We start from the raw sequence: 69810 nt of genomic DNA, 5'->3' as shown, positions 1-69810 counted from the left end.
ACAATGAGTCTACTGTTTTCTCTAGCACTCGTACTCATTCATTCACAAATCACAAGTCTCTGAGTTGCGTTGTGAACTGTGGTGGTTGTTGGAAAATTGGTGTTGGTAGTGTGGTACATGGTTTGATACATGTTAGAAGCATACTAGATGAGGACTTTCCTCCAACACTTGAAGAAGTCAATTATCTTGATGAGTTAAAGCTTTCTTCATTAAATTATTAATCTCACTTTCATACATTGTTGGAAAATTGGTGTTGGTAGTGCGGTACACGGTTTGATATATGTTAGAAGCATACTAGATGAGGACTTTCCTCCAACACTTGAAGAAGTCAATTATCGTGATGAGTTAAAGCTTTCTTCATTAAATTATTAATCCCACTTTCATACATTGTCTGCTGCTGAAATCTATCTAATACAATGTTAAGTAATTTTTTGACTTTTATTTAAATCTTATTCCTTCAATAACATGAATGGCTTTACAATGCAGCCGAGATAGCTTGGCAGGAGACAAGAAAAGAATGGGTTGGTGATCAGTCTCAAAAACCACGAAGAGCACCAAGAGAACCAATAATGAGGTAAATGCTATTATTAAAGTTTTTTTTTCCCAAACTTATTACATTAATGATTTACATACTAATAGATTGCATCAGTTCGTTGGTCACGCCTGATATTCTCTATAGATTTCTTGTCTTCAACTAGATCTACCAAAAAAGTACTCATTATTTATTTAGAGTTTTCCTTGGCGGAGTAACAGACCTTAATTTGCCAATGATCTAGAAGGAAAAAGTGAAGGATTCATCAATATTTGTGTCATTGTTTGTTGAACTTGGAACCTTTATTACTATTATTTTTTTGTCTGAGGGTATTCGTTCTTCAAAGAAAACTTGATACTAGCATGATTTTAAAGTGTCTAACATACCATTTGAACCATATGGTCTCTTCTGAAGCCTTTATTGTCCTACCCTCCACCTTTCAGGGAATTACTTCATGTTAGAGCTTCTTGAAATTTTTTATGTAAAGGGTGATCCTTGAGGAAAAGAAACTGGCCTCTCTTTTGAAAATATTCTTGCTTGTGAAACAGAAAAAAGATTAAGGAAAAAAGAAGAAGATAATAATTCACCTTATCTGCAAATTGATGAATGACAACCTAAGTGAAAGAATCATATGCTCCCAAAGTTGCAGTTGATGAATGATGCTACTATGATTTTTTTGGCTACGCGTGTCATATACTTGTTCAATGGATGCACAGCCTTTTTAGTTACCTCTTCAGCACAAAAGTACTTTTTTTTTTGTCTTAAAGATGAAAGTACTTAAGGAATCTTCTTTTTTCAGCTGGACCACAACGTATGAGGATCTTCTTTTAACCACTCAACCTTTCCAGGAGCCCATACCTTTAGCTGTAAGTTTCTGTTTGCTTTCCTTTCTTTCCTACTCTGGGTGATGTTGATATGGATCTCAATATTGGTGTCCTGCAGGAAATGGTGGATTTTTTAGTTGATATATGGCTCGAAGAAGGCCTATATGACTAGATGATTGGAGCACAGTAAAAATTTCACCCAGTTTTTTGTGTGGATACTGATGCTGAAGCAAACCTATACCTGACATTATTAACTGATGTTAGATTTGGAATTTTGTTCATGATTACTTAAACTGGGGACTGGAGTGATTGCATTGGAAAATTCATTACATGTAAAGATCCATTCATCTTAGCATATTGCTTCAGGATAGCTAATCATTTGTGTAATCAACTAATCAGATTCTCTAGTTTGCCTACGATATTGGCCTTTTAAGAATGTACTTTTGACAACTCTTAACATTTCGTGATAATAACCGAAGAGGTTCATGTTTCTTGATTTGTTGTCAACTTGTCTATCAACTACTGTACTTGCATTTTACTCTGGTTATAATCCAGAGAATTCTGAATCTTTGAGCAAGGTAATAACCGAAGAGGTTCATGTTTCTTGATTTGCTGTCAACTTGTCTATCAACTACTGTACTTGCATCTTACTCTGGTTATAATCCAGAGAATTCTGAATCTTTGAGCAAGGTTTATTTCGTGTTAATGTTATCATAGGAGAAGTTTAGTGCTTATGCGTTCATGGTTGATGGAATCAGGTACCTGATTCCAGTTTACAAGGTGTACAGTAGCTCACATTTTCAATGTGGGATATGTGAGACATCAAATCTGCCTCAGAGAGGGAACTTGAACTTGAAGTTAGTAGATTTTTTTTTTGGTCTGAAAATTAGTAGAGTTTGGGAAATGGATATACAGCTAGGTGGAGTCCGGTCTAGACTACAGTGGCCAAATATAAAGGAAAACTCTACTATGCTCCGGAGCAGGGTGTTTCAGCTGTTGTATTTACAGTTGAAAAGACCTGAATCATGCTCCCGAGCATGGAAACGAGATAACTTAGAATCAGCATGACTGTCCGACTAATCAGCAAGCCATTGTGTCGGTTGAGTCCAGATTTTCTTTTGCTGAGGTTGGATAACATCAAGCTTATGTGGACACCTTTGGCTATTGCCTTTGCCAAATCTGAACCCCTCAACTATCTCAAAGAATAATGTGTGGTGATAGCAACTCATGGATGATAAGGGGGGTTATGACCGTATTTTCTGCTTCTCATTTGGTGCTCCAACCAAGTCTTGTTCAAGTCAAGAGATCTTGAATGGCAGTCAAGTTAACACCTTTTGGTTGACACTAATGTACCACTGATACAGTGGAGCTGATTGGGAGGGACCCATAAAAAGTTCAAGACAAGTATCCAAATATTCATATTGAATTGATTCTTCCCTAGTTGCTCAATTTAGCAATTCCAATTAGGGCTGGGCAAAAAAACCGCAAAACCAGGAAAACCGGCCCAGGCGAGCCGGTTCGGTCTAAATAATAACAGACCCGATCCGGTTCCGGTTTTTGATTTGGAAATATGTAAGAGCCTGTTGGACCCGGAATCCAGATACATAACTAATAATATATATATATATATATATATATTTTTTTTTATTATGCGTACAATCTTCTTTTAAGTTTTACTCTCTCTCTTCTTTTTCCCATTCTTCAATTTTTTGTCTTTCCTTTTCTTCTTCCCAACTACTTTGATCTGCTTCTATGTAAGCTCTTCCTATTTATTGAGTTAAAAATTGCACAAAGTGTAAAATGTCACCCAACGTAATTTCACTCGTATTCATTAACAGAATAGAGTTTTAATTATTTTGGGTTCGACCCATTCAAGACAGAATGTGTCTCTTAATTACAATCCCTTGTTACAAGGGAACACCCTTTGATTCCATTTATAAAGAAACCAATGTGTGGTTGTTTGTTTTTGCGGCTGCACCAGAATTTTGGAATGGGTTGCCTACGTACCCGAGAAGGGATCAAGCCACTCGTAGTTCAAGAGTTCCAATGAGTGATGACCCATTGGAGGGCTTGGATTTTTGGAATAGGGATAATGTTTAGGATGTGGTTGCATCTAGATTATTTGATTCCAGATTGCCTACATACCCTTGCGGGATCAAACCACATGTAGTTCCAGCATTTGAGATATAAATGGGTAGATGACCCATTTATTTTTGGATTTGTGTTTGAGAAATTTGTGAGGGTTTAGAGCCCTTGAATGTTTGTTTGGGTAATTTGAATTAATTTGATTTTTCCGGTGTTTGGGTGAATTTGACTAGTAGAGTCAGTGATTCAGATTGGCTGAATTTGATTGGCAGAGTCAGGGATTCTATTTGAATTTGTGGTTACATCTAGTGGGTCGCTAGATTGCTTACATACCCTGTGAAGGGATCAAACCATTGTAGTTCATAATTTTGTTGATTTTTAAACCTTCTTGGTTGTGTACCAAAAGAACTTGGTTTCGAAGCACTTTTACGAAACCAATGTTCGAGTTTTTTTTATATGGACGCCCGTAGCATCGACCAAACTCCAAGTTGCACTTTTTAATTTTCGTTTGAAGACTGGAAGCACCATTGAGCTTTTCTTTGGGATTCCTGATTTAGACATCACTGATGTCGAACCTCGCCTAGCTCTTTAATCGGGCCTAAATTTGATATGGGCACCCAATTTATCCTTCCTACTTCTATTTTGTTCTTCTTCCATCTTAAATAAAACACAAAACCAACACGACATGAAGATGGACTTGAAGACTGAAGCTGCATTAGAGATGCGCTTGGAAATGGTTACATAGGAGCTTCCACAAAGCAAATGGGAGATGGGGCTGTGTCTCTACTCTTGGCGCTAGTGTTATTTGTGTTTTCTCAGGCTAGCGATACATTTGTGACTTGTGAGGCCAAAGCGGTGCCATCTCACAGCAGTAATTTGGAACACCGTCATCCAAAAGAAAAAAACATGGGATTTGGACTCATGGTAGGGGATCGCTGTTTCTCATTGTTTCATTTGTAGAGTAGCAATCATGGTGCCCACCAACTATTCAATGAAAGGTCAAAGACAAATTCTGCAGCAATGTCCTTGCTAACTTTTGGCAGGGGTAGTCTCCGTGAGCATTATCTTATTGACTTTTGCTTCTTCCCTTCATTGATTTTGAGACCAAGCTTTGTTTTATTTTCTTTGCTTGCAGGTGCAATTAGATCACAGGGTGTTCAAAACCCATCTTTTGTCTTCGTGCACTTTGCCTCATCATTTGCATGAAGCGAATTCGAAAGAGGCAGTGGACACCCGACAGATCAATCAAACCCATGAGAAGGGCACACAAGGTTGTCGTTGAGTTGTATGTTTTTCTTGTGCTACTACAATTTTGCTTTAATATACATTTTGAATTGCTGCACTCCAAAAGCATGCCCCAACTCTTCTTTTTTTTTTTGTCTCATTCACCCTGATTAATTGCACCGCCAAGCTTTTCTTCTTTAGCTTTTCTATTGTGACACCTCTACCAGATTCAAGCCTTATCATCCTTTTGTCATGTTCATATATTTAATTAAGAGAAAATTTCATATACCGTCCCTAAACTATGCTGCCAAGACCAATTTGATACCCAAACTCTCAAAAGTATCTATGTGATACCCCAAGATGTATTTTGACATCAACGTGATACTTCCATCAAAAATCTCTAATGGCACCGTCTGTTTGTTAACGTGGCAAGCACGTGGGTCCCATGTGATATTTTTATCTAGTGTAAAAATGTATTTCTATACTAATTAATTTTAAAAAAAAAGTAATAGGAATAGGTCGAGCTCTCTCTCTCTCTCCCCCAATCTGATCCTCTCTTATTTCTATCACAATTGGTTATTTTCTGGGAATGGATTTGTGGGTTTATGAAGAACAGTCGGAGCAGTGACGAAGCCTCTGCAAAATTTCAGTTTGCTGTGGGGATTTGAAATGGGGGAACCAGAATCACCTGTAGTGCATGAAACTGGATTTTGATGGCGAAGCGGCGGCTCGTTTGATTGGCGAAGCGGCGGCGGGGCTGTGGGGGTGGTTCGGCGGCTGGGAGGGGAATCAGAGGGGCAGTTCGACAGGCGGAGCAGGGTAATGAGGCAGAGGATTGAGAGCGTCGGCGACAGCGAAGAGGAGGAGGGGATCGAGGCGGTGAGGGAGAAGCTCATGTTTGAATTCAAAACAACGGTGGACAAAATGAAAGACTTAATTTTGAGAGGGGAGAAGGAACAGGTGGAGGAGGAGGCCTCGCATGGTTTCGAGATCGAAGTCCGGAGGTGGTTCATCTGCTTATGCTTGAGGTGTTTGATTTGCAGGGATGAGAGGTTCTGTGATTTTTGCCATTGTTGTTGAGGTAGTGGAGCTCGCTCTTTAGCTTCAACTCTTCACTCAAATCGAGCAATTGATAGTGTGTGGGAGAAGCCAAAGGTACCAAGTACTAACTGCCAAGTCTTTTTCTTGGTCTAATTGTGCTCAATTGCTATCTGGGTTGGTTTTGCTTTTTTGGTTTATGCTGGGTTTGTTTTTAGTTCTTGTATACATGAATTCATAGTTATATGTTGCTTTGGCCTTGTGATTGTGATTTTGATTGGAGTTTCTGGTGTTGTTACTGACATGACGGCGGCGGTGGAAGAGGAGGACGCTGAGGTTGTGGCAACGGAGGAGGGGGTTTGATGAATGGAGGTGCTATTAGCGAATGGGTGATGATCTCTGCAAAGAAAGAAGATGGTTGGTGGAGCTAAGGATCACTAAAATTTGGTGTGTAGTGAACCGGTTTCCCAGTTGGTTGCCCAGGAAGAGGAAAGCTGCTAGGCAGAGAAGAAGGAGATCTGTTTTGGCGGAGAAGAAGACATGGGCGTCTCCGGGTGCCCAGAGCAGTTTTCTGAGTGCAGAAAGATTTGAATTTTTTTTTTAATCATGTCACCCAACTTTCATTTTGGGTCCGTCCGCCGGGAGTTAAGTGCGAAGAACATGGATTTGTAGCAGGAATTGGAGAGGATGATGGCAGCGTTGGTGATGGTTTGGGTGGAGGGGAAGGAGATGAGAGACTAGAAGAAAAGGACTGAGGTTGAAGAAGAAGCAGAAACCATTTTTCTTTGATTCTTGGGTAGAGGAGAAGAAGCTGAGCTTGGGTGGTTTGGCTAGAATAAAATCCTAGAAGAACAAGAACAAGAAGAAGAAAAAGAAGTGAAAAGAAAAAAAATGAATTAACAAAAAAAAAAGGGTAAATTGGTCATTTCACTTTTTCTAGGGGCCCGCGTGCTTGCCAAGTCAGCAAACAGACGGTGCCGTTATAGATTTTTGACAGAAGTATCATGTTGATGTCAAAATACGTCTTTGGGTATCACATTGATACTTTTGAGAGTTCGGGTATCAAATTGGCCTTGGCAGTATAGTTTGGGGACGGTAGCTGAAATTTTAACTTTAATTAAACCTCCATATATGGTCTGCAATACCATCACGTGTAAAGTATGCAAACAAAAGCTTTTATTTTTCGTCATATTATAAAGTAAGACAAAAACTTTTGTTCGTCGTCCATTAATTGTTCTCAGTTTCTTTACTCTCTGTTTCATCTTTGCAGCAACACTTCTTGTTGGTTCTTGACAACTTTAATTCCTTTTTTGTTTGTTGCCTTAGTTTACTTTGTTCGGAATCATGCATATATATTGTCTTATAAGGGCTCGGTGGATTAAACCCCTTTTATAAGGACTTGGGTTTCCGTAAACATGAGCCACTGCATCATTCTGCTGCAACCAATGGCTAATGCTCAGAAGCTTCAACATGTTAGAGCAAACTTGGAGCCAATAGCATATTTGAGGCGTCGCTGGAAGGTATAGAGAGCCAGGATCATGCTGTTGGAACTTGAATGAGCAAGACCACTACTAGAATTTTAAGAGAACAAGGACTGCATCACTGGTATTTAATAGAGAAAAGCCTGCTGCTAGGATTTGAAGATGATATGGTACCCGAAGGCACCACCGGAGCTCGACGACAACCTGGTACCCGAAGGTCCTGAACGGAGCTTGAGGATGATATGGCACCCTAAGGCACGCCGTTTCAGAGCTCGACGACAATATCGGCACCCTTAGGCACGCCGTGTCGGAGCATATATGATATTGATACCCTACGGTATCGTTGGAGGCCCGCATCATTTAAGAACAACAAAGGATGTAGATACCTCTCACTATACATGGATAGTTTGCTACCTCACCAAGCATAAACAACAACCTCATGGAATCCAACTGTTACTTGCATCTTGTAGCCCTATGTTCAAGCTACACTACGGTATCCGGAATAGGCAAATACGTCGCCGGGAAGCCACCTTCCCAGCTGATACGCTTAAAGCAAGCGCATAATTTAACCCTGAAAATGTCATCATTAGTATATGGTAAATAGGGATCGTTCTAACTGAGGATTGAGGGTACACCTGTCATTGTAAAACAATTAAAGAATTAAAATAAAAACAAAGTATAATATTTACAAAAATAAAATAAAGAATAAAAATATATACAAGTGAACACAAAAGGGGGGTTTTAGGATTATTAAATAAAAAATTAAATAAATAAAATAAAGAAAATATAAAAACATATATACAAGGGTGGAACGAGAGGAATAAAGATCAAAAACACAATCATATGCCAGAAATCCAATCACAATTCTTATAGTTGATTTTCTATGTCATGAGAAAGAAGTTAACCATGTGAAACGTTAGAAAGCAAACGATTTCCCATTTTTTACTTTCCTTGAATAATTGATCTAAGTGAAAGCACCTAAATCAATCCTATTGAACATGCAATCATAGTCTAGAAAGCTAGCTAATCAAGAACACATTCAATGCATGAAGAACAAAGAAAGGATGTCAACCAATGTGCACAACCTAGTTATGAATAAGTTCACCTATTTACAATCCTCCTTAATTGATTTAGACTTTTGTCCAAAGCCTTTACTACTTAAATCTAGCTCCAATTACATGCATATATCCTAAGTTGGCCACCAAAGAACATAAACATGCAAAAGTTTTATGTAAAACAAAATCAATCAACCAATCTCACATAAGCAACATATAAATCAACATAAAGAAATCACAACTTTATTTCAAAACATATAAATGGGCTTTAAACTTTGCCCTTAACGTCATGTTAACTAGAATTCATAACTCTACGAATCAAACAAAGGAAAACAAAAGAAAGTATGAAATACACCGTGAAAGATGAATAACGAAGCCTTGAGATGAAGAACTTGAAGATCCTTGAAAGCAAGCAACCTTCTAGGGACGACCCAAGGGTGAATGGTGGCTAGGATCTTGATGTATTGCATGACTTCTTCTCCTCATTGCTTGAGACTCAGAGCTTCTGAAGACTAGAGAATGTAGATAATTTTTGGGCTAAATACAGATTACTACCTTATAGTTTGGGTCCAAAATCAATTCAGTATCTGAACTTCTAATTTCATCAAAAACACCCATGCACTTTCAATTTTGATCTAATAGGTCCAATTTGTTAGTTTTCCGACAATTGAATTATTTAACTTGTTAATATGGCTCATATATGGCCTATGTTTTATGATGTGGTGCCTGCAGGCCACCTCTAGTCAATTTAAGAGTGAGTCATACTATTAAAAATAAATAGCTTTTCAACAAATAATCCAACTATAACTTGAACCCATAACAAAATATTAACGAATTGGACCTATTAGATCAAAATTGAAAGTGCAGGGGTGTTTTTGATGAAATTAGAAGTCCAAGGACTGAATTGATTTTGGACTTAAACCATAAGGTAGTATCCAGTATTTAGCCCATAATTTTTCTAATGTTTATTTACTGAGGGAGAGAGGTGTTGTGGTGTTTAAAACGTCTAGAGAGGAGGCTATATATAGGGGAAGGCAAGACTTCATGAATTTAATTTCCAAAGAATTTTCTGGTTGCACCACACAGCTTCGACCAATCACATAGCGCCACGTCAGTTCTGTTGTGTCATCCAACCAATCAAAAAGCTCCAAAATCAATCACTAATATATTGTTGCCAAATTTCCCATGATTTAATCTGATTTAATTCACAATTTTCGGCCAAATATTTAGGCATGAACCTAGACAATGTATCTGGACTCATTTTTGACATTTTCTCCCTTAAATCTCTCCATGACTTTATCCTTAACATCCTCCCCTTGATTTTCTCTTGATTTTCACATTAAAATTGCAGATTTATTCTCTAATTTCAGCCAACATATCTTGAGGGAATTAAGCAATGAATCTGGACTTGTTTTGAGCTTTTTCTTGTTGCACAATCCCTTGAAACTCTCCCAAGATTTTCTCAACGTAATCTCCTTGATTTTCACATTATCTCCATCATTTTCCATGCAAAAATCAGATTTAATCTCCCATAATATTTCCCACGTCATCTTCAAGCCATGTGGTCTCCTAATGCCTTCAGGTTTCCTAGCCTCATCAGGATTCATGCGTTGACTAGGATTCCTAGTTGGACCAGGAAAACTCAATTTCTTCATTTCAGCTCATTTCTTCTCCATTTTCTCCCTTGTACCTAGAAAATAAAAAATAAATTAAAATTTATTTATTTAAGGAAATAACTAAGTAAAATATGAGGAAATAACAATTAAAACGTCGCATTAAAATGCTCCTATCATCGGCCTTGCCAACATACCCTCACAACTAGGCTTTTTAGACTAGAAATGGTGGTTGCTTGTCCTACATCGAAAACCTTGTAGAGGAGAAACATTCCTTCACCTATAAAAAGAATGGCTCCTCCCACAACTCAAGACATCCCATTACATCCTCATGTAATCATGTTGGGCCGCAAGTCCCAAACACACATAGTACAATATTCAAGTGGACGTAGTCTCCCGCTAAGGCGGAGACGAACCACTATACTTCTCATGTGTGTGTGTGTGTGTCTCCCTCTCTCTTATTATTTACGTTAATTAGAGCCTTCAGTTTCTAACATTAACAAAGGAAAATGTGCATATCGGTGGTGAAAGTTTCACCCTTCTTTCTTGATTTCTTCCTCTCCTCCGATGCTATCCTCCTCACGTCCGTCCCCATTTTTTCTTTTCTTCACATCATGCTTATATAGTCCACTAGTGATGAGTTTGACTTGCATACAACATTGAGAGTTTTAGAGTTCAATTTGAAGTGAACTAGTTGGAAACTTTATCTCCTCAATTTCTTCCTTCTCTTCTGACATGAAAACTGCAACTTATTTTTTTTTTAAACACATTATTGGCAAGACTTCTAACAAACCTAGAAGTCCAATGCTTTACGAGCTTGACAATTGTACTTCTTCACAATCATTTGTCTTTTGCCATAGGAATGCACTAGACGTAATCTCGTTGTAATTGGATATATGAATTTTTTCTGGTTTCAACAATCTTGAGATTGCATACCCAACTCTTTCCTCCACTCCATCTCTACCACCGATCTCTGCGCCACGCCTTCACTCTCTATCTCCACTTGTGAATGGTTTGGCCCAATCACCTGCTTCGGTGTCCAGGTCCTCGCCCTCGTGCCCATTGAGGTTGCTCTATCGGATCTTCGCTGGTGGTGTCCAGGTTCTCGCCGTCGAGCTCGCCTCATCCATCTTTGCTGCTTTGGTGTCCAGGTCCTCGCCCTCATCCCCATCGAGCTCGCCATTATGGCTTTGAATCAATATCTAAGTTACTCTATCGCTTTGTACAAGTATGAATCATAGTGATCTCTCCAAGAATTCCTAACTGGAAAGTCATTTGAACCTTCCTGTCAAACAGCTTCAGGTAAACCCAATTGAAATTACAACCGATATAGGTTGTTGTTCAATTTGGTTATGATGGAGTTTTCGTGTTCCGTTTCGTATGTTTGATTCAAGATTGAAGAAACGGGTTTTCTTTTTCTTTGAATTAGGGGTTTTGGTTTGTGTTAAATCTTGTGCAAGATTGTATTTTTTATATGGGTCTTGCATTTGATTTGGGTTTTGGTGAACAAGTCTATAAAGAACAAGGCTCTAGTTACTCTAGTCATATCTTTAAGTTGATGATCGGCAGAAATGAAGGTATTCAAAGCTTGCTATTAGACCATCTGAGATCTGTATTGATGATCGGCAACAATTTTTTTTTTCTTTTGAAAGGCTTGTTTGGGCCCAAAAGCCTGGAAAACCGGCTCGAAAAAAAAGGTCCGGGCCTGATTTGGTCCCAAACTTCAAAACACAAATTTTGGGCCCGACCCGAAAAAAACGGGCCGGGTTCGAGCCCTTTAGATTATATACACAGCCCGGCCCTTGCCTAGCCCTAATTCCAATAGCTTCTCCATATTTTGAATTTTCTCTATTTTAGGAAAAAATGAGTCTCTTTTGCTCTAACAGATTTCTTATAACTATTCATATTTTAGGGATAGCGAGAAAAGAGAATAAAATTCCCTAAATTTACAGCAATCTCTAAAATTTAAAAAAAGAATTATGGAGATTTTAGAGATTGTTATAAAATAGGGAATCTGTTGGAGTTGGAGAAGAAAAATTGTTTAAAGCTTTGACTTTTGCTTCCTTAAAAAACAAAATGAGGAATGCTAGCAACCTTCCTCATCTACTTTTCCCACTCATTAATTGACACCTATCCTCTTATTACACTCAAAACTATAAGCTGACTTTGGTATTTTCCGAATGTACCCCTAATTATTGCACAATTAATTTTTATTTTTATTTTTTTTAAAGGAAATTGCATATTATCAATTAACTTAGATACATACATAAGCCATTTGTACATCAGAGAGCCATTGTTGCCCATCCTCTACCCAAACACGAAATGTAGGAAACAAAAGTCATTTTCTGGCTGATATATGCGCTGCCTGATTACATTTCCTAGAGAAATATGTACAACAACTGAATTGAAAATGTGAAACAAAGTCTTCACCACTTCCACTAAACAACTTTCAACGGACAAATCAGACTCATCCTTATTAATATCATTAATCACAGACAGTGTATTTGATTCAAGGATAATGTTAGGAGATTGAAATCCTGCTTGAGAGATGACTTGGAGTCTCAATGCTGCCCCATACAACTCAGTAGCTTTTACACTAAAACAACCTACCATTCCCGTAGAGATTACCAACAAAGTTCACCATTTTCATCTCTTATAAGAGCACCTAATCCTCTCTTTCCAGCAGCAACATGTACACTTCCATCCACATTCAATTTAATAACAGAGATGAAATCAGCAAGGAAAGAAAGAACCTGGGATAGCAGAGTGTGAGCAGATACACAATTATGTTGGAAAATCTCTTCATTTCTTGCCTGCCAAATGAGTAGACATAAACACACCACAAGGGCTTGTTATGATGTTGTTAAAGCAGAAACCGGATAATGAACTAGGTCCTTGAAGGTGCCCTGCTTCCAACAGCCAACTAAATTCCTAAAAGGGGAGAGCTTCCAAAGCTCCTTAGCCTTCGAACAAGACCATAAAGCATGAGTTGTTGTCTCTGGAAATAAGAAGCAGCGAGACCAGATTGGGGTTGAAAGAATATGTCGCTTGTGTAGGTTGACCGCACAAGGCAAAATTTCATTTACAGCTCGCTAAAAGAAAATTCTAGCTGCAGCTAGGGTTTTAAGTCTCCAAATACATCCCCAAATGTTATACTGTGAGATAGAATCCCTTACCACCACTCTGCCAATCTCTCTTCTTCAAGATCAGTTTGTAGCCACTCTTTACTGTATGCAAGCCATTCTTGGTATAATGCCAACATAGCACATCTGAAGTCAGGGAAAAAGATAAAGGAATTGATAATATTGCTTCAGCCTCCGACGCCTAAAAGGTATGTATGATCAAATCATAATTCCAACAGCCATCAGCACCAAATAGACTAGAAACAGAAGAATTGAATAAAATACTAGGTGGAGATTGTATACAAAAAGAGTGAGGTATTGGTATCCAAGCATCTCTGTAGATTGAGATTGATCTTCCATCCCCAACTTTCCATCTTAGACCAGAAACAAGAAGTTCCATTCCCCATAAAATGGACCTCCAAATGAAAGACGGTTGTCTGCCAACTTGGGCGTTGAGGAAAGAAGTGTGTGGGTAGTAGCGGCTTTTGTAAATCCGAGCCACTAGGGAATCTGGGTATGAAAGTAATCTCCATGTTTAGCTAGAAGAGCTTGATTAAAATCGACAAATTCTCTAAAACCCAGGCCTCCCTGCAACTTGTTCTGACAAAGTCTACTCCATGCTAACCAGTGAATACCCTTCCTGCCCTTTCTTCTGCCCTACCAAAACCTGGCTGAACGTCCAGACAAATTATGAAAAAAGTACAAAGGCATCAAAAAAACACTCATTGAGTAAGAGGGGATAGCTTGAACAACAGACTTCAGAAAAATCTCCTTTCCTGCCTAAGATAATAATTTTTCCTTCCAACCAAACACTTTATGCCAAACTCTATCCCGCACAAACTTAAACAGAGATCTTTTATTTCTCCCCGCCATGGTTGGCAATCCTAAGTATTTTTCATGGAAATCAACCATTGGGATTCCCAAAAAGGAACTGATAAGGTCAATATAATCATTTGTAATATTAGGACTGAAGAGAGAGCAGACTTTTGAAAATTGATTTTATGGCTAGACACTTCTTCATAAAAGGTGAAAACATTGCGAAGAACCTGGGGGGTATCTTGATCAACCACAAGGAACAAGAGGCAATCATCAGTAGGAAAGAGATGAGAAATTGGCGGAGCAAACCCGGAGAGCTTTACACCAAATCTGAAACTTCAGCAAATCTAAGCAAACTTGAGAAGCCCTCAGCTACAAATAGGAAAAGATAGGGAGATAAAGGGCAATCCTGTCGAATTCCTAGAGTAGGGACAAAGTGACTGAGAGGTTTTCCATTCTAGAAGACTTAAAATGAGACTGTTGTGACACAATCTATTATCCAACGAACCCATTCTGGATGAAAACCCAGTTTTAGCATCATTGCTTCCAAGAAACACCACTCAGCTCTGTCATAAGCCTTTGCCATATCCAACTTTAAAACAATAGCTCCCAAGTTATCATCTCTTAATCTCTTGACAAAGTGTGTTGCTTCGAAACCAACCATAACATTATCCAAAATGGTTTGCTTTGGAAGAAGATCAGTTTGTGAAGGATAAATAACTTATGCCAATATCTTTTTTAACCGATTTGCAAAAGTTTTAGCAATCAGCTTGTATACTACATTGCACAGGCTGATTGGTATAAAGTTTTCCACCGTCAATGGTGTTGCTACTTTTGGGATCAAAGTAAGAAGAGTATGATTGAAATCTTGAGTACTAGCAACTCCTTTCAGTACCTGAAGACACAACGTGCTGATTTCATCCCCAACAATGTGCCAGTGTTGCTGGTAAAATATTGCTAACATACCATCAATCCCTGATGATTTTGAAAGTGCCATTTTAAACAGAGTGGACTCCAATTGAGCTCTCTCAAATGGCTATAACAACATATTTTCATTTAAATCTCTCTCTCTCTCTCTCTCTCTCTCTCTCTCTCTCTCTCTCTCTCTCTCTCTCTCTCTGTGCAAACAGGTCATCCTTCTAACCTTCTCGTCTTAGTCTTCCTCTTCCTGTTCATATTCCTATTCCTCCTCCTCTTCCTTTTTCTTTGTATCATTCATCTTTGGTCAATACCAATTCTTACTTCAATACTTATCTTCTGGGAACAATTGTATAGCCTAGATTAGAAAAATTCTTCATCTTCCTCCTCCTCCTTTTACTTTTTCTTTGTATAATTCTTCTTTGGTTCAATACCAATTCTTCTTTGGCTGAATTACTAATTTTTCTTTGGTTCAATACCCACCTTCTGAAACAATTGTATAACCAAATCAAATAAAACTTTCTACACCCAAAAAAAAAAAAAGTTTCCCACATCTAGATCAAAAAAATTTATGCGCACAATACCAAAGACCAACTTTGTGGGTTCAATTTTGTAGCATAGATCAAAAGAAAAATTCCCTTGCCCGCAACATAGGGAAAAAATTGAAATAATGATCGAAACTACCCATAAACCTTCATTGTTGTCTCAGCATTCTTTGTACTAAAATCATGTAGTTTGTATTAGATTCTAGGTTTTAAACAAAATTGAATTAGAGATGAATAATAGGTCATTAATCTCCTTCAATCATAGTGATTTACTAGTTGATATGATCGTCTGAATTTAGAGTTTGTATTGAATGATGAGAATGAGGAAGAATTTATCGCCGGAAAGAAAGAGAGAGGAGAAAAGAATTTAAATAGAATGAAAGATGAAAAATAATAAATTTATTGATATGCAATAATAAGGGGTATATTCAGAAAATATAAAATTCAGTTTGATAAATAATAATGTTATAGTTTTGAGTGAAATAAGAGGACAAATGTCAATTAATGAGTGAGAAATGTAGAAAGAGAAGGTTGCTAGCATTCTTCATACAAAAAATTCAGATAAGCAGTTGGAGTTGCTCTAGTGAAACCATGTTGCAGAATCAAAGTGAGATATAAAAATTTAACCATCATTCCCAACAATTTACTTTATATAATAGATAGATAGATATAATAGATGTAACCCTTATTTTTGGCAACAGTTACAATACATGGTCAACTTATCGAAAAGGAAAACCAAATTCACATTGGAGATTGTAGACAAGAGAATAATGATCTTGACTTGTTGACTTTTCTTGAGTCATCTCAAGGAGGCTACTATTCTTCCCGTTCATTTCGGAACCAAAACTAATGCATATATGAAAACTACGATTATGGAATTTCCATTTCTAAAGAATTCCTTCCTTGTAATATTTCAATACCTCCATTTTAAGTCACTCCATCCAATCCACAGTTACACTTTCCAAAATAACATTTTCAACCACTCTCACAAAAAAAAAAAAAATTTCACCATGAAAATTCCATTTTAGAATTTCTAATGTAAATACCAAAAGAGGGAATAATGCAAAGAATATTGCATTATTACAGTAGCGTCCCGATCGGGTTCACCAATTTCGGTTTTGCAACTTTTCAACAGCCCCTACTTTGGCTCTGCGCGTAGAGTTTATAGTTTATATTATAAAAGCAATAATATTGCAAATTCAGACCAAAACGGCCAAAACCCAATTTCATATTTTGCGAGATAAACAATCTGTGGCATCCATCACACACGTAAATACTCCCAAAACCCAAAATTGTTTGGATTCAAAATTCAATACAATGGTGTGTGTCATGGAGTTTGAGCGTTATAACTAACTCAACCTCACCCTCCAAGATTTCCCATTTCTTTCCAGACTACTATTCTCGGGTACAATTCCTTGATTGCTAAGCAAAAAAGGAGCCAAATTTGCTGGATTTCCTAAAACCCTTTTGCTAAATTTAGCTAAAGGTGCTGTCTTTATGTTATTTATGAATACCCATTTGCTTGTTTTTTGCAGAATGGAACCAAGTTTGTTGAATCTGTGAAATCCCATTTGGGGTTTTTTGTCAAGTGTTTGATTGGTTTTTTTGGGTTTCAGGGGAAGATGGAGATTGACAAGGCAATCAGGGAGTGTGATGATCGAAGGCTTAAGACCAAGTACAACAACGCTATCTATGTTATCCAGAGAGCTCTTGCGCTCTACTCGTAAGTGCTTCTTGTATTTGTTGTCAACTATGTGCTGTTTTACATAGGCCATGGCTTTAATTCTCGTTTGGTTATTATGATATTGTTGGGATTAGAGGAAGGGGTCTATGGAGTTGTGAAATTGTGACCAGTTGAGGTTTGGTTTTGTTTACTCAAGTTTTATTGTTTGTACTACATTTGCTCAGAAGTGAAATGGATAGGATAAAACCGCTGTTGAAAATCCCATGTGCCAAGTTATATGTGCTCCTCTTCATGAGTTGTGACAGCTGTAGTCGGTTTACTTCCTCCTAGGTAGCTTGGATAAGGAGTTGCCTTGGTGTTGTGTATGATGTTTTGGATAGGTTTAGTCTTGTATCACGTAGTGTTCTTGCTGTGAGGTGCTTTAAACCGTTTAAATATGAATTTGGAACTATCTTGTCGAATACTAATGCAAATCTAAGTCACGGATTTGAATAATAGGAAATGTGCTTTTCTTTTACTTGTCAGAACTTGTTAAGATTATTGCTATCCTTTGGAATTCTTTAGATGTATACACCACGTGTTACTGGCGATTTGGCCAATGTGATTTAGAGTAAACTACAAAACTTGTGTGGATTCTAAAAATCTGACAACTTTTCGGGAATGGAAGAGCTGATCATGCCAAATGGACAATCATTCAAGGTGTTATTAGGAGGTTAATGGGTGGCAAAAACAAGTCACCAATAACGTACCATGCATTTAAACTCTCTTTTATCACCCTCATCTTGAGCATTTAGTGTTGTGATTGCCACTTCGCGATGTTCATGGAGATGACAAAAACAAGTTTGTTATTGATATCTGGTATTTATTTTAGAACTCCCTATCGTCATGCTAGTCTGGAATATAGAGTGGTGATGTCAAACTTGTAGTTCATTTTGTACACTCTGGAGATGAGCATTGGGGAGAAGAAGGATGATGAGGGCACTTGAGTACATAAGTTGAGGACTTGGGAGCGGCTTTATTAATAATCTTATCAATTAAGATTTGATGATGCGAGTTCACACTCCTCCAGTATGTGCCTTTTTTCCTTAGTAGGGTGCTTGCTTTTGCCGAATTGTGATTACATAAAGGCTTTTGATTCTTTGAGCGACAATTTGGATCTGGGGAGTTGCATCATTTTAGTCATTAATGGCACAATGGGGGAGCCTAAACTAAAATGTCTTAACTTATACAACCTTGAAATTGTTTGTGCCAAAAACTGTCCACACAAAATGGCGAACATTCAATTTAAAGCTCATAGTATGTTTGCTGATGCTTTATATGATAATGTAACCAGTATTGGAAAATAATAATCGCTTGAGGTGCTCCTGACACCTTTAAGTTAGAGTTCAACAGTTTAGCTTCAGTTTTAGAAAATATGAGGATCAGCCATGATTTATACGCAATTACTAAATGTTTTTCTCAACAGAATTGAAGAGGTCGCGTTCAGCTTCAATGGGGGAAAGGATTCAACTGTAAGTTTTCAAGGGAATTTGCTTGCTTGATCTATCCATTGTCTTATGTCTCATTGATAGTAGTAGTAAATTGTTTGTGTAGGTTTTGCTGCATCTACTTAGGGCTGGCTACTCTTTGCATAAAGGGGAACAGAGCTGTATAAATGGGGGTGTAAAAGATTTTCCAATGCGAACAATATATTTCGAGTGCCCATCTGCTTTCCCTGAAATCAACTCGTTTACTTATGATACAGCCAATATGTGAGAGATCCTCTTTTCTCTCTCTTTTTTTTTTCTTTTTGTTTGTCTTTGCTTCCCTGAATTGTCAGCAAGATTATAAATCATTTTACATTTATACGTTAATTCTATTAACAAGTGAAGAATCTATCCTTCAATTGATATAATCTTTTAAGCAGGTATGGTTTGCAACTGGATATCATACGCTCAGATTTCAAGTCTGGTTTGGAGGCTTTACTAAAGACCAAACCAATCAGAGCAATTTTTCTCGGTGTCCGAATGGGTGATCCTACTGCGGTACTTTGATTTTCTATATTAGCAAAGGCACAACCATATTGTAGATCTGTCTCTGCTGTCAGATTATGTTCAAAATTTTCTGATAAAAATATCTTTCAATCTTGCAGGTAGGGCAAGAACAGTTCTCTCCTAGTTCACCTGGATGGCCACCTTTCATGAGGGTAAACCCTATCTTGGATTGGTCATACAGGTGTGTTGATGTGCCATATGCTCTCTGTTCGAATTAATTTCTTTTTGGTATTTGGAAAGAGCTGTTACTGAGCAAAGTTGTCTTTACTTCTAGGAAGAAAGCAAATTAGAAGTTCTTATACATGTTTCTTTAAATACATTTTCTCTTATTGTGCAACAATAAGCACTGGAAAATTGGTCTAGGACTTGGTAATGGCTAACTACTGTTTTGATTCTATGGGAGGGTATTCAAACTGATATGAAGGCTTGAGGCAAAAGAAAAGGCCTCTACCACATTTTGACACTGGTACCCGGTTTTATTTAGATTTATCAAATGTGCTGAAATCATGGAATCCAGGAATGGTGAATCTGTCTAAGGCCAACTTTGTTTCTTCTCTAAATGGCATTTACATTTTAAATGTGGCTAGAGGAATCATCATCTCATTGTGGCAATCATAGTGGGGTTTCACAAAATGTTTATAGTTTTCCCCTTTTTCAATTCAGTATTTTCAATCTCTAGTTACGTCTAATACTATAATTTCGCTCTTATGCCGTGCTATGATTGATGCTCAACTTTGGCTTTAGAGTTTAGACTAATGTGCTTATTATATGTATCTCTGTGAATGGTAATGGTGAATCTAACAAATAGGACATGTTTTTTATCTTATTTATGGTTTAACTTCCATCTGTTTCATTGCAGAGATGTGTGGGCCTTTCTCTTAACTTCCAAGGTTCAGTACTGCAGTCTTTATGATCAAGGGTAATACTTTCTCTATGTTGCTTGAAATTTTGCTTTTAATGCTTTGCTTTTCTCAGTGCGGAGCGTACTTTTGAGTTTCCAAGTTTGTTCTTCATGGAGTCAGTTCTACTATTACACTCATCTACTAACATTTGGCTAATTGGTTATACTTTTGGTATTTTTGTCATTTCACAGTTATACTTCAATTGGAAGCATATACGATACAGTTCCAAATTCATTATTGAGCATGAACAATTCCTCCAGCAGCAAAGAAGTATTTAGACCCGCTTATTTGCTCTCTGATGGAAGGTTAGAGAGAGCGGGGAGAGTTAAAAAACTTCCTCCTTCAGTTAGTGGAAAGAAGCCTGTTGTTGCCAATGGCCTTAACAGCATGGACTTACCCAAGAGTAGCTTACTCATGGCGTCAGCCATAGCTGTAGGGGATGAGATTCTGTAAGTCATTTGTTGGTAATGTTTATGATCAATTCTTTTTTTCTTTAATCAACACTATACAAAAAAAAAAAAAAAAAACAGTTTGTAGTGTTGGAGGACAAGCACAGTTTCAGGTAACTTATAAACAATACACAAACCATGATGTAATGAAAAAAAAAAAGATGCTTCAAATTTGGTGCAACTCTATTCTCAGCCCAATCTTTCACTGAAGTTTCTTTTTCTTCTTTTTATCTGTTTGATAGCTCAGGCTTGGCACTGCTGAGGATCAATTAGGGCATTCACTGTGTAGAAAGCTCCATTCCATTGGTTGGTCAGTATCACAAACAACCGTTGTACGAAATGATGTAAGTTACTAGTCGCGTAGTATATTTTAATAAAATTTAGTTTGGCCCACTTTTTATTTTTTTCATTGTCCATCTGTATCATTGTATGTCACTACAATGATCAGTGTTCAGTTACATATGAAACTCGAAACAGGCATTTATACGCATTACCTTATATGTTCATCTTCTATTCATTCTTTTTTATAACAGATAGATTCTGTGGCTGAAGAAGTTGAGCGACGACAATCAACTAATGATATGGTAAAGCATTACAATTTCTCTGGCAATTCTTTAGGTTGCTTCTTAATGATGAATAAATGAAGGTTCTGCCTTGTTGGTTCTGATTCTTCATACAATTATTCCTTTACGTAGGTATTTATATATGGAGGGGTAGGCCCACTCCATTCAGATGTTACTTTGGCAGGTGTTGCAAAGGCTTTTGGGGTTCGTCTGGTACGTTGTGTGTTTTGAGTGAACTTTAGAAAACACCCACTGATATTTCATCGAATTTATTTCTTTTTCATTCTTGGGAAAATTAACCTCTTAAACCGTGCATCATTGAGGCTTTCTTACTTTGTGGAAGTTTTGTAATTGCCAACTAACCATGCTTAGGTTGGTCAATTTTCATTTATTTAGGCTCCTGATGAAGAATTTGAAGAATATCTGAGGCATCTTATAGGTGATCAATGCACTGGTGACCGGAATGAGGTACTTTGCTGTCAACCATGCCTTATTCTTGAATTATGCAATTTATGATAGAATGATTTTTTTTTTTTTTCCTTTTTCATTTTCTTTTCTAATCTTCTGGTGGTTAGCTTTTGTGCACTATTTACCAACAGTAATTATTTTCAATGTACGCAGCGGTGGAATCTTCAAAGTTTGAATTAATCTTATCCTTGTTTTTTCATTCTCAGATGGCTCTGTTGCCCGAGGGTATTACTGAATTGTTGCATCATGAAAAGTTGATTGTCCCTTTGGTATGTGCTTGGAAGGTCACTTATAAAGTTATAATATTGTTGTTTTTGGTCTTATGGTCAGCTGGAGTTTAGGACATTGTATTAAGATTCCACTAGCAAAAAGATTGCCTTCTCTTGACTGAGTGGTGTGTGTGTGTGTATATGTTTTGGTTGATTAAGTACTAATTATATTATATTATCAACTCATTGTCTCTTGTAGATCAAGTGTAAAAATGTAATAATTTTTACAGCAACAAACGTCCTGGAGCTAGACGATGAGTGGAACTGTCTAATTGAACTAATGAGGTCCAGTGGCGAGTTAGTAATGACACAACCATTTGTATCCAAGTGCTTGACAACCATTCTTGCAGATGTACGTATTTGATGTTCTATGATGTTTCAATAATTTAACGTCTTGGGTTTTGGTGCGTATAGATTTTACATGTGTTCACATCTAAAATTTTATGTCCTGGTATTGCCACTAAATTATAAGCATCTCAATTATAATCATAACCCTCTTAGGGTGAACAACTTTTGTGTGGGTGAGTTCGGATAATGTCCTTTGTCACTTTGTAACTATTTGACCATATTGTTACACCTATGAACTATTCATTTGTACCAAAAGAATTTGGATTGAATATGGTCTCTGTAGTAGGAAATATAGTTAGATGACATGATTATAACCTACAGGAGGGAGAGCTAGTGTGTCTTTGCTTTTTGGACTATTGTATACAACTTTTTGAATGTTATATGGAAGTCCTGAGTTGGGAAATTTGAGAAGGCCAAATGTTCCTCTAAATTTGAAATATTTTAGTCTTGAACATGATAGTGGTATTAGCATGTGTGTTTAAGAACAGATTTATTATTGTTTGTATAACCTCCTTTTTGGTTAAAAATGGCAGTTAGAAGTTGCTCAACCTGTGTCAAAACTTTGCCTCGAATTTCCTGACGTCTACATTGGTAAGAGCCTTTTAAGAACTGTAGATTTTTATGAATATAATATCATGCATCTGATTCTAATCGTGATCTTCCATGACATGTTAAGGATGCTATCGAAAATCAAGACGCGAGCCTCTTAGAATTTACTTGGAGGGCAAGGTACAAGATTTCCCAAGGTTTCAAGTATGAAGTTTTTATTTTTATTTTTTAATAAATTTTATAATAAAATAACTCTTATTAATTTGTTTGCAGGACCAAGATCGAATTGAATCAGCCAAAGAAGCATTGTGCAAGAAGTTCCATCCAGGGGCATTCTCTGAAATCAATTTGAGTTGATGGCGGTGATTCTTCAAGTATTGTCTTCTGATGCTTCTGAATGCCCGAGTTACTGGCCTGTTTATATGCCGATGATTGACGGAACAAGAAGAATCCTCTCCGTGTATCTGGGTGGAACAAGGAGATCATTGCAATTGGAAGGGAAGAGAAAGATCAAGAGAAGAACACATTACAAGACTATGGACGCTGATAACTGGCAAAAGCCCCTATAAATGTTGACAATCTTGATATTGTGAACAAAAGTCCTTTAGAAACTGACTTTTTATTAGTCGAAATCTCAGTGTTCTCTGAAACTACAATGCTACTGGAGGTGAACAACTGCGTGGTTTTTTCTACTCGATAAATTTGTCATTTCCCTTTCTATTCAATAGTTTTTGGGAAAAACTTTAGGCAGAGAATACATAGATTGAGAGTTGACGTGAATCTAATACTTTCTTACCTAAAAATGACTTTTATCCATCACTAAGGATTTTGGATTGATTTTTAGAAAATGAAATTCACTCGTTTTTTTTCTCTCTCTAGTTGAACTTCTTATAAAAAGATAAAATTTAAGTTATTAGAGATAAAATTTAAATTACCAATGCATAAAAGAAAATATAGACTTTGGATTGTAAAATGAAGTGTGAATTTCACTTTCCCTTCTTTTTTAGTTTTCCTACAAAGAATCAATCTAGTGGCAAGTGCATTTCATTTTACAACTCTATTTTTTGTTTTGAGAAGATATAAAATCCATTAATAACCGAAAATATTACAACCCATGGAATGACCGGTTGTGGTACTACACCATGACACACATTCCTACAAAGATCCGTTGTTACGAGTCCATCACTAATAGCAACATCCATGAGCCAAAAGATTCCAATTCCTAACCAAATTTGACGCTCGAAACCACGAGCTACAATGAAAGATACCCAATCCCGAGAGTAACGATACAACCTCGCTACCAACATTAAACCGAGCCAATTTACCCTCTTCAACACCATGTCCAAGTACCGCCAAACCACTTGTAAAGGCAATCCACCCTCATGTTGACAACCAGAAAGCACCGAAATTAAGACCCATAATTTTCAAGAGTAACGCCACAATAATGGCACACCATCCAAAACTCCCAAACCCTAACTCGAAGGAGTAGGGACTTATTGAACCTAACCAAAAAACTACCAAGATAAAGAAAAACATAAAACTAACCATAAGGGTGTTGCCATATTCTACATACTTGTCCCAAACAGTTACCACGATATAGTTGATAACCATCATCGCCAAACAGGCAAACATAAAACGGCACCATCTTCCCCTCCAAAAGATCTGGACCACCGATGGGACACCAAGCAAACCTGCAGACTCCACCGCCATAGCGACCCATCCCCGAGCATGTTTCCTTGCTGATCTGCAAATCCAATCCCAGGTATGCCGTGAGACTCCATCTTCGATGAATCAAACCCTTCGCCATCAAACCACCTACCAAAACCCATAAGCACAGCCGCATACTTCCACCCACAACCGTCATCGTCCACCCACGACCTTCCATTTTACAACTCAACGTGAGTTAATTTCTAAAATTGGATAAGCCAAGGTGGCATAGTCTTAATTATAGTAACATATGGTTTGTTGTAAATATATATATATATATATATATATATATATGTGTGGCTGTTCACTGTAAAACTCATTAGTTATGTCCTTATAATGTAAACATTACTCCTATACAAAGAGGCCTAATGAGAATGAAATACACATTTCTACCTCCTATATTTTGTTTCTCTATTCTATCTTTCTCTTATTCTCTAGTTTATAACACAATTATTTTTCTTTTCTTTTCTTTTTATCAAATAAACAATTCATATATAAGAACTAGTGTATTGTGAATCAAACTCACTACTTCTCACTTATAAGACTCATGTCACTGCACCAAATAGTACTGTGCAAATCAAGAGTAGTTTTACCCATATAAAATAAATAAATAAATATTTTTTTTTATTAAAACAAATAAATAAACTGTTGAGAAAATATGCATTCTAAAAAAAAAAAAAAGTGTTGAGAATTAGGTTACTGATTATGGAATTTATGCGGGTCTTTAGAGTAATAAGGAGATTTTTTTTTTTTTTTTTTTGTTTTTGAAATATAATGAGGAGATTTATGTAGGAGCAAATTTTGGACTCGAGTCTAGTAAAAGGAAATGGAGGGAGGAACTGGGTCGACCGGCGACGACGCCAACACCAACAACGGCTTAGACGGCACAACCTTCAATTTGCCGGCGAATCGCCATGGGAACCTAAAGACTGCCTCTAGTGATCAAAGCCTCAGCGACATTCTTCTTCAAATCAAGTCCTCCAAAACCCCTGTAAGCAAACCAAAACCCACCTCATATTTCCTGTGCGATCCCCTTAATTGCTTAATGGGTTGTCTTATTTAGCGTCTAATCGTTCTGGGTTTGATTTCTCTTTTGAAATCCTCGCAGGCAGTTATCAATTACGGCGCAACCTGGTAATTCAACGGCTTGATTGGTTTGAACTATACGCTCATGCATTGTGCACGCCAGGTGTTCGATGCATTGCCTCAATGAAATAGTAACTCAATTGCTAGTTATGATGAAGTTGGTTTGGTCTCTATTTTCAGGTGTCGAGTGTGCAGCCAGATTCTTCCTGCATTCTGCAAGCTGAGTAATAGTTTCCCAAAGCTGTCGTTCGTCTATGCAGATATTGATGAATGCCCTGAAACAACTCAGCACATTCGGTATACGCCGACGTTTCATTTCTACAGAGATGGTGAGAGGGTGGATGAGATGTTTGGTGCCGGCGAAGAGCGGCTTCATGATCGCTTGTGGTTGCACTCTTGAGGATGATGACGGTTTGAAACAGCCATTTTTATGTCTAGGTATTGTGCTCTGTATTCGCTGTGGCTCTACACAATTATTATTGAAGTTATGATATCCATTTCTGTTGTCTGTTAGACTGTTTGCAACTATGAAATTTGAATTTTGTATCAAAAAAGAAAAAAAAAACTATGAAATTTGAATTGTTTACAGTTTACAAATCATACAAATATTAGGAATTGATAATTCGTAATAATCTTCAATCATGAGAAAAAAAAAATCGGATAAATTTGAAAATTGATCTATCAATCACATTCCAGAATCCTCAACAATCAAGAGGCTGAGTGATGCGAAAGGATGCAAGTACAAAAATTGACAAAGCGAAAAAACACGATGGAACAAGTAATACAGGGTTCCTAGTTTGCTATTACCTCAACTTTGGAGCACACATCTCGTAGGTCCAACTCTAACTTGAGCGATAATATGTAGATCAGATGTATGCTATGAAGCGTCTTTATTCTTCTCTAACAAAACTTAATAATGGCTACGATAATAACCGGCTGCCAAAAGTAGCTCCCTGTTTTAAGCATTTGGCTTGAGGTGCTTTACGGTTTCCCAAGTGAAATCTGGGTCATCGCGGCCAAAGTGTCCATAAGCTGCAGTCTTCAGATACCTGAAGTTGCCTCCCCTTTTCATATCAAGGTTGAGTGCAATCATTCCTGGCCTGAAGTCAAAATTTTCCTTAATAAGAGCCAGTATGTCCTTGTCTGGGATTTTGCCTGTTTTGTAGGTATCCACAAACACTGATAGTGGATCAGGGACACCGATTGCGTACGAAACCTGAACAATGCATCGGCGAGCAAGGCCAGACGCCACCACACTCTTTGCTGCCTGCCTTACAATGTATGCTCCACTTCGGTCCACCTTGGTAGGATCCTTACCCGAGAAAGCACCACCACCATGTGCACCCCAACCACCATAGGTATCTATAATGATCTTTCGACCAGTAAGGCCAGCATCTCCATGGGGTCCTCCGATGACAAAACGTCCCGAAGGGTTGAGGTGATAAATGGTTTTGTCATCAATGTACTGGGCTGGGACAACAGGTTTGATCACATGTTCCTTCAAATCAGCAGCAATCTGCTCATTTGTGACAGTCTCATCATGTTGGGTTGAGATAAGGATAGTGTGCACCCGAAGAGGGACCATGGCTCCGTTATCATTTCTGTACTCAACAGTCACTTGGGTCTTACCATCAGGCCTCAACCACGGGACGGTTTTGTTCTTCCTGACCTCAGTGAGCTTGGCACCAAGCTTAGTAGAAAGGACATGAGTTAAAGGCATGAGCTCAGGTGTTTCATCTGTGGCATAACCAAACATGTGGCCTTGGTCACCGGCTCCGATTTCCTCAGGCTTCTTGGTGAAATGGCCGTGAACCCCTTGCGCAATTTCGGGGCTTTGTTCCTCAATGTTGACAAGGACCTTGCACTTGTCAGCATCAAGGCCTACATCTGCTGATACAAACCCAATTCCTCTGCATGTGTCTCGAACAATCTTCTCGTAGTCTACCTTAGCCTTGGTTGTGATTTCACCAAACACCATGACCATATTGGTTTTTGTACACGTCTCGCATGCCACTTTGCTCTCTGGGTCCTGTTCCAAGCAGGCATCGAGAATAGCATCCGAGACTTGATCGCAGAGCTTGTCGGGGTGACCCTCATTGACAGATTCGGATGTAAAGAGGAAGGTCTCCATTTCTAGACGGGGAAAAACAGCATATACATCAAATTTCCATTTAAAAAGACTATACGAACCATACAAATCTAAATGGTAATGCCAAAAGATACATCAGTGGAGCTCATGTGCCTACTGAGATTTTAATTAAAAAAAAGTCTGATCAGCAACACCATAATGATCCTGCTAGCTGACCAATCTCATCCTCATCCCTTCTGGAAATCAAATCTACATCTTATGACTTACCACTCATTCTTATCCTCGGAACAATTATTCATCCACGATAAGATGAAAACCCGAAATCTAGAGAATGTTAAATTATCACTACTCACAGCTATTGACAATATCAATCACAATATCAAAACCACAAATCTAGATCATATCAAGCGCCGCAATTCTTGATGAAATACAAATCATATACAGATATTCGGCATGAACAATCCAATCGACGTAACGAAACAGCTTAATCTCCAATAGTACATGAAAAATTCAGATAAGACGTGCATCACACTCATCAGATTGAGATCTATTACAACACATTGAAAAAAAAAAAAAACAAGCTAGAACAAGAAAAGGAGAAGAATGAGGAACTAACCTTGTTGATGTGTGTGAAGGAGGAATGATGAGAGGGTTGAAGGAAATGAAAGAAGAGAGGGGAGCGCGAGTTGCGTGTGTTTATATAAAGATGTTGAGAATAGACGGAGCGAGAAGCGGGAGTTGCGTCTGACTCTCTGTGCGCCTGACATCTGGCACTGCTGCCTTTGGATTGGCTAATAATTACCCGCCGGGTTGGTGGTGCTCGACTGCTGCTTCTTCCGAACGTTGCTATTTTTGCAAATAGTTTGGCATTGGATTTTTAGCTACACATGTTCAATCTCACCAACTTGGGATGTAGATTGTGACCTATCGCATGTATTAGAGATGATATTAGTCTCGGTTTAATGTTTTTTTCGATTGAACAAGAATGAAAATATTTTACATACGTGTTTGCAAAGGGTAGAAAATGATGTACGGCAAATAATTTCGTTATTAAATGATTAAGCACCATAACTCTAACGTCTTTGCTTCTATTTCTCTTTTTCAAACAACGCTATTTTCACATCAATGTCACTCTCACAAATGTACTTTTGCACTTGGTTGATGTTGCAACGCCACTTCCCTTTTTGTCTAGCATATATTTGACACTACGGTTCCTACGTAGATAAATCGTATTGTAAATTTACAATTACAAACAAATCTGCTTTCTAGTAGGTTAATTTGGTTTCGATTTCGGTAACTGGTGGATGAAATGACATAGTTTGACATAATTCTGGATTGGATACAAAACCAATCAAACCCAAAATGGCACTCTCATATATATATAGGGCTTCTCGGGGTGTGGATATCTGTACCTTTTACTCAGTTTTTTTTATCACACATTTACATCTTAACTGTTTAGTTTTTAGGTCATAATGTATAGATCATCTCTGCAAAATTTCAGCCAATTTGATGATCGTTAAGGCATCTAAAACTGCAATTTACACAAACGAACCGAATCTGTCGAACCGGAACCATTCGGGTTCATTTTTGTAAATTGCAGTTTTGAATGCCTTAACGATCATCAATTTGGCTGAAAATTTGTAGAGATGATCTATACATTAGGACTTAAAAACTGAATGGTTAAGATGTAAATGTGTGATAAAAAACTGGGTAAAAACTGGAAATCCGTACCTTTTGCTTAGGTACGGATATCCTCACCTGAGCAAGATTATATATATATATATATATATATATATATATATAAATACGGAGGCTTTCTGAAGAGGACGTTCGCATTGTCGCTAAAGTGCGGACGTCCAGGATTTCTCCTCGTTCAAGCGCTGACGGCGCTGCGCCTCTTACCAGACGAAGGCCAGGGGCATCCTGGACCAGTCTCCAGTCGGTTGGAGCCGCCGGCTACCTGTTTGCAGTCGCTGCCCAGAACCTTCGACCTCGATCGCTGCCCAGAAGTGATCTGAGATGCCTCTGGCCTCCGTCCGACATGATTCGCGCCGTCGCCGCCACTTGATTGCTGCAGAAGCATCGATGTCCGTACTTTAGTGACAGTGCGGACGTCCACCCCAGAACGGGTTTGTATATATATATATATATATATATATATATATATAATATATATACAGATTCTATCCAGAGTGAGGTCTCACTCTGAAATTAACTTGTGAGGTTGGAGTTTAGGGTCACTTTTTGGTCTCATATCTACATCTCGACCATTCAGTTTTTAGGTACTAATGTATGGATCATCTCTGCAAAGTTTCAGCCAAATTGATGATCTTTGAAGTATCTAACTTACTTAAACCAATGGACGAACTGAATCTGTCCACCATGAACCGTACTAGTTTTAAGGCAGTTATCAATGCCGTAACGACCATAAATTTGGCTGAAACTTTGCAGAGTTGATCCATACATTAGTACCTAAAAACTGAACAGTCGAAATGTGGATATGAGACTGTAAAAGTGACCCTAAACTCCAACCTCACACGTTAATTTCAGAGTGGGGCCTCACTCTGGATAGGATCTGTATAGATATAGATCCTATCCAGAGTGAGGCCTAGCTTTGAAAGTAAAGTGCGCTTTTAGAGTTTATGATCACTTTTCGGTCACATATTCACATCTCGACCGTTCAGTTTTTAGGTACTAATGTATAGATCACCATCTCAAAATTTTAGCTAAATTGATGGTCGTTAAGGCATTGATAACTGCCTTAAAGCTAGTACGGTTCAGGTTGGCCAGATTTAATTCATCTATTGGTTTAAGCGAGTTAGATACCTTAAAGATCATCAATTTGGCTGAAATTTTGCGAAGATGATCTATACATTAGTACCTAAAACTGAACGGTCAAGATGTGGATATGCGACCGAAAAGTGACCATAAACTCTAAAAGCGCACTTCACTTTCAGAGCGAGGCCTCACTCTGGATAGGATCTAATATATATATATATATATATATATATATATATATATATATATATATATATATGGCCCTTCTAGTGAAGGATCCATTTTTTTGGTATTTTCTAGGGATAGGGCATTAGACCAACTTTTCGATCACATTTCGACATCTCAATAGTTCAGTTTTTAGATCGTAATGTGTAGATCATTTCTGCAAATTTTCAGCCAAATCGGTGATCGTTAAAGCATTCAAAAAGGTGATTTAAAATTATAAATATGAACAGTTCAAGTTTGATATATTTGGTTTGTCCAACAATCTTCTCTAAGCAACTAAAGAAGTAATTTCAAAATGCACAAAAATTTAGGGCCCTTAAAAAGTGTCCCGGATCCCAGATACGAACCCTAACAATATCGGGCTCATACACCATTTGCAAATTGCAACACCCCAAGTAGGTAGGTTCAACCGCAAACCCTACCTAAGCAATCTAACAGAGCAGAGGCCCAATCCCAACTTTGGGTACCCAAAACCTCTCTTGGCACCCAAACCATCACCAACCTCATGCCTGGCAGCTGCTCCACTGCCCCTCATCAGAGAAGGATCATCTTTGTCCCATCATCTCGCCAGCGGAGATCCAGCCCAACCCCATCAGCTTAATGCCAAGAGCCATCACCTACACCGACCTGACATCTCACGGTCCCAAGCCAGGGACTAATCACGTACCTCGTCATCACTCGTAGGGAAAGTTCCTCCGGCACAAAACCAGACTGATCAGCCCCCTCTTTGAGCCATGCCTGCCGTGTTCGCTCTGATCAGCCATTGCTCTCCGCTTAAAAGTTGAACTGTCAGCCCACACATTGTCCAATTTGTCGCAGCAAGCTGCGCATCGCCGGACGTTGTACCCTTCAAATTGGGCCTCAGGCGTTCAGCCAAGGTTCTGATATGACCAATCTCAGACTGCTCCTTCAATCCTTGGCCAAAACTCGATTGCAATCCACATATCCCGATCTCTTGATTACCCAACAGCCCTTGTTGCGTGGCACCTCTAGACAACGAGGACAATTCATCTGATCCCAGTGATGGAATCAAAAACGAGTCCCATCGAGGATGTGGGACAATTCTTGAGAAGCCAGACCAAAGGCGGCAAACTCCCAACCCTAGCAGAGCGGCTCTGCTAGGTTTTCCCATTTAACTTATATTATCCTACTGGCTCCATTGTCGCAACTTACAACAATTTTGTGCTGGAATCTAATATGACTTGGTTATTGAGTTAACCTAATAAGATATGTAATTACAATAGGAATTTAGACTTAATTTTTTTTCTTTATGGGAGGTTACAGAATATCTAATTTTTGTGTAAAGCTTAAGGTCCCTGCACTCTCTCATACTCTCTCGGTAATACAAATTCTTGCCCCATACAAAGAATACCAAAATGAGATGCAATGCAGAAGACTTAGACTTGGATTGAGTGGCCGTTTAGTTTAAAGGTTCATGATCCATTCTTAAATTTATTTCTTGTTCTTAATCTTTGTACAATTGTGTCTATATTATTTGTGAAGTGATCCAATGGCTTCTCAGTTTAAGATTACACACACTTTGTCTTCCACTCGGAGCCGGTTACAAATAATTGTGTTGTTATAGTCTTTCTTGGGCATGGTTTGATCCGAATGTGGATGGGGTTAATGTAGTCGATGCGTCTCACTCTCCAGTCTCCACCGAAGAGTCATGATCCGGTGTTGGTTGAGCTGATGTGTTGTTATAGATGTTGTTGACAACTCTGTACTTATTAGCGACAGAGAAATTTCCGATTTTGTTACCCACAGTCCCTGAAATCTCATTAGAAGAAACGTTGACATAAGTAGACTTGGTAGGCGGTACCTGATGATGAATAGGCTGTAGGTAAGCTCCGATGGCACGAAACCAAAACCACTTGTCAAACCTGCCATGAAGTCCAACAATCTTATACCCTGGGACGTGGATTGCGAAATTATTTACGACGAATGGGTACTGCAGTCCAAATGGTCCGTACACACTCTTGTTGCTCTTGAAAGTAAGCGAGGCAATGTGGGTTGGCGTGAACCAATCTGATACATGACGTCCAAAAATTGCAACCAGAAATTCGTCTGGATCATCAAGCCTGACCTGTAACAAGAGTTTATTATCGACTTGCTAATTAATTGAATGAGGAGGTTTAGGGGTGGAGGTGGACTAACACTGCTTATAGATTTATTGTAATCTGCTCTCTTTGGACCATGAAATTCTGACCAAATTGACTCATCCCCGGCACTCTTATATTTAGTCTGGATCCCAAAAACGCAGGCTGAATCGTGAACTATGTCCACCACCCTCACCGTCGAGTAAACTCCGTCATCCCAAGTGTCGCCACCGGTGCCTCCATAGGGGCCAACTTTTAAAGCTACTCGGCCAAAGGATCCATCGGAACTCTGCAACTCTGCAATGAATCGGAAACATTAATCTGGATCACGCTCTAATTGTAAGGATCCTGGTCTACAATTAACCGGAAGTACGTAGTTCCAGACCAAAAATGCTTCAATACAGCACCAACAGAATAAACACATGTAAGAACTAATCAACTACCAAATATAATGAATCGGAAACATTAATCTGGATCACGCTCTAATTGTTAGGATCCTGGTCTACAATTAACCGGAAGTACGTAGTTCCAGACCAAAAATGCTTCAATACAGCACCAACAGAATAAACACATGCAAGAACTAATCAACTACCAAATAGTGTCTATAATTCTCAGTGTCTCTAGTTGTACACCAATTGAGGTCTCTAAGCGACTAGATTACTGGGTAATAGTTAGGTTGGGAGGGCTGGATCCTTCTAGCGCCTCCAGCGTAGTGCCAAAGGGGGCTCCTATTATGTTTCTACGTATGTCATTCTACAATGAGTATGCCTATTTCTATGTATCATCGTGGGTACTACCCCTAACTTCTTGCCTGTTTGATGGCAGCGGAAGGGTATGTAACAGCCTATTCTGGCTTATGAATATATTTTCTCGCTCGCGAGCACTTCAAAAAAAAAAAAAACTACCAAATATAATGAATTACATATGCAATATATATTGGCAGTAGTACGTTACCATATATATGGGATGGTGAACACTGATCAGCAGAGAGCGACTGTGAGCGATCGAAACTAAAGGGTTGATCAGGTGCATATGAATATGAAATTAAGACATTCATACAAAACTTGATAAATAGGAAGCTGGATCGATGGGGAAGTACCAACTACGAGTGACGAAGAGATATATATTGCATTTATATATTCTGTATTCCACTATATACGGAGCTGATGAATCCACGACCTATCCAGTTCAGAGAATTCTTTTATTGTTCAACTTCCATATGGATATGATATTCGATATTCTCCACAAAAGAGTCTTAAATTCACATGAGATGTTGCATCTTTAGATTAAAGTATTAAACTATATAAAGCATTCACATGTTGGGGCATAACATCATATATATCTACTTTATTTGGGGAACAATTTCATGATCATCGATTGTTCTGTATGTTTCTCTGCCGAATTACAAATCCCACTTGTTTTGCTGCTTTTTACTTGATTGGTGTCCAAATATGAAGGCTAATCAGCTAAGAGAATGGAAGAACGTCCAAGAAATTTAAGCATGGAGAGGATATTAGAAGCTTAGACCAAGTTGAAGTCCAAGAGCAGCATGGACAACAAACAATGTCATTATCCCAGTACCCAAGACCCCATGAGCACTTCTTAAGTTTGGATTACCCTGTAAAGAAAAAGAGAAAGGAATTAACATAAAAAGGTAAGGTACATCTCAAAGAGAAAATAGGGGGAAAGACAAAGTTTTTGAGAATGAATATTACCTCAAACAAAGAAGGTAAAATTGTCTGAATGGTCAAAAGACCAAGGCCAATAAATCCAGTGACAGCATGAGAGCTGCAAGAATAGAAAGTTGCTTAGTAACAAAATTGACTGAGGAGAACCAGAAGAAAATAAAACTATATATAAAAGGGAAATCGAATAAAGAAGCATGATTTCTGAAAGTACCTCTCAAAAATGGGTTTGTCAGAAGTGAGAAGAGCTGTTACTCCACCAGTTGCTCCGGCGGCAAAGAAGAAAAACATCCCAGCTAGGAGCTTGGGGTGCAAATCTTTGGCCTTGGCCTTCTCCTCCTGAATGATCGCAACATGTCATGAACACAGCATAAATCTTGTTTCAGTTACAACAGAAATGCTGCAGTCGGTGTTATTTTCATACCACATCATCAGAATACCGTATCCGGTATCCAAGATAAGATCCATAGCCACCCATTGCAAAGAGCACAACAGCCTACAAAGAAAATTCCATAAAAAATTATGTCAAGCAATTCTAGATAATATTCATATGGAAGACATAACATGTATGAGAGGTATACCATGTTGCCTGGGTGACCCCAATGCACTAGCCATCCAGGAAGATTGAATGATTTGACAAGCTCGACGAAAGGCTCAAATAGAGATGTCACAGCACCAGCTGAAAGGACTCGTATGAGTATTAAAATCAGTCATATGACCCAGTTTGTTATACATTGCGATGTGATAAAAGGCCAGCTATATATAATTTAGAAAGCGAGAACAGATGCAGTAAATCAGGGAAATACCAATTTCAAAGGTAGAAAACTTCTGTTGAGACTCAAGCAACTAGGAAGAATAAAGGAAAATTGGAAGAATCCCCAAATTATGAAACTAAGCTACAATGTGCTATTCAGAGTATTCCCAAGAAGTTTGATAGGCACAGCCTAATTGTCAGAAGGAGCAGAATGAGAGAAACACATTGGGACGAAGTCCAAACTAAGCTATCCCTATCCTTTCCTTCATTATTGTGTTAATCTCTTAACCCCCATTAACAAGTGAGAGAAACACAATCCTTTCAAAGGTGGATGAAGTGGAACTCTCAATTTCTAAAGACTAAAGAACCCACAAAGATTCACATACTACACGTCTTCCTTATAAAGTGTGTGTCCATTTATCCTAGTTTTATAATTTCCCCCAAGGCTGTGCCAAATATAAGTAGACCAAAAAATAATTATCTTAATAAGAAACTGAGACTTTGATGTGGCAAAGATAGCACCATTTAGCCGTGAATCATGAATGGCAGAAGTACTAAAGTTATTAACCCATCAACAATGGAAAAGAGTAGAGAGCGAAATAATGGTACCTCCAGGGAGAGCAGCCAAAAACAGCAGAGGCAGAAGATTGGAGTACAAGAAAGTCTCACTGGGCTTCCCCACTTGTATTTGTAGCCGCTCAGCCTCCTCAACACAATCAACATCTTGGCTAATTTTGCTTTTTATCACTGAAGGAGAGAAGAGAGCTCTTCTTCTAGTGGCAGATAAATCAGGCGTCAACGACGAAGGGAAGAAGCATTTGGAGGAAGCTGTTGGGATAGTGGGAAACGTAGAGGTGCGTAGCAAAGGAGAGGAAAGCTTGAGAGAACAATGAGCAGAGGCAGTGACCATGGCCATCTAAGAAGAGTGTGGTTCTGTGAAGTGGGGTAGACAGTGCTTGATAGAGTGAGAGATAGCGAGAGAACAAACTAAAGGAATTAAGGGCGGTGAAGATAAAAGAGGTGAAGAGTAATGGGAAAGGCGAGGAAGGAGACACGACTGTGAGTAAGCAGTCCTACGTAAGGACTAAGGAGGATGGAGATTATGGACACTAACTGGTAATGACCTTTCCACGTGGTTTCAACACGCACCAATCTCTTTCCGGATTTTCCGGTGATCAAGTGGGACAGGTGGTAAACTGCAATGGGTCTCCAAGAGTCTCCCACCCCAAAACAAAAAGGAAAAAAAAGAAAAAAAAAAACTTAAACTCAGGCCACCTTGGATGATCTAAATCGACAGTCGAGTAATATAACATGTACTCGGTACTCACGGACCTAAACAGTGAAACCTAGAACCATGCTGAAAATACGTGACACCAAATAATACTAGGATCTAAATACAGTCCAGTAATGCATGAATCATAGGTTTCGATTTCAAATACTGACATTCAATATTTGATAGCATGTGCATAACTGCATCTGGATCTGTTACGAGGATGTTCAAGTTATGCTAATACTCGACAATTTATTTCTTTTTGTATTCAGCAGAATTCCACCAGAACAAGATTACTGCAACCATGTATGCGGACCTCAAGCAACTAAAATTAATAGGAAAATGAAGCTCTGGTGACTGGCAGATATATACATTTGCACAAAACAGATTTCATAGCCTCCTACTTTGTACAGTGAACATGGCGATGGTATAAGGTATGATCATTATTCTGGGTGCCTCCTCTCCTCTCCTCTCCTCTCTGTCTCTCTCTGATCTTCCACTTGATTTATCGTTCTGATGGCATAGGCTAAAGACTGCTTCAACTTCAATTTTGCTTCTGCCCTCAATGATTGGCCAAACATCTAGCAAGTGATAATTTAGCTGCTACCTTGTCTGCAACACATTAGATATGAAGAACTCAATAAGGAGGCACCAGGAAGATCGAAAAACACATCTTAGGTTTCTGCTTTCATTTGATAGCTGTGACTTTCAAGTGTTAGGTTGTTTTATCAGCTTCATATGAATGATAAGCCCGCTATGCCTGATACAGTATTTGAACCAAACATATAGAACTAATGAGATGCATGTAACTAACTTTACCACTGTGGTAGATAGATAAATGCCCTTCCTGCCAAGCCATTTAACCGTCAACTCTAAGAATGTTATTACATATTGTACCCCTAGTAACTGTTTCTCTTTGAGGATCAATACTCCAATGGCCATCAACGAGGAATTTTATCTGCAGTTAACAAAAAGGCACATTTAGACAATTATTCAAAGTTTGTATTCTTTCTTCTATCCATAGAATAATAAGGTTCATATTCTTAAGCTGCTAAGTGTGCATACCTCATATACTCCTGGGTACAGCCACAGCATCGTTGACCACAGCCTGGATTTCCTGGATGAACATGTACACATAGCAATTAGTAACCATTCCACCATTGAATGTGAGCATCAAGTACATAAAATTACTTTTTTTACAAAACAAATGTGAGCATCAAGACCATCAAAATGCTAACGTTCTACAAGAACAAAATGAAATAGGCCCAAGGGAAGCGGAACCTTGAGACCATAGGATCTATGTGAGATCCGCAAAAAGGTAAAACTCACAAATTTTTAAATGAAAGAATAGCGGGGAAAAAAGAAGAAGGAAAAGACAATAATAACCTACAATATAACAATAATATGCCAAACTCGCTATGATAATTCTTCAGTAAGTATAGGTGTTCAGCACAGCAAAAGAAAATAAATCAAATAAAAGTGTGATGCCAAACTATACAAACAATTTTGGAAACAAAGAGAATGTAAGACCTTGATCCAGAGTGGTCTATGATACTGGATGGTGGCTGTGGATCCAATTTAATCTGATGATGCCAACCATTGAAGCTACCGGTCACCTCCACAATTTCACCATCACCATGAAACTGGATCTCAACCTGACAAAATTAGGAAACCTAATCTCATCAGCATGTCATTAATTTCAACCAGTCATTACATGAAATCATTTAAAGAGAATACAAACAATGAAGAGAGACAACAGCAGTGATAAAACTCAGAGAGGAACTGTGGTCTTATCTTTTTCACAGACAATAATAGTAAGCTCAAAGTCCTAATTACTTTATCATGCAGAAGTTGGGACTAACGTATGTAAATATGTCGATGTATGAAATATTAGAGAAGATTCCTAGGCCTTTGATTTCAAAGAGAACATTCTACTACACTTCAAGCTCTAAGAGAACAATAATAGAAAAGATATCCCGCAAAATAGCAGATGCAATACCTCCACTAGTCCTGAAAGGTTTTCTTCAGCAGCAAGCAACTCTGCATCTTTTTCGCAGATAAGCTTTTGTGCTTCGTTGATAGCTGTTTCTGCGTTTGCTTGCAAGACCGACAAGGCATGCTAAAGGAAGAAGTAAAATCCATAATAATAAGATTCAGTTTCTGTATTTCCCATAGAAGTATGATTCTTAAGAAAAATTTATATGCAAAAATAATAAATTAAAAAAATAATAATAATAATAAAAACATACATATTTCATATTTCCTAGATGAAACTCTGTTAACTAGCTAGCTCTTGCAATGCCCTATTGCCTTAAGATTTGTGTTAAGTGCAATGCATAATCTGAAGATCTGCTAATGTATGTCATATTTGGATCAAGTATAATCCAATTTTGTTTTTTCTAATATACTGCAAGCAACATCTGTGACCAAAGTAACTAATGTACCTGTTCCTTCTCAATCTGTTCTTTCAACCGAGACAATTCCAACTCCTTCTGATGCTGAGTACGTAACAGAATACAATCAGAATCATGAACAATAGTTCGCATTTAAAGCTCCAAATACAAGCAGAACATCAAGAAAATAGGGACACAGAAGGATAAATATGGTACCAGCATGGACTTGAGACGACTAATATCATGTTGATCCTCCCTTTCACTTGTCTGTAAACAAAATCACAATAATCAATGTATACTGTCATCAAAACAAACCACTTAATCAAAATTGATATTTTGAGTAATACAGTATAAGTAATGACCTTAACATCCAAATTCTTGTCAGATAGAGTACTCCGCGAATCAGCTAATGAAGTAGCATCACTAAGTGTATAAACAAGAACGAAGTTAATGTAAAAATACATTAAACACTGAGGTGCCAAGAAAAGCATTGCAGTGAATTATCTATAGAAGTTGAAAACTATGCAGAAGATAACTAAATGGTTCCAGTTTTGTAAGATCATAATCAACATATTGTGATTGTAACCGTTTCGATACTACAGATCACAGCTCGACTATCCTCTCTTGTCTAACTTCTCACTAATTAAATTTAATATAAAATACAAATAAAATGGTATTAGAATGCATCTCTGTGTTCCCTCCCTCCCTAAAAAAAAAAAATAGAAAGAGGGAGCATGCTCAGAGTGTTGATGTTCCCTGGTAGCATAGGGTACGACTAGTGTCATGGTTCTATCATGAAGTTGATTATTAGAAATTAAAAAGTGTAAGAACTTACTGCTATAAAAGAGATTCTACCATGTTGAATTGAATTAAATAGTAAAAACATACAGCAAGGGAAGATTAAGAAAAGTTGAGAAATATGGCACTTTGAACAGATGTTAAAATTACTACCCAAGAGGGGGGTCAACTGCTGTTGGAGACAAAATTTGCTCAGATGTTGCATCACTTCCATCAAACATATGTTTTGAGTACTCTGAAGTAGGAGTTCTTAGTTGAACTTCTTCAGCATTCCCGAACTTATTGCTACTCTTGATTTCTTCAGCATCACTCTCAATTGATACACCATAGATGTTATCTGAGCATCAAGCAACTCAAAGTACTTTATTAAATCTCAAAGAAGCAATTAAACAAAGTCCAAAAAAGAATGAAAGGTGAGCATGCTTGAGTGTATTAGTAACAGATAGTATGAAAGGTATGCATATTGGTATAGTAACAAATACTATGAAAAGTAAGCATATTTGAATGTTAACACACACTATGAACGGAAAGCATAGCATAGCATAGCATAAATGTTAATGCTAAAGAGCACTTCTTGCAATAGTCACCAAAAAATGAAGCATCAATGACAGTTCACCAGAGCAAATACGAAATGACATACATCACTGAACAACATTAAAAATTGTCAACTTCAAAAATAAGATTCCTTAATGAAACTTACCTTCAAGTGCATCCAGGTCTCCATTCTGCATAAATTCTGTCACCTTTTCCTCCAAGGACAAATTCACTGGATATTTTACTGGTGCATCGCTATCGTCATCAGAATTCTGATTTAGTTCAAGATCTGAACTAGAGTGATGATCTTCCTCTTCCATAACTGAAGCTTTGGTTGACAATGCAACTTCATCAGCCATATTGTCAACCTTCCCATCCTGGTCCCTATGTAAGGCCTTTTTATCTGAGGACCAATGGGTCCCAGAATCTATGGGCACACTAAGTTGTCCATCAGAGTTCAGATCCCAACCAATATTTGGACTATCAGAATCATTTTGTTTGATGGGAATGGTGGTCGGTAAGGATAAATCTTCTAGTACATCCAATGATGAATTGGTGCAAATTTCTACTGGTGTATGGTGGTCGGAGTTGAAGGCTGTACCAATCTTAGAACTATTGACATGACTCTCAATAACAGGAACATTTGACACACGACCATTGCCTTCCATACTATCCACCCGTTCACCATGACCTTCTAAATTACCTGAGGATGTGTCCTGCAAAAGTGAATCTGCCAAAGATTCCACAGGTACCTCAACATCATCATCGTGTTTCAGAACTGGATCAGTAACCAAAGCTTCAGAACTACTTTCCAAGATTGAAACTTCACTCAAGGATGAGAATTCCTCAACCACATCATTCACCTCTTGATACTGACCTTTTGAATTATTGAGAGGCTATCAGTAACAGTTGCATACACTGTAAAATAAGGTTTCACACTTAAACTAGAAGAAAGAACCATATATTGACCTGTCACTATATCTTTCTGACCATCATCATTTTCAGCTATAAAGTTATCCGCATTACCATCCACATCCGTCGATTCTGATTCCGTGGAGTCAGCAAGAAGCTCTCTTATAAGTTTATATCCCCTCCGTCTCACAATGTATGCAAGGTCATTCCTATGATTCCATTTAAACAAATACAAAACAAGTAAGTCTTCATTTTTCACACTATTATTAATATACACTACCTCATATTGCAAATGTAAGTAGAACTAACGAAATTATCTCTAAACTAATTCCATAGATAAACCCTAACTATTTATGCAAATACACAAAATTCAGGCAAAAAAAAAAAAAAAAGAATTTTCCGACGCCATGATGAACAATAAAAACAAAATCGATCAAGAAAAGAAATTGAAGAACCTTCCGTTCTGCGAGAGCTCTTTCATGGACGGAACATGACCTTGTGGAAGTCCAACCGCAGCAATAAACTCCATGAGTTCATTGCAAAGCTCCTCATTGCTCTTCACCTTCCTCCTTCAATTTTCCAACCACATCAGAAATATCAGCGCGGAAAAGAAACCAGAAACAGAAACTGGAAACGGAAGCGAGCGAAACAGTGAACCTGGATTTCTTGACGGACGAAGAAGCGCGAACCGCGAAGTGTACCGGAGAAGGTGGATGTTGAGCGGTGCATCGCCGGAGTTTGAGCTGGTGTTGTTGCGGGTCGAAGAAGACGAGTTTGGGAGAGAGGAGGGAGGGGAAGGCCGGAAACTGAGAGAGAGTGGCCATCACTCTCATCGGTGAAGTTGCAGCACCATTGGTTAAGATTTTTTTGTTGGGTGTGATTTTCAGAAGTGGGTGAGTGGTAAATAGTAGATGGTAAATGGTAAATGATTACGAAAATGGTTTGCTTCTCTTATATCGGGCTTTGATGTAATTGGCCCAATAAGGGTGATCTCATGCTTAATTTCAGTCCGCAGCCCAATTTTCGTTTTGCTCTGTTCTTTTCTGAGAATACTCAATATTTTTTCGGTGAACAAAATAGTGGCTAAGTAAGCTATCACTCTGGGGCCGAGAGCAACTCGGGTATGGCTCCTCCTCCTCAAGGCATGTTTTTCACAAGTTGGGATTCGAACTAGAGACCTCTTATTACCAGGGGAAGTCTTACAGCGTCTGCCCCACTTGCAACCTAGCATGCTTCCACTAGACCAACCTCATTGTGTCAATATTGTATTGTCATAAACGATCTATTTTTCTTTTTTTATACACTGTAAATATTAAATAATAAATGATTGGCATAGATGAAAGAATCAGAAAATGATCTTGATAAAAAAAAAGTCAGAAAATAAATAAAAAAATTTATTATTTTCAAAAACTACTATGACTGTGTACATATATTCATACGGGTAACTATCCACTTCTTCTTTTGGTCTGCGTTGCTGTCAATTATGAAGGGTTAGTTAGAGTTGTTGATCTGGATTCTGGACTATGGTCGGGGGAGATGAGGCTTTGTGATGTGGAAGGAGGGGGATTCCATAACAACAGTCAACAGCGGAGGTATCGAACTCTAAGTTCACTTTTCTTTTTTTTTCAATTGGTTATATTTGTTCTAGAGTCTGCAACTTTTTTTTTCTTCCTTTGTGCCTTAACGTCAAGTAGATAAAATTAATTAAGTAAAAGTTCATTTTGCTTTGAAGAGTAAACTATTGTTTGTAACTCTCGCTTCATTATCATAATTGACTCTAAAAAAATTAAAAAATTACTTAATGAAGTTCTCGTTAATTTTTTTCTTATTTTGAGAACTATTCAAAGATGAAGAATCTACCTTTGAAGAAGCCATCAAAAAGAAAGTACGATTCATGCAACCTAACGTCAACAAATAGCTATTAATTTTTATGTAGACAAGACTATGCTTTAAAAAAAAATCCTTATATATGTGGAGAGACAAGTCTTTCATGCATGCTTCTACATGTCACTTGGATACATCTGTGAAGAACTATTCTTTAGTTGGCATGCGTTTTCTTGGTGCCTTATGCATGCATTAAACTATGCAGAAGCTTCTATTCATATCTCTAAAATTGGTACTTGGACCTCTATCTTTTTCGAAGTAATAGTTAACTTTGTCAACTCATGTTAAATTACCAATAAAGACATTAATAAAGAAAAAAAAAATCTCTTCTTATCTCTACGAACAATAATAGTTGCTAGCCAAATAATTACCCTCAATTATAAGGGGTACAAGTAATAGTATAGAGATTTAAGAAAAGTTGTTGAACCCACGAGGATTGGATTCATTTAACTAGCTAGGGTATGAACCTAAGGAGAGCTAAAATATACAAATGTACAATCACAATCTAAATTCACAAGGAAATCTAGGCTCATGGTGAGTATGTGCAAGATGGAGTAGTGATTTGATTTTGGTTTTTGAAGATAGTTTTGAATTGAAAACAACTAGATGCTCAAATGTAAACTAAATTACTCTAAACTAAACTAGTGATCAAATAGATGAAAGTTAGGATTTAGATTGTCTACCACTAACCTCCCTTGCAAGTATTGATGCATTTCAATATGAATGATGCTAAATTAATTAACCAATTTCTCTCCTTGCATCCCTCTCGGGTATGACAATGGACATGCTCCTTTTGTGATATCAAGCAACCCCTCTCGAGTGTAGTACTTAACCACTTACGTCATGCATTTCAATCCAGTTAGGTACCTAGTGCGTTACCCTAAGTGCATAAAGTTTGGAGATGAAGAAATCATGCAAATCAACCAAGCTTATCTGTAAGTGATTGTAATTCACAACCCCTACATGCACACCTAGTGTGCTTTCATGCTTTAACATTCAAAGGTTACCAATCTCTAAACATTATATCATGACATAGCAAATACACATACTCAAAGTTGTAAAGTCTAAGCATATGCATTCAACTCTTGAACTAGCATGTAGACATGTTAAAGAAAATTGCATAACATCATATTTTAGCATCAGTCCATACAAGATTGGCTAACGCTTTCAACCCTAGCCCCAACAAAGTAACTACTCACTCATATTCATACAAATTAACACCAAATCTACAATACATCAAGGAAAATTAAGGAGTTTAAGGAAATAGTGAACTAGTTGAAGCTTGACAAATTGATGACTAACTCCTCTATGGTTGTCCTCCTTTAATGTCCTTAGATCCTCCTTGATGGTGGAATGAATGGATTATAAACTTGTTGATGATGAATGGAATGGTGATGAAGATATGATGCTTCTTTGGCTAATTTTGAGTGGTAGTGATGGAGTTTATGGTGGTGGTGATAAAGTTTATGGTGGTGGAAGATGGTAGTTGTGGTGGTGGTGATGGAGGAGATGGAGTAGTAAGGGGAGTATGGATATTATGAGTTTGGATTTTGGAATGTGAATATGGAGGTTTTATGAAGGAGATGAAGAGAGAAAGAAGATGTAGTGGGGTGGAATGGGTGATGCCTCAAGAGTGTAATGAAGGGATGCTTATATAGAGAAGAGAGTGAGGAGTAAAATGATGAATGGAAGCAAAATGGAGCAGCTCTAGCATTGTAAGAAGCATGGAGGTGGAGGTAGAGTATGAGAGTGGTAATAGATCCTAAAAACAAGGGAAATGGGTATGGAAGAGATAGAGTAAAAAGAGGGAAATAATGATGAGCTATGAGAGTGTAGTGTAGGAAAAAAAAAAAGAATTAGGAAAAGAGAGGAGCAGCTGCTCTCTTTGTTGTGCATGAGAATCATGAATTTGAAGAGTATTGGGGTGATTTTGGGTCACCAAAGTCAATGACAAGGATGGAGAGAACCCTATGCACCATGCTTATTATCCAAATGATAATATGATGGATTAATCTTGTCATAATCTTGTAGGATTCTTCTAGAACTCTCCTTGAGAATTGTAGGAACATAACCAGTCCAAAAATGCACAATAAATCCATCCAAAATGGATTCTCGGCCAAGTTACCCTTATTCGATCAACTAGGATTCATTTTTTGCTTCCAAAACTTCATTCAATTGAATCTTCACTGAGACTTCGGAATTGGCCTTCAACTTCTTCATATGAAATGTTCCTCGATAAGTGTAGATCATGGTAGTTAAATTTCAGAGATTAGTTCACCGTAGTTTGGCCGAAAAAACTGGCGGAATCAGTATAGGTCCGGTTTTGCAGTTTTCGTCTTTTAGTCAGAAACTTGGACCTATTTTTGAACTATTCATAAGAAATGATCCTTAGGATGTCTAGAATGGATATGAAAAGTTTCAACTCATTTGGAGTTTGTGTAATTAGGCTGCCGACCCTCATTCCTTGTCTAGTTCGCTTTCTCTTAGCCGGAGTAAGAAAATGTGCTAAGATTTACTTTTTAGTTCATTTCCATACTTCTCCATCATTTCCTAGCATGATAAGGAAAACATAATAAATATATATAAATAAACACAAAGGTTAAGTAAAAGTACAAGATTAGGGGAATAATGAAATTGGATTAGTCAACATTAAATTGGACTTTAGAACAAGTAATTTTCATGTTTTAGGGCACAAATATGTATATGAATTATGATCCAACAATAGTTTTCAACTTGGGGAAAAATTTCTCTTCCAATGTAAACCCTAAAATATATATCCCCAAACGTAATTTAACGTTGTAATCAAAATTTTCAGAATTTGACTTCCCTTGTAAAATGAAGGATGAACTTCCAAAAAAAAAATTAAAAAATTGCTTTATCCAAGAACCCGTAACTCCACCAAAGTCGTGCATCACCCATAATCCCCAGGATTCATAAGAAGTTATACCATGATCTAGGCCAAAAATAGCTACAGATTCATTCCACACCATAAGACGCAAAACATAACTCCACATATAGGTCTCATATACAAAATCTGGAAGCAACATATTACGAAATACCTCATCACCCATATCAAATTAACAAAATGATCACTAACCTAATATGATGCTCCTCTTGAAGATCATAAAAATGTTGATATGCCTTCAGTTGCTCGCGCCCATTCCTCTGGTACTCGTACATAAAGGATGAACTTCCACACAAAAAATTGCTGCAATTCTAAATGTTCAAAAACTGAAGGAGGTTTAACAATTGATTTTTGAAAGTATAAATAAAATCTAAAACAAAAAGGTTTTTCTTGATTTTATTGGACGATGGGCATTATAGGAAAATTAGAGAGGTGTAGATAGCAAATTGGTATTTGTAAAAGTAAGTTGGAGGTCTATTAAGTAGAGAGTTCCAAATGCCAAATTTAGAGGCATGAATAGAAGCTCCTTTAAACTATCTTCCTAAAAAAAGAAAAGAAAAAAAAAACACACTCGTTAACGAGTAATACAAACACACACATATCCTATCTAGAGTGAGACCTCACTCTGAAATTAACATGTGAGGTTAGAGTTTAAGGTCACTTTTCGGTCTCATATCCACATTATGACCGTTCAGTTTTTAGGTACTAATATATATTATCTCTGCAAAATTTCAGCCAAATTGATGATCTTTAAGGTATCTAACTCGCTCAAGGCAACTAGCTTTAAGGCCAAATTGATGTCCATCCTGAACCTTACTAGCTTTAAGGCAACTAATCAATGCCTTAACGACCATCAATTTGGCTGAAATTTTGCAGAGATGATCTATATATTAGCACTTAAAAACTGAACGGTCAAGATGTGATTATGAGACCGAAAAGTGACCCTAAACTCTAAAAGCACAAGTTAATTTCAAAGTGAGGCCTCACTCTGGATAGGATATTATATATATATATATATATAGGCCCGATTATAGGCGAACGTCCGCACTATTGCTAAAACGCGGATGTTGACGCTGCAGCAGCTTTCAGGGGCAGACAGCAGCGCAGGGCTTGCCGTACGTAGGCCGGAGGCATTCCAGACCTCTTTTAGGCAGTGATTTAGGCAGTGATCGAGGTCGGAGGAGATTGAGGTTGAAGGTTCTGAGCAGCGCTGCAACCTGGTCGCCGGCGACTCCATCCGACTGCATACTGGTCCTTCCGACCCCTGGCCTCTTTTTGGCAAGCGGCGCGGCGCCGTCGTGACCTCAGTGGATCAAAAGCATAGACGTCCGCACTTTAGCAATAGTGCGGACGCCCGCTTCAGAACGGCTTTCTATATATATATATACACACACACACACACACACACACATTTTACTAAAGTGGAGCTCCGCTTTGAAATTAACGTTTGAAGTTTGAGTTTTCCATCACTTTTCGGTTGCATATCCACATCTCGATCATTTAGTTTTAGGTACTAATATATAGATCATCTCTGCAAATTTTCAACCAAATTGATTATCGTTAAGGTATCTAACTTGCTTAAACCAATGGACAGACTGAATCTGTCAACCTGAATCGTATTAGCTTTAAGGCAACTATCAATGCCTTAACGATCATCAATTTTGCTGAAAATTTATAGAGAATATGTATACAGTAGTATCTAAAAACTGAACGGTCGAGATTTAGATATGCGAGATTTAGATTTATATATATATCTAAGAAAACCAATACCTGTCATTTCAGCCCTCATTAGTTTCCATGCATGTTCATCATTCACCATGCATGAGTATAGGTTTCGGGGTGTCATTGTTAAACTTCTAACCCAGCTACCACTAGCGGGTGGGGTGGGCTCAAGCCCGTCTGAGATATTTGGGCTTTAAAAAAAATTAGATGTATACTTTTTTTTTTATTTTTTATAATTGTGTATAGTCCATAGTGAAGCCCACCCGAAGTATTCCCGAGCCCCGAACTCAAAGTTTGGTCTGGATACTACGGCCTATTCTAACTCGTCATTCTCCATTCTCTCACTCTCTCATCCTCCTCCTCGTCTCGCCTTTTGCAGCTCTACCATTCTCCACTTCTCTCAGAGATCAAGTCGTATCTACTTCTCTTACTCTCCCTCCTCAATTTGGGGCAATGAATTCAATGTAAGTTCAATTTTGTTTAATTGAATCAATCCAATTTGTGGCAATTTAGAGGTTTAAGGACTGATGTGAAATTCAATTTTGTATGTTGTAGTGGATTGAAGATTTCGTGGATTAAAGAATTAAGGTTGCGGTCAAATGTTATTGCTCTGGTTCCAGTCAAAAGAGGGATAGCTGTTGCTGTGCTATCCACAACCATGGTAACTCTCCTTCTCTTTCTCTAAGAATGAAGGTTGCGGTCAAATGTTATTGCTCTGGTTGCAGTCAAAAGAGGGATAGTTGCTGATGCGCTATCCATAACCATGGTGTGTGTGTGTGTGTGTATATATATATATTTATCTCTCTCTCTCTCTCTCTCAACTGAAAGTTCTTCAAGTTTTCACTAAATCTGCTGTGGCAGTAAAGGCTTAAGCTTCTCTTGAGCTAGAGCTAGGATTTGATTCAATTAAATCTGTGGTAGTAAAGGCTTAAGCTTCATTGGCTTGTATTGCTTTTGTGATTATTTGTGAGAAATGTGTGGGCTTTAGCAGTTTAGCTTTATCTTATTCTGCAGGTTACTTTTATTGAAGCTTTGGATTAGCTTATGCCTGGTTTTGATCCTGAGATTGGGAAGTTAGCCCAAAGGGTTCTAATAAATCCACGAAGGATTGACTATCAAACTGGAGTATTTGCAAAAAAGGTAACCGATTGTCTTTTCTTTTGAATATTTTCCTCTTTATTGTTGTATCAAATTTTCATGTCTTCTTTGTTTTCTTATAGATCACCCCGGCAAAGGATGAGAAACCAGTCGTCATTAAACTAATTGATGCAAAGACTGAGATACTCTAGAGGTAACTAATAGTGTTCGAACCGATGTGATATATACCTTCATCATGATCGTATTTTCATCTGTTAGCGTTACATGGCTAATGAACTAGTCTGCTTGTAACCTAGTTTTGAAGTGAGATATATGTTTAGAATTCCAAATTGATACCAAAGTGTTTTGCTTTTAGATCCTGTTGACATGCTATTCACATTTGTAGGCATAAAAGGTTATTTGTAAGACAATTATTTTAGGCCCTGACTTTATTCCTTTCCCAAGTAGATGCAGCATTAATTGCCACTGGAACACAAAGTGAATGGCAAAAGCTTAAGTCCATCACTAGAGTAAGCCGAGTAGTGAGTAGCTGAAATCAAAGCTACTTTTTTCTTTTCTTTTCATTGTGCATATAAAATTGTGGTTTTTTGTTTTTGTTAAATTAATTATTATGAAAAATAGTTAATTCAAAGTTAATTTCTTAATTTATAGGTGTTAGAGTAAAATGTCAAATCATGAGCCAAAACCGAAGCGATCAAAATTCATTGACACATGGTTTAAAATGACAAATGTTTTTTTTAAATTAAATTCAGTTTACCCCCCTGAACTTTGAGCCTAAAATCAATCTGATCCATAAACTTTTTTTTTAAAGCAGACTAGTCCTTGTACTCTCAAACAACATCACCTGAGACCAAATTCTCCAAATGTGACATCATATGTTGAGTTGGAGCCGACAAGGGGGCATACACTTCAGCTTTTTAAACCCTGAAGGAGGGCAGAATGGACATTTCCATTTTAATATAATTTCTAATTTTTATTTTTATTTTCTCTACTCTCTCTCTCTCTCTCTCTCTCTCTCTCTCTCTCTCTCTCTCTCTCTCTCTCTCTCTCTCTCTCTCTCTCTCTCTCTCTCTCTCTCTCTCTCTCTCCTTCTTCTCCTCTATATCGGTGACCACGCCGAAACCCCTTCTCAATCTCTTTTTTCTTAGTCTTTCCCTCATTTTCTTCCTCCACATCCACCACCACTTCATTGCCCTATGTTTCCAACCTCGCAGGCCCAAAATCGTCAATCTTGGCATTGAAATCAGAGTCGAGTAGCACCTTGTTGGGCTTCACATCGCGGTGAATCACTGGTCCAGCAAAGCCTCCTGGAGGCTCCTGGGTGGGCTTGATGGTAGAGGTGTTAGTTTTGAGGTGGTGGAAATGGCAGAGGGGCTGAGGTTGGCGGTGTTCAAGCTTTTGGTCTTGAAGAAATTCAAGGTGGGTTTGATGAGAAATTTCAGTTTGGTGGCGGTTTAGGTGGTCTGGATGGTGTACTGGAGATAGAAGTAGAGGTGGTGCTCAAGGATTTAGGGCTAGAGAGTTGGGAAACAAGAGATGTAGAGAGAGAGAGATAGATTACGTTCCCGGGACGACGGCCTCAACCCCAGGAGAGCTGGTGAGCTGGACACCGGTGACAGTGACATCCCTGTCCCGGGCACCGAGCCAGCCAGAGTGTAGCTTCGTCTTCTCGATCGCTGTCGCCACCATGAAACCTAGGTGCCACCGACAATTCCAAATCTCTATTTGGCTCCTCGCTTAGAATCGGGAAATGTGGAAATTGAGAGAGCTCAGTTGTGAAGAGTGAGAAAGGCTAAGAGATGAGACGAAGGAAGAAGAAGAGGCCATATTAGGACAAAGATGGGCCTTTTACCATTGTGAGGTGTTTGTTGGTTTTTTACAGCGGTGGTCGCCGATATAGAGGAGAAGAAGAAGAGGGGAGAAGAGGAGAGAGAGAGAGAGAGAGAGAGAGAGAGAGAGAGAGAGAGAGAGAGAGAGAGAATAAAAATAGAAATTATATTAAAATGAAAATGTTCATTCTGCCCTCCTTCAGGGTTTAAAAAGCTGAAGTGTGGACCCCCCTTATCGGCTCCAACTCAGCTTATGACCTCACATTTGGAGAATTTGGACTCAGGTGATGTTGTTTGAAAGTTCAAGGACCAGTCTGATTAAAAAAAAAGTTTAAGGACTAGACTGATTTTAGGCCCAAAGTTTAGGGGGGTAAACTTTTTTTTTTTTTATCAAGAAGAAACTTCACTAATGATGAACTTGTTATAATGATTTTGGGTAACATCTCTTACACAGAAATGGGAACTAGACTTCATACTGGAACTCTAAAACGACTAACTGAAGGAGCCAAAGAGGTTTTGACTAAAAGAAAACTTGCACAACAACTAAATGACAAAGACAACAAGTGCAGAAGCTGTGAATTTTTGACACTTAACTTTGTCAACACTAACTCACCAACCAGAGTCCACCCGGCTTGCCTTCGATCGACCAAGCCTACACTCGTTGTGACTTCGAACCCGACCAAATTGAATAGTTGGACAGTCAGACTTGGGACTAAGGTATACCCAACACTGTCACCATCCTAATGTCAACACCGGCAAACCACAACTGCTCCAAATATATTGAGTCTTCAAGTTCAAATGTGGTTTCTGAACCTTCCATATCCTCTCCAAATATTGATGTTGAACCTCAACCTTCTTGAACCACAAAATAATATCAATGCTCTTGAACATGATCCTGGATTACGTTGTGCCATATGGAAATATCCAGTGAATGAGCGTGATAGTATTCGAAAAGCATATATTTTGTTGGGTCCATTTCAACCCGAGATAGAATTTCCTTTCACCGAACAAGGGAGTCAACAACGTAGATTTCAGTTCTCTTGGTTCAAGGACAATCCAGGATCACGTTCAAGATGTATAGATATGCATTTGAGGGGTAAGACTCACTAAGTCCCCCCCCCCCCCTTTTGATTAGGTGTATTTTTTTTTTTAAATTAATAAAATTCTTTTTCATCGTCAAGATTCTCCATATTATATATATATATATATATATATATATCCTATCCAGGGCGGAGCTCCGCTTTGAAATTAATGTGTGAAGTTCGAGTTTTCGGTCACTTTTCGGTCACATATCCACATCTCGACTATTCAGGTTTTAGGTACTAGTTTATAGATCATCTTTGCAAATTTTCAGCCAAATTGATGATCGTTAAGGCATTGATAACTACTTTAAAGCTAATACGGTTCAGGTTGACAGATTCAGTCCATCCATTGGTTTAAGCAAGTTAGATACCTTAACGATCATCAATTTAGCTGAAAATTTGCAGAGATGATCTATACAGTAGTACCTAAAAACTGAACGGTCGAGATGTAGATATGCGACCGAAAAGTGACCGAAAACTCGAACTTCACACAATAATTTCAAAGCGGAGCTCCGCTCTGGATAGGATCTGTGTGTGTGTGTGTGTGTGTATATATATATTTGTTTAAGAAATCCTACCTCACCAAAATTTTCAATCCTGGATCCGCCACTGCCAGCTACTAAAGTATATTTTAAGAGGTTTCAAACCTAGCCAAGTATAAAACCTATGCTCTAAGTTCTATCTACTTGATCCCTATACAAGTTGTTGCAGAAATAGATCGAGACACTGGCAAAACCCCGAAAGGAATATATTTGTTGTACCAAAAAATGGTATTGTTGACTTCAGATCGATTTTCAACTAAAAGATTGTTATGGTTGGAACTTCATTGTCAACTGCAGTATAGAGAAACATGGTTCATTAATTAGAAGCATATAGCATGGCTGATTATCATTAACACTTAATCTTAATCAACTAGTTCAATACACATGTTAAAAATTTACAAACTGCTAAGCCAATACTTAAACTTTCAAAGTTGTGTGTTAGGACTTGTCAAGGAATCATTAATCCCAGAAAAAATTGCATCATGCATGCATGTGTTTGTTAGGTGAGATGGATAACAACTAAAGCAGATCGATCTATAAACTAAGAGGAAGAGTATTCAAGCTGGTTTGATCTTCAGCAACAATTATTCTCCATCTTAAAATCTCAACAAGTAGCTAAGCTACGTATTGCATTGCATTGTCAACCATTTGTTTTAGGAAGATCACATTTTCCCACTTTAATTAAATTATTTTTCACCTTATGTTGCAAGCATAATATGAACAGAAAGAGATGCTTAATATTGACATGAAAATTTGAAATCTATAAATCATGAAAACTCGAAATCCGTGAGTGCTGCACTCCAATTATTTGTGAAAAATTATTACATTAGCAAACACAGAAAAAAGCCGTCATATCAATAGATTGTTGACTTTGCCAATAAAAAAAAAAGAAGAAGATTATTTGAGTCGAGAAGGAAAAAAATAAACAAACACCGACTAAATGACTTTGAGCGAAATTAACACTTCATTCTAATAATGGATCCAAGTCTCAGAACAAAGGTCAAATCCCATTGCTTGTTAGGTGGGAGGTTTAACGACAGCAAAGCGGCCAAAGCCCCAAGCACATTTTCAATCACTTAATTACGTGAGGAATAAGAAATCAAGTCGATGGTGACCTTTGTTTTTGTCTCCTATTTTCAAATTTACAAACATTGACCGGTCCACATATATCAAAGTCTGAAATTATCTTCAGACCACAATCAATTTAATTGGGAACTCCACACCGGCAAGCAAAATATGCGAATCAAAAGCATATCTATGTCAGCCATGAATACTAATTTTATTTACATATAATCCAACTTTACAAAGATTTAAAAAATGTAACTCTCAAAAGACTGAGAACAATAATGCAATGCGTCCAAATTTGTATATATTACTTTAAGGACATAACCACATGGTTTTGTAAGTGTCATAATCAATTTTACAGTCCATACCATATAAACAAATAACGTGCATGCATGAGTCAGGACCAAGCTAGGCGAAGTTACATGATGCCGAAACTGAGCCAGATCTTTGCCAAAATGTTGGAATATATTGGACTCACTGCTCTTCTTTTCTATCTTTTCCTGTGATACTTTGACTTTGTAGACAATAATGTGATCATTTTAAATTATTTGTTATCTATTTTTGTTTTTAAAGTTTGTGGTGCAAAAGATTAGGATGGTTAGCTATAGTCTTGTTCTGAAGGGGAGGTCCGTCAAAAAGGTAGTTTGTGGCATGTTTTTTAGAAGAACTAAATCATGTTTCATTAAAATCGACAACGTCTCTCCGTCAAGCTAGAGGGATCAAAGAATCACTCAAATTACATCTTAAAGGCCACATAAAATTATTCAAATTCAAAAGCAAAAAAAAACAAAAAACAAAAGCAGAAAAAGAAAAGACCGCACTAGCCCTTTATTATTAATAAAAAAAATAAAAATAAAAAGACCGCAGACCTACACCATCTCAAACAAAACAGCTGACATGAAGCATTGACATCTAAGACCATCTTTGTGTACATCTCAGCAAACATCACAACAAAGCTTCTAAGATAGTGTAGGGCTGCTGCTACACTAGCCCTTGGGAGGGGGTGTTCACCTCTAGCTTCTCCACAGCAAGGCCCACAGCTAGCCCCTTTGTAGCCTTGGGTTTATTGACTTTATTCCAATGACTACGAGGATGGCCTTTTTTCTTCGAAACCTTCCCAACAACAGTAATGGAGACCTCCACCAAGAATAATTGTTGCAAATTAAATCAGAAGTTGTTTAATCGTTTTGCTTGTGTCTTATTAATTAATTTTAGGGAAAAATACATCAATAGTGTCTGGAGACTTTGAGGACTGTAAAAAAAAAACAGAAAAAAAAAATTATTAAAAAAAAAAAGAACTGAGGGCATAATGGACATTTTGGTGTCAAAAATTGACGTCGTGTACTGATAGTGGGTCGAGTTTCAGATTTCGTGTACCGAAGTGTTTGGTTTGAAACTTTGTGTATAAGAATTATTAGTGGTCTTTACTTGGTGTACTGTTTGCGAAATTTACCCTTTTTAATAAAAAGGATCTATTTACCTTTAATTCTTTTAATTAATTTTTTTTACCCCTCCACCTCTCGTCTTCTTCCTCTCCCATCGATCAACCACTCGTGACTTCTCTCGCCGATTCCTCCATCAACAACCAGGGGCAGATCCAGCCATATTCCGGTAGGGCTTGAGCCCTACCGAGATTTTTGGGCAGGAAAAAAAAAGGAGGTGTATATATATGTTTTTTTTTTGAAGTCTCTTTCCCTTTCTTAAGCCCCACCATCGATTCTTCTCGTCTTCTTCTACTCCTCTCCATCTCCGAGATCCAGGCCTTCACCTCCAACTCCAGCAGTAAACTAAAGCTCCAGGTTTCTTCTTTTCTTCTTCTTCTCCTCTCCTTCTTCGGCCCTCGATGAGTTGATGGCTTGATGGCTTGATCAGTGACTCCACCGACTACTGCCCCAGATCACTTCTCTTATTCTCCTCCTCCTCTGGCTCTGTCTTTGGCCCTTGATGGCTTGATCAGTGAGTCTACCAAAATACCTAATCACCGATGTTAAATAGGTGTTCTGATAACCAATTCATAAAACCCAAATTGAAATTGTTAAAGCTATTTAGCTAAACCCTTTTGATTTCTAGCCTTCTAGGTATTAGGTTGTTTTTTACTATCTGAAATTGTGTAAACGTGAATTTGTGGATTTGTTGAATCTTTGTGTGTGTGTGTGTGTGTGTGTGTGTGTGTGTGTGTGTGTGTGTGTGTGTAAATGTGAATTTGATTTTTGGGTTGGGTTTGCTGAATTTGTGTGTAAACTTGAATGGAGTTCATGGATGTTGCTCAGCCACGTTCTGCACACAAAGAAGGGCACCAAAATCACCCTCTTGATTGTTTGTTCAATTTGAGATCAATGGCTGGAATGGGTTCGTCTTTCGAAAGCTCAAATGGGTTTGCTGGGATTAAGAAGATGAACATGAACAATTGCTGGGATTTTTTTTTTTTTTTGGCATTTTGCTTGGGTTTAAGAGGATAAACATGAAGAATTGCTAGGTTCAAATACTTCATCTTGATCGTTGTCACTAAGGTGGGAGTGGTCGTGGAGGAGGAAAGGTGGCTAAGCTAGATTTGGAGATGGAGTTTCGGGAGGAGATTCAGTGGGTATATTTCCAAATCCAAATGAAATTTGAATTAACTCTAATATATTCCTAAAGAATCCAAATCCAAATTGAAGAAGATCATAATGCATAGGTTTCTTTGAATTTCATGGTCAGGGAAGTTTTGATTTTTAGTTTTTGATTCATGGTCAGAGTGTATTGGATTGGGTAATAGAACAAAGCAAAAAAATTTATTCAACTTTTATTTTTAATGTAATAATTATTTAGTTTTTATTTTTAATTTTGAATTAATGCATTCAGAATTTGATGGAGAGAAAAAGTTATTTTGCCCTCATTTTGCACCCCACGTGTGTCACACGTGGTCATAATTAACGGCACCGTGATGGAAAGTTGGCATAGGTACAACATTGACAACAAAATAGAAGTCCAGGTATCACATTGATAAGATTCAAAGTCCAATCATTTTGACAGTCCTCAGAGTCTCCAGACACTATTGGTGCATTTTTCCCTTAATTTTATTCAACCTACAGTATTTACAAATTTATATGATCAATTGCCTTTTGTTTTAGTTGGTTTCTTTGCCGCAGGATGGTAAAGAAATGTAGAGTTAAAATAATGAACTGTTACGATTTCTAAATTACATGAGCATGGTGTCTTACAAGGAAAAGTCAACATAAGTTTTCTTTTCGGACGCCTCCTCTAGTTCTCTACATCCATCCTACATGTATAATGTGTGTCAATATATTTATATTTTCACTAAACTACTACATTTGCATCGATCCTGCCTCCCTTGTCATAGCAATATATCTCTTTAGTTTACAAGCTAATTGGTGTGTTAGAAACTCAAAGTTTTCCCATCTCGTTTAGGGTTTGTTTGCATGTCTAACTTGGAAATTGGATTTATAATAGACAACTAATTGGACTATAATTTAGATGTTGATCGTCAAGACAGTTCCATACTACAATAGCTAATCACTTACGAATGTGTTCTAATGAAGTGCATAAGGTTTGTTCGAACCATATAAATAATTCCTCTAGATTGCTATATTGTTGAGGCCTAATTCTTGAGTCCGTTGAGGACGTGCTCTTCATCGGGAAGCAAGGTTGAAAAGTAATAAGTGATTATATAAACCAGTTAACAGATTTGACCTAATTTCCACCAAAGGGTAATTAAGAAGAGATATATATATATATATATTTAGAATGAATTAAGAAGAGATTTTGATCGTTCTTTTTTGTTTTAAGTACAGGGAAACCAATTGAAGCACGATTCTGATACAGGCCCTCGATTATCATCGTATAATCTAAACCCTGAAAGGCCAAAGTTCACACTGCATGTACCTCATCAATGGTCATCATTTCATGTTCTCGCTTTTCTAGTAGGGCAAAAGGTTGGGGACTTCAGAGTTTGGAGTCTTAATTGAATTATTAACTGGACCAATCTAAGATGCAATTATTTTAATCGTCTTTCCCTATAGCTTATATATAGTATGACTTTTTGACCGCTCAAATATGAACACCAAATAAAGTACAGAGGATGTGATCGAATAACAATCACATTATAACAGTAACATAAAGTAATACCGCTCCTAAGGTTGTAGTTTTGTGACTAATCCCTAGAGTCTACGAGGTTCTAATCAAATTTGGACAAAATTTGGAGAAAGTCAGTACAAGCTTTTGGAAAATCACATTATAACAGTAACATAAACCAATACCGCTCCTAATTAAGGTTGAAATTTTTGTGACTAATCCCTATAGTCTACGAGGTTCTAAGCAAATCTGGACTAAATTTGGAGAAAGTCAGTACAAGCTTTTGGAAAATTGCAGCTTGTTATAAATGTTTAATGCCAAATTCACACTCTATGACTTATCAACGGTCCAAAACTAGGATATTAATTGCAGTATGCCAAAAATGACTAACATTCACATTTTTTGTTTGTTGGTTTTGATTTTCCTTAATAAATCCAAAAAAGGATTAAACATAGAGTTCAGAGATAAATATAAAATTAAAAGAAAACAAAATAATGACACACTGAAAACCTAGGGTAGAAAGCGATAATAAATTGTTTCTCAAAAAAAAAAAAACGATAATAAATTGTTTTCATTTCTTTCTAAAAGAAATGTAAACTAAAACTATATATAAATTGAACGAGAAATTTTAAATACACATCCATAACTACAACATATACATGCTTATTATTTTATATTTTAAGTCAGATATTATAGGTAGTTTAAATGACTAAAACAGACATCTATGTATTGGAAGATGAAAAAAATAATCATATTTTTCTTATATTATTTGATAATAATGTATAAATAGTTTTTTTTAATAATTTTTTTAAATTTTTTTTTAACCCTTAGCCTTAGCGCACCCTACCCTTATATGTTTACAATGTTAGAATTATAATTTACCAATAGCTCACAGCTCACCAACCGGTATAAATAGTTAGATAAGCACAATAAAGTTTTATACATGGCCCCCTCATTTAATACAAGAATAAAGAAACCATCTAATTTATATTTTCCTTAAATAAATTGTAATTGAATGAGGTGAGAAACCATATGGTTTAGAATTTCATAATCTATGGCATTAAATGTTTGGGGAAATGATCATTTACCTGATTTTAGGCTAAAAATTGCTCACTTGCTCCACCAACTGTTTTTTAACCTCATTTATCCAAAACTAACCCCTTTACCCAATTAATTCTTTTTTATTTTTTTGAGACTTTTTTGCCCTCTCATTCTTTTTCACTTAGAGGGAGAAGTCATCCTCCACCTTGCCAGCCTCCGGTGACCAGTGGCAGGGCGCCGGCGACTGGTGACCGGAATCCGGCGAACTGTGACAGTGACCGGAATCCGACGACCGGTGACAGGAATTAGGCGACCGGTCCCTAATAATATCCAGCAACCATATTATTGCCCCCCATTAATCATATTATTGCCCCCCAATAATCATATTATTGTCGTCCAGTGAATTGTATGAACTCCCAAAACCAAAATGAATACATTACAGGCACAATTGATCAATTTATAATCATATTATTGGCTCCCAATAATCATATTATTGCCTCCCAATAATCATATTATTGCCCCCCAATACAAAGTCCAATGTCTCTACTGCCTCCCAATAGACCACCAAAAATGCACCTTTTTGTAGGATTCACAGATAATTTGACTTTAATACACAGAAAACAACATGTAACTTATCAAAACACCACACTATAGTGATCCCTATCCCTCGTATCAAAGTCTACTGGGGGCCAATAAAATGTCTACTACCCCCAGTATGAGGGCAATACTGTCACACACTGTTGGATGAGGGCAATACTGTCACACACTGTTTTAGGACTTGGAGTCTCCCACAGTCTTAGTGAAGGAGGCAGTGGAGGCGGAGGAGGTGGCGGTATCGAAAGAGGCATCTTCAAAGCCCCATTAAGTCTAGATGAAGATTCTTCAATACAATTAGAAACATTGGAGACTTTCGATGATGCATCTGAATTGTTCCCCAACTTTCTCTCCGGTGAAGAAGACACAGAAGAAGCTGACGAAAAAGACTGCCTCTTTGGATCCAAATGAATAAATGATCGATCAGAAGCATTTGAAGTTCTTGGCGATGCAACTGGGCTTTTCTCCAAACCTCTCTCTGGTGACATGGACCCATCTGAAGAAGACTTGGCCTTTTCATCAGAAGCATTTGATACTATATCCGGTGAAGATGAGCAACTTGAAGATAGTGAAAACGCTGAAGCTTTTGGTGGTAAAGAAATTGGAGAACTTTGATTCAAAAAGACAGAAACTTTTGGAGACTCATCTGCCTCCTTCTCCAAATCTCTCTCCGGCGACGAAGTAAGTGAAGACATTGAAGGAGACCCGGCTGGGTTTCGATCCGAAGATGCAGATGGGTATTCCTCCACAGCTCTCTCCAGCGAAGACATTGGACTCAACGAAGGAGACCGCAGATTCTGCTGCGAAACGCTCGACCTTCTCGGTGAGGATTCCGGAATATTCTCCAGTAGTCTCACCGGTGGCGACGAAGATGGGGAACGAGACACCGTTTCGAAACCAAATGGAGTCGGATAATGAGGCTCTGCTGGCTGTGGCTGTGAAGGCAAAGGCTGCATAACAGTAGACTCAGGAGATTTGGGTAGTGATGGTCTTCTCGGACTTACACTGACCGCCGGAGATAGAGAGTGTATGAGGGCAATACTGTCGCACACTGTTAGATTGGGTAGATGTGGTTAAAAAACTTTTAGTGGAGTAAGTAGGCAATTTTGAGTCTAAAATTGGGTAAGTAGTCACGGCCCCTAAATGTTTTTATACATATCACTTTACTCCTATTTTAGCTAATTTCCTTTTTTTTGTTTATAATATAAAACATCACAGATAGAAAACTTTGTAATTGTTAATCTCTTGAGCTTTTTACCAATAACTACAATGGGTTATAGTTCATTACCACAAGCAAGATTCAAAATTTGTAACCCATACGGTGATTATACCGTCTACACAAAAATAAAAGGGCACAGCAACTTCTAATTAATTACTACAATTGTCACAATCTTCATTTATGTTTTCTCCCAAAACCTAACCCATCCAATCCATTTCTCCCAAAATCAAAACCTATCTTCCATTCTGGAGAAGAAAGACGGCGAAACTAAGCCTCTCAAAGCTCGGCGGTGAGGGTCAACAATGAAGCTAGGAGGCTGGTGGCAAAGTTAGGACTGGTGAGGCGAGGCGGCGAAGCTAGGTGCGGAAAGGCTGGGTTGGGATGCTAGGCGCGGAGAGGCTAGGGCTTGGATGTCAGTTGCCTGTTGAGGGTAAGTAGCTTAGATTGATGCCTTAAAGGTCAGTAACCTAAGAAAATTCTAGTTACTGAGGGTCGTCAGTACTTATAGCCTCTGATTTTTGTGCTATTTTTGTTGAATTTTGTAGATATCTTTATCTCTTTTGCTCATGCGATTCATAGAAAGTTAGGGTCTCAAATGTCGGTTGATTATTTTAGTTCATATACTAATCCTTGTGCTTTGTTATAAAATTACAGTCTTAGATTGAGTTTATCATCTATTTATTAGGTGAAAATTGAAGCACCGAGTGTTTTTTTTTTTTTCCTTAGAGATGCATATATGGAACTAATCCTATTGAGGGTCAGTATCCTACTGAGAGTAATTTTTTTAAAAAAAAATCTTTTGACAATGCTTTGTAACAATGGTATTTTGATAAGCATATCATCTTTCTTGATGAATTATCATGCTTTATTCTACTTTTTTTTTTATTTCATTCTTGTTGCTATTGATTTTCATTTTGATGTATAGACAACTTCTGATTTTGGATAATATTTTGTTTTGCTCTTTTGTCTGTGATTAGGTCATTTTCATTATTATAGGCTATATATGTATGTTGAGTTGTGGAAGAATTTATAAACTTCAATACATCTATGGGAAAAGCCAGCTTACTAATCCTATTGAGGGTCAGTAGTCTATTCGGGAACAATAGCCTATTGAGGATCAGTAGCGCCAATCACAAAGCCCAATTCTCTATAGAATTAGTTTGAAACAGTGAGTGGTATACGCTTGAGTGGAATGATGTAATGTAACTGAGTGCATGTTGCATTCACTGTGTTTTATGTAATCTTAGTAGCAATTTTGTGTAAGGCAAGTTGGGTTTCCTATTTGAAATATGCATTTGTAAAGGCATGCCTCCGTTTATGAATTTAGCTAGATCAGCCTGATATAGTCATCTTATCAATTCTTTGAATGTGTTAAATAGCTTCAGAATTACATTAAAGCTGCTGATTTATAGCATATGTATGTTTCATTGCTTTGACAATGTGGGATGCATGATATGATTTCTTTATATTTCTTATCTTTGTACCTCATGATTGTGTATTGAGGAGGGTAAGTAGCCTATTGACGGTCAGTAACTTTAAATTTGATGCCATTTTATATACATTCTAAGAAATTTATAAGTTACTGAGGGTCAATATACTTATTAAGGGTCAATAGCCATAGTTTTTGATACTTTCCTTTGCTTTGTGTTCAAGCCTTCTTAGCTTTGCTTGTTTTGGGTGAAATATGTGTACAGCTTTGCTTGACTATTACTCTGTTATGTTTGTATTCTAAGAAAAAGAGCTCATCTTGATTGAAATTTGATCATCTATACTAAAGATTTGATTTTTGAGTAGTGGGCTTGTGTTCCTTTTTAGTTCTCTATGTTTGGTGCAACATGTGTGACTAGTTTGTGATTGTTATGCTTGAGAGTGCTGTGTTTCTTTTTGTTTCCTTCATGTTTCTATCACATCATAGGTAGGATTAGATACATGGATAATGAGTAAGATACTGAGGGTCAGTATTTAATGATTAAGCTATTGTGGGTCAGTATTTTTTCATAAAAATGTTCTACTGAGGGTTAATACTCATATTTTAGCATATCATATATATAGATTAATCGCAATGGCAAAGAGGAAGAGGATAGCACTTGTGGAAGGAGCAACAAGTACTCAAACGAAAGACAAAAGAGAAAGGCTGCTGCAATTACAGAAGAGGATACAACAACTGAAAGGAAGAAGATAAGAGCATAGAGACCCAATTACATACAAAATAAATGCAATTCGCATGCATTCTGGGCTATCTTGGACTCCTACAGAACAACAATCAGAAAGAAGATTAGGGAAAGCTGAAGAAATTTTGGGGATTATATGTTCAGCTTTACTAGATGAGTGTTTAAAGTTATATGACTTTGAGTTGAATATTGCTAATCATGATCAAATTTTGAGCTTGTATATCCTATTTTTCTACTTATATCTAATATCAGTTTTCTCAGCTCAAGCTGGAAACACTTGGTTACTGATCAATTCTCTATTTCATGTAATGGGTGGGAAGAGATTGATTTATGGGCAAAGAAAACTGAGCTTATTGACACCTTCAACTATTCAGTATATGTAGATGTAGAATGACTTATTAGCCAACAAATTGAACTCTAGAGAGAAAAATACAATCAAAGAAAAGAACAAAGATAAGAATGAAGTATCCTTCTGAATGATATTGAAGGTCAGTAATGTTAAATCACGCTAATTCTGCAAAGGTTAATTTGGTAATTTACATGTTAATAGAAACCAATTCAAAAGTGGAAGGACTTAAGGCCTGCGCATGGATCAACTATAGTACCGCAAGGGATATGAAAAAAAAAAAAAGGTATGCTAATGGTAATATATGTGCTAAAATTGTACCTAATGGTAATTTGCTATAATCTTTTTGGCCCCCCAGTGACAACTTTGTAGTTCCGCCACTGTGGATAAACTACTGATATAGTTTTGGTTGAATGCTCAACTCAAAATTTTATATTTGATCAACAAGGCGTTTGGTAGATGAGAACTCAAATAATACAAAACATATTTCTAGGCAAGGGAACAATAATAAATCTTTATGGTTTTCCCAATAACTAACTCAAGTAATCAATGTAGTCATTTACAAAATGTCAATATATATATATATATATATATGTATGTATGTATATAAAGCCCTGCTCACCTGAGGGACAGTTTTTAAGGGACTGTGAGGGACAAGTGAATCTGACGGCTGAAAATAAATGCACAGTTTTAAATTGTTATAATTTCTGCTTTTATATTTAACACATGTGGTTTAGACGCATTTGTCCCTCACAGTCCCTTAAAATTATCCCTTACGTGAGTAAATCTGTATATATATATATATATATATATATATATGTATAAGGGACTGTGAGGGACAAGTGAATCTGACGGCTAAAAATAAATGCACAGTTTTAAGTTATTATAATTTCTACTTTTATATTTATTACATGTGGTTAAGATGCATTTGTCCCACACAGTCCCTTAAAACTGTCCCTTAGGTGAGCAAAACTGTATAAATATAAATATATATATATATATATATATACAGATTTTATCCAGAGCGGAGGTCCACTCTGAAATTATAGAGTAAACTTCGAGTTTTTGGTCACTTTTATGTCGCATATCCGCATCTCGACCGTTCAGTTTTTTAGGTACTAGTGTATAGATCATCTCTGCAAATTTTCAGTCAAATTGATGATCGTTAAAGTATCTAACTCGCTTAAACTAATCGATGAACTGAATCTGTCCAACCTGAACCATACTAGCTTTAAGGCAGTTATCAATGCCTTAACGGTCATCAATTTGGCTCAAAATTTGCAGAGACGATCAATACACTAGTACCTAAAAATTGAACGATCGAGATGCAGATATGCGACCTAAAAGCGACCGAAAACTCGAAGTTTACTCCTTAATTTCAAAGCGGAACTCCGCTTTGGATAGGATATATATATATATATATATATATAGGACCCTTCTAGTGAGGAATCCTTTTTTTTGGCCATTTTAAGGGATCGGTCATTAGACTTACTTTTCGATCACAGATTCACATCTTAACCGTTCAGTTTTTAGGTATATATGAGTAGATTATCTCTACAAATTTTAAGCCAAACTGATAATCATTAAGGCATTCATAACTGCGATTTACATATATGAATACGAACAATTCAGGTTGGACAGATTTGGTTCGTCCATTGATTACCTTCACAATCATCAATTTGGTTGAAAATTTACAAAAATGATCTGAATATTAGGACCTAAAAACTGACCGGTCGAGATGCCGAAATACAATAAAAAAGTGAGTTCCACAAGTGATCCCTTAAAATGGCCAAAAAAAGGGATCCATTCTTGGAAGGTCGGTTCCTATATATATATATACAGATCCTATGTAGAGCGAGGTTAGGGTTTAAGGTCACTTTTCGGTCGCATATCCATATCTCGACCGTTTAGTTTTTAGGTGCTAATGTATAGATCATCTCTGTAAAATGTCAGCCAAATTAATGATCTTTAAGGTATCTAACTCGCTTAAACCAATGAACGAACTGAATTTGTCCGACCTGAACTGTACTAGCTTTATGACAGTTATCAATGCCTTAACGACCATTAATTTGGCTAAAATTTTGCAGAGGTGATCTATATATTAGTACCTAAAAACTGAAAGGTCAAGATGTGGATATGCGACCGAAAAATGATCCTAAATCCTAACCTCGCTCTGAAATTTCAAAGCGAGGCCTCGTTTTGGATAGCATATGTGTGTGTGTGTATATATATGTATATATATATATATATATATATATATTTCTGAGTTAACTTGATAACATTTATAAATATTAGTTAAGGTGGTTATATTCAATTAACTATATCTCAAAATTAATTGTTGTTTAACAAAGGAAATAAAAATTAAAGAAAATACAGCTTATGAAATCAATTACAAAGAAAGAGATAAGTTGTATGTTATAGAAAAAAGAGAAACATATCTAAAACATAAAAGTAAAAATAAAATTATTAGGATTTAATTGGGTGGGCTTAAAAGGCCAAGCTAGGCTTGGCCTAACGAGCTCAAATGGGCTAGGCGAGGCTTCATTTGCATGATCACCCTACCCTATTTGAGAAAGGGTCGGGCTAGTCAGGTTTAGGGCCCTAGGGCAAGTCGATACGAGTTTGTGGACATGCGGCACGTTTGAATCGGATTTCATACAAGAAAATTATGGTCAATAGTAGGTTCTACTATTTTCGGAAACTTGCTATAAATAGAGCATTTCTGGAAAAGAAAATCACTTTCCTTTTTCGTCCCTTTCCAGAAAATCCATTATCTCTCAACTTCCAACTGACTCGACCCTCCCAGAATTCACTTTTTCGGCAATATCAGGAGGCAACACAGACCCAGATCACTTTGCCTCCTTCGTGCAGTCCTCTCTATGGTGATCTCTAGCGGCAATTCACACCTTACAAGGTGGATCGAAGCAGCGAAGCTAGGAAGCGTCGGACCCGGCTATATTTTTCGATTCCGGCAACATCTTGGCTTGAAAACGGTCACATTTTGTTCGTGGAAGCCTCCTCTTTCGATCCTTGGTGGTGGTTTTGATCAATTCTCAATGTAGAGCTGCAACTTAAGGTGAACAATGATATTTGGCTTTCAGCCGCTATCTAGGTAGAATTCGCCCAAGTCTCAGGTATTAAAGTTAATCCTCGTAGTATAAACTCCATTTTGGACGGTTGGATCAAGCTGGTTTTGAGTTTGACACGGCGGCACGTGCAGCCAGCTGTGGTGCCTAGTGAAGGAGCATTTGGCCATGTTTCAGGAAACTTCGTTCATCAATTATCATTCACTCTTTGATACGAGCGTTTCGATATATGGTTTGTAGCATTTGGAGATCGTATAAGCATGTTAGGGTTTTTCCGTAATTTTGATTAGTTCTATTTTCGATCCGTGAGGATCCGACTGTTGGATTGACTTGTTGTTTTGACATTTTGATCGTAGAAGTATTCCGGAGACTTTGGGGTAGTCTCGGATGAGGTTTCACCTCGATTGGCGTTACTTTCGAACTTTAAATCGCTTTGTGTTTCCTGTACTAAGTTGGAACTTATTTTACTTAGGTGATTGACGGACAGTTTCGGTTCTTTATCTCAGCTGTAAGAGAAGATGCAGCGGAATTTAGAGGTGAGTAAATCTCATGAGGTTCATTTACGAATAGAGTTACTTTATTATTTGGAATTATTTTATAAATTGTGAAATCATTTTTCGAATTAAATATTTATTTGAAATTATATGAACTTAATTGTCAACTGTTCATGGGTAAGTTAAAATAAAGTTTTGTTATAAAAAATGATTTTTCTTGGATTTTGTGCGTTGTGAACTATAGTTTGTATTAGTGGCATTCCGTAGTAAATGACTACACACACACACACACACATGTGTGTACATATTTACGTGAAATATATATCTTGATGGCGTGGTATTGTGGTGTGTACAATAATTGTGATTCTATTCATGATATTGTTTTAAGACTTTATTCTTTACGGGGAGCAATATATCGTGATAATGATGATTTATATTTTGTTTTGGAAGTGCTTGAAGTGTGGAAACTATAATTGAAATGAGTACATGGTATTATCGCCTATGAAGTGTGAGTAACATTTTTGGGTCTTGAGTGACTCTTTAAAACGATTTGGTCTTTGTACCAAGAGTCTGAGTACCGAGGATCATAGTAGTGATCAAGGAAGAGAAATCGTTTGATGGTTTTGTGAATCATTTTGGGCCTAGTGTGACCGTTGTGAGTAAATTAGTAACATGAGCAGTGAAATAAAAGGAGTCTTAGAGTATTCTTCCTTTATTGTCCAAGAAGGACTTTGTTGTCCCAGAACATGTGTGGTGATTGTTGTTGTAAAGTGTGTCAGTGGTTGTGGAGTTAATTGTTTTCATCATAATCTCCTGAACTAAATTATATGCAAGGATTACGATTTTTCTGAATTGTTTGATTTTAATGGAATCTCCTGAACTAAATTATATGCAGAAATTACTATGATATTGAATTGTGTGATTTAATGTAATCTCCTGAGCTAAATTATATGCAGGGATTACTTTATGTTTATATTGCTTGATTTCATTTGTAAATTCTTGAACTACATTATATGCAGGAGTTACGGATTTAGTTTTGATTATGAAATTGAAGTAGATCAAATGGTTGGTTGAGATTTTTAGATGAGTAGACATGTCTTTGAGGTGACAATTACATTTTCTACGAGAACAGGAAGGGGATTTGAGTGATTGTGTTGTGAGAATTCTATGTGATTTCACAATGTCACTGTGAGAATATATATTTGTTTCCAAGAGGAAAATGTTATGATTTTAAGTGTCAATACTTGGTTGACTTGGGGCTTGGTGGTTTGGGATCATAAATTGTGATATCATATGTTGGTGATCTTAATCACGAAGTGGGTTATTAAGTATGACATTGATGTAAAATTGTTGATGGGTGTTTTATTTCTTATTTGATGTTAAGTTGAGGTATCTAAAGCATGTGCTTGTTGTTCTGATTTTTGAGTTTACTCATACAAGATTAAAATGCTTACCGAGATTGTTGTTGCAACCCGGTGCACTATTCAATGGTGTAGGACTTTATCCTACAGGTTAGGGTGAACGTGGTTGAGGCAGAGAGCTTCCTTGCTGTTGCAGTGGTAGGTTTAGTAACCTAATTTTTTTTATGCACTTGTTCGTCTTCCGCTGTGTAATGAGCATAGTGCATGAGTTTACTTATTGAATTGTTGTTTCAGTTTAATTTGTAAACTTGGTATAATATAATATGTGACTCTAAACAATGAGTCGGTATTGACATTGATAAGCTAGGTTTGTTTTGTTGCTTAGTTTAATTGAAGAATTTTCTAAGTGTTCTTTTGGGTTTGTTAAGTTATCGCATTTCGGATGAATTGCTTTATTCGAAATTCGGGGCGTGACAACACCACCGCCCTTGCCGACATCACCTCCACTAGCTTCACCTTCAGTAGAGGCGGCCCACTAGATAGTGGTAGGTGGGCTATTGCTGTCGTCAGTTCTGGTTCAGGGTTCGTGACATCGCTTTGCAACGCCATCACTGCCACTAGCTTAGAGTTGATAACCATAACCGTTGCCATGCTTTGGATGTTAGGGAAATCAAGGGAGAAAAGAAGTAAGATGGAGGGCTGCAATGGGTGGAGTAGTGACGATGGTGGAAGAAGAAGGCGAGTATGAGGTTAGGAATCTGGAATGATAAGCTATGCAATGACAAAAAATGGAAAGTAGACTGAAAATGGGACGATTTGAACGAGTATAACAAAGTAAACCGTCGCCTGATGTTGGCAGGCCCAGTCACCGAGTGTACAAGCCTATGCTCGTGCGGTGACTATTGGTGGTCCCATAAGAATAACTACTCCACAGGGGGAGAGCACGCATCCGTACACGTGGACGGGTGCAATATCCCAAAATTGAGTCTGTTTGACAGCTGGCATGTATCCTCAACTTCTATATAAAGGGGTCTCACTCCTATAGTGAAGGTATTGATGATTTCTCACTCTCACCTATCCCAAAGATGGCTTCTTCTTTACTCCCCTCTAACTTGGCTTCTGCTTCACTCTCACCTATCCTAAACGACCACTTTCTCTGTTTGCAGATCCTAGCAGAGGTGTAGCTCAACGTGTGTGGTTAACGAAGTGTTCATCAGTTTAATATCCTCAGCGGAATCACACATTAACATCGGAGGCTAGAATTTTAGTACTCTTACGACATAAGAGCACTCTAAAGAATGACAATATAACTGCTTGAGATACAAGTACATAGGGAGGGATGTATTATGACTTAAAACCTTAAACAAACAAAAGCTAGTGCAATCCTTTGATCAGTGGTTAGAGCACCCACTACCTATGTACGAAGTTATAGGTTCAAGTCACCATGGGGGTAGGAGTGAAATCCTTTAATCCTAAGTAACTTGAAAAGAAACACCCCCCCCCCCCCCAGCCGCTCCCCCGGGCAAAACAAAAAATGTCCAGAAGAATGAAGCTTTTGATATGGCTTACAAAAGCACTCGAGAGTTATAATATCAAAATTTTAGAATCCAAACAGTTTCAAAAATTGTAATTTTGAATAAGGAAAAAACCTTAAAATACTATATACTCTCTTCCATCCGTTCCTGGTTCCTCCATCAATGACTGGAATCCTGAAAATTGTTATTGCTTTGATTAAAGTACCGAGGCACCCATTAGTAGGGGTGGGCAAAAATCGAACCGGAGGTCCAAAACCTGTTGAACCGGCTAGGAAAACCAGCTCGGGGACTGAACCGAATGAAATAAGGGAGAAAAAATGACTTGACCAAACCGGATCGGATTTCTCTGGTTCGTAACAGGGTTTAGTGAGTAAACCGGCCTAAAAAAACCGAACCGGTCAGGATAATTAATATTACTTTTATTTATATTAATATTATTTCGATAGTTGCCTAATGTTGATTGGTGGAAATCAGGTTGCACATACTTCTCGTTGCACCTGATTGCTCTTATAGAAGAAAACCCTAAGTTAGCCAGTCAGCCCCTCATTTTGACTCTGCCTCCCTCATCTCTATCAACTCAGAGCAACATAGCTGCTCTTCTCTCTCGAGTCACAACTGACCGAAGACGCCGATTAAGGACGCCAACGCCGATTGAGGACATCTTCTTATCTCATCTCCGGATGGAATCAGTATGGGTTCAGCTTGATTTTGACTTCGACTTCGAATTGATTTTGGTTTCAGCTTGCTTATGTTATTTCAGTTCTTGCTTGCTTATTCAGTTCTTCAAATGAGCATGAGAGCATCAGCTTGATTTGTTAATAAGCATGAGAGTATCAGCTTGATTTGGTTCTGTTATCACTGCTTAGAATAAGAGTATGAAGTTAATTTCTTTGTATGTTTCTAGGGGCGATTTGGTT

General features: G+C 37.6%; 7 protein-coding genes across 12 annotated transcripts in view; 3 read left to right on the top strand and 4 right to left on the bottom strand.

Annotated features, from left to right (window-relative positions):
- The window catches only part of LOC112193892, a 3201-nt gene extending 1338 nt beyond the window's left edge, over positions 1-1863 (top strand). The window contains exons 3-5 of the mRNA XM_024334150.2: positions 487-574; positions 1332-1398; positions 1475-1863. Coding sequence (XP_024189918.1) covers positions 487-574; positions 1332-1398; positions 1475-1528 — 209 coding nt within the window. The 3' untranslated portion in view covers positions 1529-1863. The remainder of the gene's footprint in view (positions 1-486; positions 575-1331; positions 1399-1474) is intronic.
- Positions 1864-16431: 14568 nt separating this feature from the next.
- LOC112191562 (FAD synthase) lies at positions 16432-23300 on the top strand. Of its 3 annotated transcripts, none has more exons than XM_024330925.2 (17): positions 16435-16658; positions 16870-16976; positions 18403-18448; positions 18531-18688; positions 18844-18961; positions 19069-19151; positions 19830-19889; positions 20064-20321; positions 20569-20665; positions 20855-20905; positions 21017-21097; positions 21281-21352; positions 21559-21621; positions 21821-21973; positions 22503-22560; positions 22646-22698; positions 22792-23300. In XM_024330925.2, the coding sequence occupies exons 2-17, from the start codon at positions 16876-16878 to the stop codon at positions 22873-22875; spliced, it is 1536 nt and encodes a 511-aa protein (XP_024186693.1). In that variant the 5' UTR covers positions 16435-16658; positions 16870-16875; the 3' UTR covers positions 22876-23300. The 3 variants fall into 3 exon arrangements, with proteins under 3 accessions (XP_040372702.1, XP_024186693.1, XP_024186692.1); XM_024330924.2 differs by having other exon boundaries at positions 16435-16739; XM_040516768.1 differs by lacking the exon at positions 21821-21973 and having other exon boundaries at positions 16432-16739.
- A 1717-nt stretch (positions 23301-25017) lies between these two features.
- On the top strand, positions 25018-25858 carry LOC112191565 (thioredoxin-like 3-3). The gene is made up of 3 exons (XM_024330927.2): positions 25018-25216; positions 25334-25359; positions 25492-25858. The coding sequence occupies exons 1-3, from the start codon at positions 25052-25054 to the stop codon at positions 25709-25711; spliced, it is 411 nt and encodes a 136-aa protein (XP_024186695.1). The 5' UTR covers positions 25018-25051; the 3' UTR covers positions 25712-25858.
- Positions 25859-25972: 114 nt separating this feature from the next.
- On the bottom strand, positions 25973-28182 carry LOC112191563 (S-adenosylmethionine synthase 4). The gene is made up of 2 exons (XM_024330926.2): positions 28017-28182; positions 25973-27444 (listed from the first exon to the last, which is right to left on the bottom strand). The coding sequence occupies exons 1-2, from the start codon at positions 28165-28167 to the stop codon at positions 26270-26272; spliced, it is 1326 nt and encodes a 441-aa protein (XP_024186694.1). The 5' UTR covers positions 28168-28182; the 3' UTR covers positions 25973-26269.
- Positions 28183-31208: 3026 nt separating this feature from the next.
- Positions 31209-33673, bottom strand: LOC112192640 (jacalin-related lectin 19). 2 transcript variants are annotated; one of them, XM_024332450.2, is made up of 3 exons: positions 33457-33673; positions 32561-32799; positions 31209-32489 (listed from the first exon to the last, which is right to left on the bottom strand). In XM_024332450.2, the coding sequence occupies exons 1-3, from the start codon at positions 33557-33559 to the stop codon at positions 32046-32048; spliced, it is 786 nt and encodes a 261-aa protein (XP_024188218.1). In that variant the 5' UTR covers positions 33560-33673; the 3' UTR covers positions 31209-32045. The 2 variants fall into 2 exon arrangements, with proteins under 2 accessions (XP_024188218.1, XP_024188219.1); XM_024332451.2 differs by having other exon boundaries at positions 31210-32489; positions 32561-32791.
- Positions 33674-33821: 148 nt separating this feature from the next.
- LOC112192641 lies at positions 33822-36199 on the bottom strand. Its single transcript, XM_024332453.2, has 6 exons — positions 35551-36199; positions 34769-34866; positions 34612-34683; positions 34402-34526; positions 34218-34290; positions 33822-34120 (listed from the first exon to the last, which is right to left on the bottom strand). The coding sequence occupies exons 1-6, from the start codon at positions 35855-35857 to the stop codon at positions 34016-34018; spliced, it is 780 nt and encodes a 259-aa protein (XP_024188221.1). The 5' UTR covers positions 35858-36199; the 3' UTR covers positions 33822-34015.
- Positions 36200-36443: 244 nt separating this feature from the next.
- LOC112192639 (protein PTST homolog 3, chloroplastic) lies at positions 36444-41726 on the bottom strand. 3 transcript variants are annotated; one of them, XM_024332449.2, is made up of 13 exons: positions 41506-41725; positions 41304-41417; positions 40906-41057; positions 40103-40813; positions 39556-39739; positions 38967-39027; positions 38821-38871; positions 38656-38709; positions 38211-38330; positions 37742-37866; positions 37277-37328; positions 37026-37169; positions 36444-36823 (listed from the first exon to the last, which is right to left on the bottom strand). In XM_024332449.2, the coding sequence occupies exons 1-12, from the start codon at positions 41679-41681 to the stop codon at positions 37071-37073; spliced, it is 1899 nt and encodes a 632-aa protein (XP_024188217.1). In that variant the 5' UTR covers positions 41682-41725; the 3' UTR covers positions 36444-36823; positions 37026-37070. The 3 variants fall into 3 exon arrangements, with proteins under 3 accessions (XP_024188217.1, XP_024188216.1, XP_040372423.1); XM_024332448.2 differs by having other exon boundaries at positions 37031-37169; XM_040516489.1 differs by lacking the exons at positions 36444-36823; positions 37026-37169; positions 37277-37328 and having other exon boundaries at positions 37754-37884; positions 41506-41726.
- Positions 41727-69810: the final 28084 nt, after the last annotated feature.

This window comes from Rosa chinensis, chromosome 3, assembly GCF_002994745.2.
Source record: "Rosa chinensis cultivar Old Blush chromosome 3, RchiOBHm-V2, whole genome shotgun sequence".
Lineage (NCBI taxonomy): Eukaryota > Viridiplantae > Streptophyta > Magnoliopsida > Rosales > Rosaceae > Rosa > Rosa chinensis.
The sequence above is the reverse complement of the archived record's forward strand: the minus strand, read 5'-3'. Positions and strand labels throughout refer to the sequence as shown.

What these genes read in the sequence shown, in the direction of transcription:
- LOC112191562 (XM_024330925.2), top strand. Translation starts at nt 16,876, where the DNA reads ATGGAGATTGACAAGGCAATCAGGGAGTGTGATGATCGAAGGCTTAAG. An exon ending in ATGGGGGAAAGGATTCAACT is followed by an intron (nt 18,449 to 18,530) that starts GTAAGTTTTCAA and finishes TTGTTTGTGTAG; the next exon opens with GTTTTGCTGCATCTACTTAG. An exon ending in ACTTATGATACAGCCAATAT is followed by an intron (nt 18,689 to 18,843) that starts GTGAGAGATCCT and finishes TCTTTTAAGCAG; the next exon opens with GTATGGTTTGCAACTGGATA.
- LOC112191565 (XM_024330927.2), top strand. Translation starts at nt 25,052, where the DNA reads ATGGAGGGAGGAACTGGGTCGACCGGCGACGACGCCAACACCAACAAC. An exon ending in TCAAGTCCTCCAAAACCCCT is followed by an intron (nt 25,217 to 25,333) that starts GTAAGCAAACCA and finishes AAATCCTCGCAG; the next exon opens with GCAGTTATCAATTACGGCGC. An exon ending in ATCAATTACGGCGCAACCTG is followed by an intron (nt 25,360 to 25,491) that starts GTAATTCAACGG and finishes CTCTATTTTCAG; the next exon opens with GTGTCGAGTGTGCAGCCAGA.
- LOC112191563 (XM_024330926.2), bottom strand. Translation starts at nt 28,167, where the DNA reads ATGTCAGGCGCACAGAGAGTCAGACGCAACTCCCGCTTCTCGCTCCGT. An exon ending in CCTTCACACACATCAACAAG is followed by an intron (nt 27,445 to 28,016) that starts GTTAGTTCCTCA and finishes TTCCCCGTCTAG; the next exon opens with AAATGGAGACCTTCCTCTTT.
- LOC112192640 (XM_024332450.2), bottom strand. Translation starts at nt 33,559, where the DNA reads ATGAATGTCTTAATTTCATATTCATATGCACCTGATCAACCCTTTAGT. An exon ending in TTCACCATCCCATATATATG is followed by an intron (nt 32,800 to 33,456) that starts GTAACGTACTAC and finishes GATTCATTGCAG; the next exon opens with AGTTGCAGAGTTCCGATGGA. An exon ending in ACAATAAATCTATAAGCAGT is followed by an intron (nt 32,490 to 32,560) that starts GTTAGTCCACCT and finishes CTCTTGTTACAG; the next exon opens with GTCAGGCTTGATGATCCAGA.
- LOC112192641 (XM_024332453.2), bottom strand. Translation starts at nt 35,857, where the DNA reads ATGGCCATGGTCACTGCCTCTGCTCATTGTTCTCTCAAGCTTTCCTCT. An exon ending in GACAAACCCATTTTTGAGAG is followed by an intron (nt 34,291 to 34,401) that starts GTACTTTCAGAA and finishes CTATTCTTGCAG; the next exon opens with CTCTCATGCTGTCACTGGAT. An exon ending in TTTTACCTTCTTTGTTTGAG is followed by an intron (nt 34,121 to 34,217) that starts GTAATATTCATT and finishes TTTTCTTTACAG; the next exon opens with GGTAATCCAAACTTAAGAAG.
- LOC112192639 (XM_024332449.2), bottom strand. Translation starts at nt 41,681, where the DNA reads ATGAGAGTGATGGCCACTCTCTCTCAGTTTCCGGCCTTCCCCTCCCTC. An exon ending in GTCGTCTCAAGTCCATGCTG is followed by an intron (nt 38,710 to 38,820) that starts GTACCATATTTA and finishes TTACGTACTCAG; the next exon opens with CATCAGAAGGAGTTGGAATT. An exon ending in ACCTTTCAGGACTAGTGGAG is followed by an intron (nt 37,867 to 38,210) that starts GTATTGCATCTG and finishes TAATTTTGTCAG; the next exon opens with GTTGAGATCCAGTTTCATGG.